The 72089-nt window shown below is 39.1% G+C and overlaps 2 protein-coding genes and 1 non-coding gene across 6 annotated transcripts; 1 reads left to right on the plus strand and 2 right to left on the minus strand.

The window, feature by feature from the left end:
• Positions 1 to 8985: 8985 nt before the first annotated feature.
• On the minus strand, positions 8986 to 22796 carry RWDD4 (RWD domain containing 4). Its single transcript, XM_036894131.2, has 7 exons — positions 22506 to 22796; positions 19842 to 19922; positions 15873 to 15982; positions 15636 to 15783; positions 14174 to 14291; positions 13435 to 13484; positions 8986 to 10792 (listed from the first exon to the last, which is right to left on the minus strand). Exons 1-7 carry the CDS (start codon positions 22527 to 22529, stop codon positions 10760 to 10762), a joined length of 564 nt encoding a protein of 187 aa, XP_036750026.2. The 5' UTR covers positions 22530 to 22796; the 3' UTR covers positions 8986 to 10759.
• LOC118917005 (U6 spliceosomal RNA) lies at positions 17777 to 17878 on the minus strand. The gene has a single exon (XR_005026631.1). It is a non-coding gene; the product is annotated as a U6 spliceosomal RNA (small nuclear RNA).
• A 139-nt stretch (positions 22797 to 22935) lies between the features above and the next one.
• Positions 22936 to 58639, plus strand: TRAPPC11 (trafficking protein particle complex subunit 11). Of its 4 annotated transcripts, none has more exons than XM_036894129.2 (30): positions 22936 to 23135; positions 25491 to 25683; positions 27468 to 27637; positions 28203 to 28273; positions 29622 to 29736; positions 31467 to 31566; positions 31927 to 32000; positions 32302 to 32398; positions 34023 to 34156; positions 34822 to 34969; positions 36909 to 37002; positions 37733 to 37812; positions 37912 to 37990; positions 38073 to 38127; positions 38438 to 38583; positions 38983 to 39044; positions 39162 to 39294; positions 39863 to 39993; positions 42694 to 42849; positions 44034 to 44221; positions 44348 to 44496; positions 44671 to 44792; positions 45311 to 45430; positions 47709 to 47774; positions 47880 to 48036; positions 48632 to 48743; positions 51641 to 51732; positions 52837 to 52970; positions 54388 to 54555; positions 57669 to 58639. In XM_036894129.2, the coding sequence occupies exons 2-30, from the start codon at positions 25600 to 25602 to the stop codon at positions 57711 to 57713; spliced, it is 3282 nt and encodes a 1093-aa protein (XP_036750024.2). In that variant the 5' UTR covers positions 22936 to 23135; positions 25491 to 25599; the 3' UTR covers positions 57714 to 58639. The 4 variants fall into 4 exon arrangements, with proteins under 4 accessions (XP_036750024.2, XP_036750023.2, XP_057361063.1 ...); XM_036894128.2 differs by having other exon boundaries at positions 22937 to 23135; positions 25491 to 25715; XM_057505080.1 differs by lacking the exon at positions 22936 to 23135 and adding an exon at positions 23874 to 23898 and having other exon boundaries at positions 25491 to 25715.
• Positions 58640 to 72089: the final 13450 nt, after the last annotated feature.

Here is a 72089-nt window from a genome sequence, read left to right on the forward strand (position 1 = left end):
GCAGACTTTTAGTCATGTGCCTTAGTTTTGATTTTTGATATTCTAATCCTGATGTCAAATTCACCATCCTTTGTAAATTGAAGCATTAGTTTCTCCATTGGCATCCCAGGGATGTTCCCATTTAATTAAAAACAACAGGGAAAGGCATTTCTTTAATAATTTATTATTCTATCCTTAACCACTTGCATATATATAGTAGCTCTGGCCATTAGGAATAAATGACTTTTATCTTCCCTGTTCGCTGGAAAATCCACAAATTACCATTAGCACATGTGAAACACTTTCCTTTTGGGAGTAACGCTTCATTCTTTTATACCGCCTAGTGACTTAGCCTTGACAATGACCCGAGACTAGGGGAAACTGCCGAGTGAGCGTCCTCTTTGCAGATTACACCATCCGTATTTGTCTTTACTTCCCCTATCTCCTAAAATCTGATGAAAATGATACACAGTATGTTTCTTAAGAGACTAAATCCTTAACAGAGCTGGAAAAGAAGAAAGCATGCAATAGTAAATGAGAATTGGTGAGGTGTGTGTGCTGGGGGACACATTTCTGAAATACTGAGAGCAAATGGCATCAGATTCATGTAAAAACAGAGAGAAAGACATCACTCAACACGGGCAGGGGAGAGAACTGTTAGCCAGGAAGCCATTCTCCAAAGGGAGCCCCAGAGAAATTCCAAGCTCGGATCTACAGTAGCAAACACACAGACATTAGTTGAAAGACTGCGAGATAGAAAGACTATTTGTAGATTGTCCTGCCTCTCTGCCACTTAGCATATACAAAATATTGACACATGCAGGAAAATATATGTACAAGAATGCACCATGCAGCATTGTTTGCAATGGCTACTAATTAGAAACAATCAGTAGGGGAATCAATAAAGGAATTGTGGTTTATTCATACTCTGACTTACTATGTTTAAAAGAACTGTCATGGAAAGATCCTTAGATTATATTGTTGAATAAAAAATTAAAGAGCAGTATACATAAAAATATGGGTAGTACAATCCATTTATATTTTTAAAATTCGCTAGCCCTACATACATACATATATGCATACACATGTATATATACATCCACATGTAAATGTATAGAGAAGGTGTACTAGTTAGGAATGCTTCAGCTGTAAATAACTAGAAAATTGGCCACGGTGGCTTAAACAAAGAGGGGCTTAGATTTCTCACATGACAGCAAGCACAGAGGTGGGCAGTCCAGGGCTGGCGCCGCTGTTTGGTGCGGCCCCAGGACCCAGGCCTTTTCTGTAGTTCTGCTCTGCTGCCCTTAGGGTGCAGGCTGTCATCCTCAGGCATGTCGCCTCTTCATCCCAGGATGAGGGCTGCTTGCAACTTCATTTCTGCCTTTCAGGTAGGAAGACAGGTAAGGGTCATAGTTCAAGGTGTCACCTGTATCAAGAACACAAAACCTTTCCCACAAATCCTCAGCTTACATCTTGGTGCCCAGAACCGCATTCCTGCTGCAGATGCGTCTGGGCTCTCTACTCTAAACATATCCAGGGCCCTGTTGGCGAGGAGGAGTGGGAAACAAATGTGGGGGTCCATAGGCCTGTCCTCTGCGGAAAGGAAGTGTAAGTATGAGAGTAGGAGAGTGTCCTCTCTGGGGAACGGAGTACATTTCCTTTCTATTTGACATACTTCTTTGGTTGTTGATTTCAAAATAATTACAAGCATATGGAAAAGTTTCATAAGTAGTTGGATAAACTTCCCTAAACCTAATCTGAGAGTAAGTTGCTGATGTGATGCGCCACCATCCCTGAATTCTTCAGTTTGTAATTTCTACAAACAAGGTCATCTGAGCAAAACTACCAAGATCAAGTCAGGAAATTAACAATGAAATCTTACTGTCTAATCCACGGATCTCATTCAAGTGCATTTGTTTTTCTATGATCATATGTTGAATTTTCATTGATGGTTTCCTCTGATGATAGATGTTTGGGGGAAAATATAAATTGTTTTTATTAAAATGTATTCTTCAAAGGGTTTGAGTGAAGAATGAGGAGAGTCTGCAGGCTGGAACCCATGGGCAGAGGTTGAGCACATGCACAGTCTCTTATCTCAGCGCTCTGCGGAGGGACGCTGGGATGGGGGTGAGCTGGACTGATTCAGCTTTGAACTCCAGGAGGACTCAAGTCCCCCACCCCCACTCAGTTGCTTTCCCTTTTTTAGCTAGTAAGCAGAAGAGTGACCTTGCCAACTGGGACACGATGTCTGCTTGGGCAGCAGGCTGTCTGAAGTTGGGTGGCAGCTGTCCGGGGAGTTAGTTGTGTGGGCCGCCTGTTGCCAGCACCTGTTGACCTTGCATTTGGGCACAGCCCCTCCTGCAGGCCCTGGTCCCATTCGGATTGTTGCCAGGCAACCAAAGTCTTCAGGGTCAGGCAACCCTGTTTGTCTTTCCACAGATGTATAGATAATTCATAAATAAAGCATATGTAAGTAAAATTTAGATTGTTGAGGGAACGTACAATAAGACTTGGTTTTTTTTGCCTCCCTCCTTTCCATCACTGCCCCCAGGTGTTACTGATTTGAAACAACATTTTGGTGATCTGCATGCATGATCCCTGCAAGAAAGAACAGAGGGATCAATATCCTATAAACTGATGCAGAGATGACATTGTCACAAATTAGGGGTAACTTCAGTGGAGCACAGTGATTTTACAGTTTACTGTTTACACATAAATACAACTGTTCACATGGTTTGATTTTAATAACTCTGCAAAATTCTTCAATTGCTTAATCATTTATGGCTTTTCAGTTTAATCATTTACTATTTCTCCTTTAAATTTAAATCCATCCTTTATCAATGCCATATGAAACCTTCCCTCTAGACCTGTGTGTCTGATATGGTAGACACTATCCACATGTGGTTATAAAAATTAAAATGACAGTGAACTAATTTAAATTAAGATCTTAGTTTCTCAGTCACCCTAGCCATACTTTTCAAATGCTCAACGGCCACATGTGGCTAGTGGCTGCCTTCTTGGATAATGTAGATACAGAACATTTCCATCATCGCAAAATGTTTTCTTGGACGGTGTTGCTGACCTTCACCTGGAAACAAAATCTTGAATTGTCTGATGTCTGTGGCTAATCAAAAGCCTGTTGAACAGAAGCAGTATTTACAGACTAGTGGAGAGTGCCCATTCCTATGGTTTCTTTGAGTTTCAGGCTTGAATCAAGAAAGACAATTTAATAGTGTTTTTGAATTAGGGCATCTTGGCTCCCTACAAAACTGTTCTCATTGAGCCACATTTTGGGATTTTGTCCAAGAAACCATTAAAAAATAACCTCATGAATATTGCTATTGCTCAAGAATGATGGGGCCTGTCAAAAGGACATAGATACCAGTTTGGTGGGATATTTACAGGCCAAATCTGGGAGAAACTCAGCAGCAAAATAAATAATGATAAAATGGATTATAGACTATCCTATCCAACATGGAATTGCGTCCCCACTGATGTAAGCAGATTTGAGGAGGAGAATGCAGTATGGTAGAATGCCAATAAATAAATGCAGAGGGAATGGCACAATTATAACATCACTCCTTGGTTGTCTTCATAGTCATAGTTGTCTCAAGCAAGAGTTAGCAGGAGAAACTATGAGTGAAAGTTGTATGTAGAATAAAGTATTTGTATAATTTCAAAGTATCTCCTTGCAAAATATTACAAAGGTAAAAAATACTAACTTCATAGTGGAGAAACCTGGCAGACAGTAACCTTAACCAGTTTTCAAAGTTGACATCACCAGGACTGGGAGTAACGGCTACCATGTCCTCCTGATGAAACACACTGAGGACCCGATACACTTCTGACATATTCCTGCCAAAAAATACATGACCTGAAGCTAATCATGGGGAAACATTGGACAAACTAAAACTGAGGGACATTCTACACATACCTGGCCCATCCTGTTAAAAGATGTCAAGGTCTTACAGACAAAAAAAGACTCCAGAAGTATCCCAACATAAAGAGCAGAGACATGTTAACAAAGCACACATTTGGTCCTAGATTGCATCTCAGAAGAAAAAAATAATGTCATTTGCTATAAAGGACATGTGAGAAAATGACAAAATCTGAAAGGGTCTGTATGTTCGGGAATAGTAGTCTGTCCGTGTAGCTGCTTTATCACTCCAGAGTTCTGTGTCCTGCTTAGGGAAGGTCGTCTCATCCTGGAACTGTACATTTAGGAATCTCCAACGTGTTCTTTTTCCTTGATTGATCTGGACATTACTATGATGTAGCATGAGACAAGAATTCCTTTCCTTTTGCTCCCCCTAGGTGGCCAGTAGTGCTAATACCCTTTTTTGAAGAAAGTAGATTTCCTACAGAGTTATCATAAATTCCTATATATGTTTAGGGTTATTTCTGGACTCTAGGTCATTTCATTGTTGAGAGCAGGTGCCAGCACCTGACCACTTTTATACTGTTGCTTGAAATACGTTGAACTGGTAGAACTGATGTCACTCTATTACCCTCCTCTTTCAATGTGTTTTTCTGACTTTTCCAGTGTGCTTAGTTTTCCTTAACTTCAGGATAAACTTACTTCTTTCTTTTAAAAATCTAGCTGAAACTTCACTGAGATTACCTAACATTCATAAAATAGTTTAGGGAGAATTACTGTCTTTTATCAATTGAGATTTTACAATTGCTCAGGTAAAAAATTTAGGAGTCGTTTTTGGTGCATGTCTATTTCTCCCACATGCTTCCATCCACAAATACTGCTAGCAGAGCTTTCAGTATGTATCCAGAAATTGGCCACTTCTTACCCATTGGCATGTCCTACTCTCGTTCAAGCCATCATTCTGTTTCACCTACATTTCTGCAACAGCTCCCTTACTGGTCTTCCCACCTTCCCTTTTGCTTCAGTCTGTTCTCAACACAGAAGCCACAATAAATTGTTCAAACATAAGTGAGATCACCTCACTCCTCTGTTCAAGACCTCTGTACAAGGGAATATTACTCAGCCTTGAGAAAAGGAAAACCTGCCATTTTCAACAACCTGGATGGACCTTGAGGGCATCATGTTAAGTGAAATAAGGCAGACAGACAAAGACAAACTCTGTATGATCTTTCACATGGAATCTAAAAGAGCCGAACTCAGAAAGTGTAAGTGGCTGCCAGGGGCTGGGGGAAGGGGAAATTGGGGGACTGGGGATGGTCAAAGGGTACAGACTTCCAGCGGTAAGATGAGTAAGTTCTGGGGATCTGATACAGTGAACAGCATGTTGGATATAATAAACAATACTGTATTCTATACTTGAAAATTGCTAGTAGATCCTAAATGTTCTTATTTTGAGTGAGCTGATGGGGGTGTTAGCTGAGCTAATTATATTGTAATCATTTCACAGTAGATAAGTGTATCAGGTCATCACACTGTACACCTTAGACTCACATGATGTTATGTGTCAATTCTGTTTCCATAAATCTGGGGGAAATCACTCTAGAGGCTCTCCACCTCACTCAGAGTAAAAAACAGAGCTGGAGCAAAGATCTGAAGGTGAATGTGTTAACTACGTGACTTTCTGAAGGAAAGGGTCCCGGCCAGAAGCAAGAGCCAGAGCAAAGGCCACAAGGCAGGAAGGTGGGGGAGAGTCACAGGAGCTGAGGCCACAGACCGCAGGTCCCACGCCGGGGCGCCGGGGCAAGTTCCAGCCCACAGCTGTTGAAAGCAGTTACTTCGTGGGCTGGGAATGGGGGTGGGCGGGTATGGCCCCTGAAAGATCTTTCTGCATTGCCTTGTCAAGCGATCTGACTTCTAAAACTGTATGTATGACTTTGATAAAAATTTAAAAATTAAGGAGGAATTTAAAACGTATACAAAAGAAAAATATGGAAGCTAAGAAAAATTTAACAGATGGCATTTGTCAGCATCTAGTGGAGTTAAGTTTGTGTTTTAGCAGATGGATGGACATTCTAATAATGAAACTCCATGACTTCTCAGTTACGGTGAGGATTTAAAATAACATTCATCAGTACAAAATTTTATCTTTGAGCAGGTAGGGAAGCAAGGACTATTAGTGTATTCAGAATTTATCAAGTGAAATGGCAAACTGACAAATTCTGAATGTAGTGATCTTTTGAGAAACAGAACAGGAAAAGGTGTTGTTTTCTTTTCATGTTCATGTTTTAAAAAAATCGTACTATTGGACAGAATTTGAAAAGAGTGTGACTTTAAGCATAGAAAACAGATAGGGAAAAGAATGTGGGAATTAGTAAAGCATTGGCTTCCTCCGGCGCCTCCGGGTCCAAACCCTAGTACGCTCCTGCACAAGCGAGGGGGCTCTAGAGGCTCAGCCTCCCTTTGGAGCAGCAGCGGGAGAGCGGAGGGCGGGAGCACCTGCCGGGAAAGTCTTCAGTCTACGCACAGCAAGGCTCGTTCTCAGCACTGCCACACGGTAAATGAGAACCTTTCTCCTTGTCTCTTCCTGTGCTCCAGAAACTGTCATGCTGTTAAACCTTACAAGGTTGATTTCTCATCATTTCATTATAAAGCACACTTTTCATCTGCATTTGTGTCCCTGTGAAGTTTCCTCCTTTTATAAGTTACAGTCTCCTTTTTAATGGACAAAGAACTGGGCATAGAGATGGCTGGTTGCTTAAATCATCAAGAAGAGTGTCCAACAGGCCAGTTTTTGTGGAAGCCACAGTAAAGGGCATATTCTACCTCCAGAAGGCTGCACAAAACACGCAAGATCACTTACAACTTCCCAGACGCCACCCCTGACACATTTATATAATTTATATATAAGATTTATATAAGAAACCCAGGAAGAAAATGATTACGCCTCTAGAAATGGTGGGAAATTTGAACTGGTTCTCTTATTTTTGGTTAATAGTAAGAAATTGAAGCTGTTAAAATTACTTACCTATTTATTTGGGCATTAGTTCTTAAATGTTCTCTCCAGTTCTTCACATAAGGAAAACTTGTCATGCAAAAAATTTCATTCTTACAAATTTACAGTCATTAAAATATCCCACTCCAAATCAAATGTTTCAGTCTTGTTAACATTATGCAACATAGCTTTACTTAACTGGTTATTAGGAAATCAAAATGAATGATGAATGTTCTTAGTACTCTGAAGGATGCATTTCATATATTTAAGAATAACAGCCTTCTTATAAAATATGTCGCATCTTTTGTATACTCTTGTCAGGGGCTTTCAAATTCTTTTTCACCATTACTCACTTTAAGAAATACATTTTACATACACATGCAAATACACATACACACCCAAAACTGAACCAAGTTTCATAAACAAAAATGCCCTTACAATATGTAGTATACACTGGTATTTTGTTCTCTTCCATTCCATTAGAAAAATTGTGGGTGACAACCCTGAATTAATTTGTTTCACTAAAGGATCACAAACTACATTTTACAACAGTTCACATCCTACATCACCTCATTATTTAGTCACCTAATTGAAAACACTGAAATTCAGTCATGGATTATCATTTGATTCCTTCCAGAGAATGCCTTTTGTCCTGCTTTTATTCTGTAGAATGTCAATGGCAAAGCAAAACAAAACAAAAATCTGTTACTATGTAGCCTGATTTTTTAATTAAAAATTTTTTTTTAAATTAAGGTATCATTGATAGACAATCCTGTTTTGTGAGGTCTGCTCTGTTCCCCAGGTGTATGCAGTCTGGCACAGCCTTCTTTCCTGTTGCTCTTTCAGGATTGGTTGTATTAAATTTTCATATTATATGTGGTTTTGGGAGGAGTTCTCTGTCTCACCTCTCACACCGCCATCTTTAATCCCAACGGTGTAGTGTGATTTTTAAATTACTTAATTTTCAAAGCTATCACACAGAGCCCTCCTTAAACACTGGCCAAGTCCTTGTCATAATTGTTCTCTTCTGAAACAAGGTCCAGAGTAGGCACGTGTATAGGATCAAGCAGAGCTGGTGAATCTTCCAATGAACCTAAAATGTTGGGGGGGCCTGGGAAGAAATGATGTGGCATGACTGAGGTTCTAATGTTACAACCAAGAGAGAAAATTCCCAAAATGCAAGGTTAGGACCACTTTCATTCCACAGGGTATTTACATACTTCAGATTTGCCAAAGTACAATTTGCAAACAATACTCACCTTCATCTGTAACTTCAATTTCAATTATTTTATTTTTTGAGAGGTTCTATTTCGTTCTTTTCCAAACCTGCTTGATGATGTTTAATAGTTTCTTGTTCCTTACTCAGTTTCCTCTCTGTAAGAGGAATTAAGAGTCTGTGTAATACAAATATATCCTTGAGGTTCTTACTGCCTGTTTCTCTTCCGCAGGCTCTCACGGTGCTTTGCTTCCCTGTGTTGTGGTTTTTGACCATGAGCACACGTTCCAAGCACTGTTTGGGGTTTCTTTGGAGGTCTGGGTTCAAAATAGGTTCTTTCAGAATGAATTTGTGATCATTTCTACCAGTTGCCCACAGGCTCTACCCACTAGGTACCACTTTAAATTAAAATATTGGCTTGAGGGTTTTTATAGATCGCCCATATGGGGAGGAATTTTCATAGAAATCCAAGCGTGAGGTAACTTGTTATAGTTGTCAGGCAAGTGTATGTATGTATATTTACACTTACCCCTCCATCTAGAACCTGGACAGGAACTTTGTCCTCAGGGTCCCTGCTCAGCGTGTGTGTGTGTGTGTGTGTGCGTGCACTTTGCCCTCAGGGTCCCCACTCAGCGTGTGTGTGTGTGTGTGTGTGTGTGTGCATGTGCTGTGACTCCTAACTCTGGGATGATCCTAGACTTCATCTCCTGTCTTCTGGGACTCCTTAACCTCACGGTCCCAACTTTCATTCCATTTTTTAGATCTTGGGTATTCCTTACCTTCTTGTCAGCTCAGTTTAAATATTTTTAATCCAACATTTTGAACAATTCCTAATAGGAGGGCACATCTTGTACCTTAAGTCTATGCAGATTCATAAAATCAACAATTCCCTCTCAAGCACTTTGAAATCATGCAGAAAGATCACTGTGTGCAAGTCAGATTTTATTGCTTATTAATATGTCATTCCATACAATTTTAAGTAAACAGACTGAGAAAATATACTGGGAGTATTAAACAGATGATGGCAATATAGATGAGATTGTTCAAGTGTTTTACATAAGTAATAAGAGGCACCACTGCCATCACCCCCCAATATTTGTATATTTGATATAAAAAGAGTAAAAACAGTTCGTTGGCATTGAACTAACATTATTCTTTGTAATCTATGAATCACAATAGCCTGAACAATTTTGGAATCTTCAGAACAAAACAAAGTTATTTTCTTCCACTAACAGATGTAGCAATTTAACAAAACCAGGCAAACAAATCAACACAACAGAAACTACACACATAATCCCCAAAGTTGGCATATTCCAGTGGTTCTAAATTTTCATGTTTCTATCACATTGATTCAAGAAGTCAAACGTAGTTCAGCTTTTGAATGAGATTAAACTTCTTCACCATAATTATAACTTACTTCATAATTCAAACGATTACTGAAGCCAATGTTAACCCAGTAAAAACCATGGATAAACTTACATTGCTCTTATGCTAAGGAAACTGCTTTCAAAATTAATTATTCTTTAAATCCTTAGCCCATCACTGCCGAGGTCTGACTTAAGAAACCGGAATCTGCCTTCCACAAGCAGTAGTAGTTCTAAGTGTTTTTAAAGCTGGGCAGCATATACAGAATCACTGTCACTCGCACACACACATCAATAACTTTCTGGTAAAACAATACTAATAGCTTCCCTTATCAATGTTTAAAAAAAAAAATCAAGCATGTACTACCACTCAGCACTTGAAAGACCTTTATGTCTATTATTACAAAGATATTCAGGCTGAGAAACACATTTGGTACATGAAAAGAAACAAGATTTGAAATGTGGTTTTAATATTAAGCCATTTAGAAGAAGACCTCAGGTACCAAACAACTAAAAAGAGACAACAGCGGATAAATAGGAATTTATTAAAACCACCGTCACAACAATACAAAAATTAAACATTAAGGCATCTTTTACTCCCATCCTGGTATATGCAGAAGAGAGAAATGGGAACCAGCACTTCTATAAAATGCTTTCTAATGTATTTGGCAGATTTGGTCTTACATTCTCCTATTCCACACACCATTCAAAGCTCATGATCAAACATTGTGACCCAAACCAAGAGAAAACTATAAACAGATACTCATTTATTAAAAAGAAGTTCACCCTTGAAAAAAATAAACTAAAAAGAATATTATGTGTAAAATCCAAATACCAATATTTAAATTTCTCTGAAACAATTTATACTTCAGCAATTAAGAGAAAGAAAAGGTGGAACTTTTATTAAGATGAGAAGCCTATTAATATAGATCATGCCATGGAATAATTGTTCACTCAGTGTTCTGCTCCACTGGGGTAAGTGTTTGAAATGGGCTTCATACTCCTTTAAGAAAATATCACATCCACTAGAATAAGATCATATAAATTAACACTGATTATTTATTATTCTCAATGTCCATTTACAAAGTTCAACTGCTTCATAAAGTATACTGAGCAGTAACATTTTCACCTTTTATTAAGGCAAGTTTGTAAAAATAATTTAATATGACCAGAACTCTTAATGAACTTTCAGCTTCAAACATTTTTTATGTAAGAAACATACAAAAAAATTCTGTTTTATAAAAAGCCACCTCAATAGAAGGAAGTAATGAAAGATTTTGAACCAGGTTACTTTTCGAAGGATGTTCTCGCCTTGTCTCAAACTCCAAGCACTATTCATCATCTTTTGAGCCAGTTTTGCTTAACTATAAAAAACAGAAAAGAAATATTAAAAACGTTCAAGCTGTCGTATTATTTCAGTCCATTATTTCCACTTAATGTCAAATGTTAAACATTTATAGTTAACATAACAACAGGCAAGAAGGTTCAAGTAACTTCCACCACCTGCAGGTTTCCCCTGCATAACTACTTTTTAGCTTCAGGCTCAGCTACTTTAAACAGGATTCTTTAAAAATTCAACCTTAACAGAAAAAGGGGGAAAAATTACTGGAAGTTTTCCAAGAAATAAATTAGAACAAGAGTATATAAAAGATGCCATTTATAAAATGAATGATATTCTTCTATTTTTGTTTTCTATTATAAACAATTCTTTAAAAACAGTTTTTTAAATTGTAAAAAGTACACAAGATTCATCATCATAACCAGTTTTGAAAATGTGATAAAAATCTTAAGTTGCAGTTTTTAACCTACAACAGGAGTTGGCAAACTGGGAGGGCTGGGGGAAGGATAAAAAAATCCCCAAAGAATATGGAGGCAACTCCGACCGGCATAAAGACCCAGCCACTAAGAAATCCCCATCAAACCCAAACCGCAGGAACCACAGAGAATGGCGGAAGCTGTTTCGAAAAGGAGACACTGCTAAGGGTAGCAATTCTCTCCAACATCTTGGCCGGAGGACCTCTTCCTATTTTTAAACATTGAGGATCCTTAGGTCCTTTTTTTTTTTCCCACGCAAGAGATTTTATTATCTGAAAGAGAAAATGGCTGCCCTCCCTGGGGGCAGCCTCCTTAGGAACTTTAAAAAAAAAATTGTAGGTTATATCTACTGCATTGGAAATTAAAACCGAGAAATTTAGTTCATGTAAAAATAACAACGAATCCTTTAAATGATAACATTTTAAAAACGAAAACCACATTTTCTCAAACAAAACTTAATGTGAAGAGTAGTGATATTTTATATTTCTGCAAATCTATTACCTAGCTCAATACAAGACAGCTGGGTTTTTACAAATCTGCTGCTACACTAAGGCAGGTATAATGGAAGACAGCTAACAAGAACACAGTGCAAATACTAAAAACAAACGGAGTTAATATAAAAATGCATGTATTTAGATCCTAAACCTACTTGCTACCTTATAAAATTCTGGAAAACCCAAGAATATAAAAGCACACATTCTCTTAGAAGAATATGACCAATGGCATCATCACACTTGCGGTAAACACCACAGTACACTTGTGAGAGAATAGTGAAAAAGGCAAACAGCACCTTAATATTATGATGCAAATACTATTTTCCTGGCAGACCCCCTGAGAGGGCCTGGAGGTCTTCCCGGGAGTCCAAAGACCACACTGGAAACCATTAGCTTAGGGTAATGGATTTGGAGTCCAAACATTCTCTAGGTGGTAACTTCCTTAAAAACATCTTATCCTATCTCCCAAGATTACTGGATTGTTTCAATTTTACTTCCTTTTATAGGTTGAAATTCTAATTTATATTAACAAGAACTCTCCTAAAAAGAAAAAAGCTTCTGCAACTCGGGGAGGAGCCCTGTCTCCCATAGATGAACCATGTTACTTTCCTTCTGTCAGCTGCAATCCGCTGCCTTGAAAAGACGCATCCTCATTCCGCTTTAGGGAATAGCTCATTCTGGAGCAAGGAGGGAACAGACTGGGCTCGTGAGATACCTGTGAGTACCCCAGGGGCAACATGCAGTGCCCACCTAGCCTCAGCGCAGGGGGCCTGAGTGAACGACAGCCAGCCAGAGAGGCCCCACCCACACGGACATCTTGCATACGGACAGTCCTTGCCCAGGAAGGTGAGAATACATAGTCTTCCTTTATCCTAACTGCAATTGCAGCTCATGGCTCCCTATTGCCAAGTAATATTATTGTACTAGATTCTAGAAGCACAAAGAATATTTTAAACAGTTTCTATAGAAAAGGTATCTCATGGCCCAAAAAGCTGATTTTAAAATAAACTTTAAGAATATACTGCTTGTAAATTACCCATATTTGTAAGTCCTCACTAAAATCCTAATCTTTAACTAGCCTTGAATCACATGAACTACTTCTCACTCAAGTAGTGGCACTAATTGTCATGTAAAACTCATTTCATCAAGTCTTACAAAGAGAATAGACTTACTGTATTAAGTAGCTGTTTAATATATTTGAAACTACAAATAATGCAAGAATATTGAGAGAAGTCAGCAAAAAAATTTTTAATGGAAAACAATTTTAAGCAATGAAAACAGGAAATCTTTGTTGGCAACTGTAGAAAACTACATCTAGGGTTTGCCTTAAAAAATAATTTCTACTAAGAAATCAAAGCAATTCTTTTCTGTGACTTGTTTTTTCAGTTTCAAATGATTGCTAATTTTTAGTCATATTTAAGTATGTCCATTTTTAAGACTTACATATGTTAACAGTTATGCTTTATAGAAGTAGTGATAACTTCTATAGATTTTCCATTATTAAAAAGATCTAAAACTGAGGATATAAGAAAGACAAGAATGTGAAGGATATTTCAAAAATACTTACATGCTGAATGTAAAAAATAGATATCCATTGAAATCCAAAGGTTGAAGGGGAGAAAATGGGAGATATAAATTTGATTAATTGATGGCAATAATTATAACAAGTTTCTGAAGACCAGAATATAAATATATACCTTTACCACATCAACCCAGTTCCATCCTCGAGGAAGTTCTCCTTTATGATCTAGAGGATAAAAACAGTGTTTCTAAGAGCAGTCTGTGTAAGATTTTATTACTATTCCACACAATATTAAAATTTTAAATCACAGTTATTAAGTCAGAAAATCATTATCGTGAGTTGAAAGTACTGTTCCCCTGGGGACACGTGGAGTATTTCAGGTGTACCCTGTTTTCACATTTACCCTATTTTCATTCAAGACAAAACCGTGTATCAAGGAAAAAATATTGGAGGTGAGCCGGTAATGCCAGGAAGAAAAGCTAATCAATTTATTAGTTTCATGCACTTGTACAATTCTACTGCTTTCTAAGGTAAAATTGAAAAAATATTTCAATAATACACAGTATCTCTCATTGAGATAATCAAATAGGAAAATTCCAAACATGTCACAAAGGACACAAGTAGGATACACTTGTGTATATACACTATTCTAATGTTTCTCAATCTCATGACTCATTTGTAGTTATTTTGCCACTCAGTTACCATCTTATCCAATGGTTCTCTCTCTTGTGGTAAAGAAGTAGTAAATATTTTCAGTATACATCTGTGAGGTAAGACAGTCTGTCATCCAAATGTTCCCAGAATAAAGAATAGAGAACTAATCTCCTGAATTGAAATAAACTTATTAAGCACCCATATCTCAGTAAAATGCAACCCATTTATCTGTGTTATTAAAAAAAGAAATCAACACAAACCTGTTTTGTCTGCCAGCTTACGTTTCTGGGCTTTTGAAAGTTGTTCTTTCTTGTCTTTTTTCTTACTTGATGGGGCTCTATTAGGAGTTTCAACGGAGATGATATTGCTTATGGGTGTCTAGGAAAAAAAAAAGATTCCTAGACTCATGCCTTAAAACCTACTGAATTACATTAAATATGGCTACGTCCTGAAATGAGTTGATAATTTTTAGACTTGTGAAGTAAAAGAATCCAATATTATTATGTTCATTTGCTACATCAGCACATTGGTTTCAGTCTTCTAAAATTTCACATCAAAGGACACAATATTAATTTGTTATAACCAGGTCTCTGAGAAAGAAGATCTGGTACCAGCATTATGTTGAAGCTTTGAAGTTCTAAGTTAATTTTACAATTCAGTTAATTTGCCATTATTTGGAAATTTAAATATGTCTTCAGAAAAATCCCATGTGCCCACCTAAAACATCCTGGTTCCCTGAAGAAATGGGCATCTTCATGAATGAAGGAAAGTATTTTGATTTGGGTTCATGCAGACTGAGTTTATGACAGGTGAAATTTTAAAGGGGCCAGGCTTTGCTCTAAATGTTGGACATACGTTACTTATTTGAGCATTACTACAATCTTATGAGATAGACACTATTAGAATCCCCATTTTACAGACGAAGAAACTGAGCACAGCAAGATTAAGAAACTTGCTCAAAGTCACAAAGGAAGCAGCCCAGTGAGGATTTTCAGGGCCAGGCAGTCTGGCCCATAGTCCAGGAGCTTAGCTACCACCCTCCGCTGTTTCTCCTGCTGCCTCCCAGTGTTTTGCTGTGTCCTCTCAGGAACGTGGGAGCCAGCACTGCTCACGCACATGACATAGCCTTTGCGTCAAACAGCATACAGCTTGGTTCACAAGACAAAACTCACCTGATACTGACTACTGACAGCCTTAGCACATGACTTGGTGCAAGTCTAATACATTGATGCTCAAGGTCATGAAAGATAATTATTTCCTAAAATGATTCTAGAAATCAAATAATTTTTCCCCAGTTTAATAGTTCTCCTTAAACTCTACCACCCTCAAACTAAACTGTGGCAAGACTATTTACAACTAAATAAGCCTGATGGAGAAAGTAATTTCATACGTATTTTAGCCCTACAGAAGAAATCTTCTCTCTGAGCTTTATGAAGACATTAAGTAAATTTGAAAAAATATTTGGTTCTACAATATCTGTTTTGGTGGGCACATGAAATATTCTAGTCCTATATGAAGGACGAAATCTAAATATGGTTTCATTTTTAAAGTTAAATAGACACTAAGAAATCTAAAGTCCATTGTTCTTATTTAACTCAGATGTTAACTCATTTTAAATCTAATACAAAGTCTTCCAATTTCTAAAATAATAGTACAAATTAATCACTAGCAGAGTAAAACCAAAACAACAAAAAGTATGGCAAAAACTGACCACATGCTCACCACAGAATTAACGGGATGGTGATTCTCCATGAACTGCTCTTTATTGTCCTTGGCATATTCAAACAAAGTGTAAGTCATGGCGGTCCCGAGGTTAGCTTCCACTGCCTCCTGTAACTTGGCTACTATACTCTGCTTTACAGCTGATGATCTACAATGCACAAGAAATATATTGCTAAGAGAAAGGAAAAGAGAGTGTAAAAAAATTTTTTAAAACAATGAAAATGAAACACTACTCACATGGTGTTGTTAAAAAAAGCATTCATAGATATAACTGGAGGTGTCTGGGGATATGTTTCTGTCCAGGAAATCTCTATTAAGAAGGCTTTGGGATCACCATTTTCACCTATCTGAAGAAAAGGGAAATCTTAGGCTTGTAAAGTGACGCAAAGGCAGAATATTAAACTACAATTTAAAAATGATGAATTGTTTTTCCAGTGGTCATGATCAGATCAGAAATGCCATATTTTGAAAAGTTCAGGGATACAGCTAAGACTCAGCAGGTGAGGGCAGTGTAAATAGTCAGACTTTTTAACTCATTCCTAGTCTGTTTTAACAGGTTTAGATGATGTCCACGGCCAATTTCCCTGACCTGCCTCCAGCTTTCTCTAGTACCGAGATTGTCTTACATTTTTTTGTTTCATCAAAGCTTTCTGAGAACAAAGATAGAACATCAATTGTGGGGAACAGGAAGAGAATGGACAAGAATAATAACCCACAAACTTGAAACACCTCATCTTTGTCTTATGTTTTCCAGTTGCTAAATCATAAGTGGTATTAAGAACAAGTAAACTGATATGAATTAACACAATCCCAAGAGACTAGAAAATGAAGTGAGAATTTAGAGTAAAAAGAGGCAAAGAGAGAAGGAAAAGGAATGCCTTAGGCAGGACAGCAACTCCTGGATAATTTTTTTCTAGTTACTTACTTTTAATTGAAGTAGAGTTGACATACGTTATATTAGTTTCAGGTGTACAACATAATTTGATATTTGTATTACATATTGTGAAATAACCACCACAATAATTCTTGTTAACATTTGTCACCATAGTTACAAAATATTTTTTCTTGTGGTAAGAATTTTTAAGATCTACTCTCTTAGCAACCTTCCAGTATGCAGTACAGTGTTATTAACTATAGTTGCCATGCTCAGGACTTATTTTATAATCGGAATTCTGTACACCTTTTGTCCCCTTTCGCCTGAATAATTTAAAGATGTCTTTTCAATTTCTTTTGCTCTCCTCCCCAACTTTTATTTTGAAAAATTTTAACCTTACAGAGAAACTGAACACTAATTGGATGCATTTTATCCACCACATACCTTTTACTCCATTTATTTTCTCTTTCCTCCTTTCTGCTACAGAATCAACCCTCCTGCCCCAATGTGTATGACTTTTCTTTGGTTTTTGTTGAACCATTTGATAGTAAATTGCAGACATCATAAAACATCCTCAAATATTTATAGGTAAAGTACTCTAAGAATAAGGACATTGTCCTTTATGACCACAATACTGTTACCACACCCAAGAAATTCGATATTGATACAAAAATATTATCTAATTCATAATCCATATTTAAAGTTCTCCAATCTTACTGAAGTGCCCTTTAATAAACCACCTCCTCAACCCACAAATCTGTAATTGATTGAGGACCATGGATTACATTTGGTTGTTAAATCTCTTTATGCTGCTTTAATTTGAACAATATCCAGCCCTCTTCCCCATGTTTTAAGTGCTTTTTCTGAAAAAGAATCTAGTCCAGTTTTCCTGTACAATATCCTGTGATCAGGACTTCTGACTGCTTTCTCTGTTCAGATTCGGACTAAATGGTTTTGGTAAGGATACTACATAGGTTTGTGGGATATTCCCAAAGCCTCATATAAGGAGGCACATAAGATCTTCTGGAATCATCACTGATGATATTAAGCTTGATCCCTTGGTTAAGGTGATACTCTCCAGATCTCTTCAGTATAAAGGTATCTTCCTTATTAAGTAATTAAGAAGTAATCTGTGGGGCGATACTACAAAGCCTAGTGAATATCTTTTTTCTATACAACTTTTCACCCAAAGAGTTTAGCATCCATTAGTGATCCTTGCCTGAAACAATCCTCATACTGGTGGTGGCAACATGGTGATTTTTCTAATAAAACTATGGGATAATTCATGAATCAGCATTTCATCCTTACACAGGGCTATGCTAATCTCTTCTGTAATATTTTTAGTGTAAATTTGCTTTTTTTAAAATACTTATTTTCAAATTTTCAAACAATAGCAACAGGATCTTTAAAATTCTCACCCCAAATTTTTAAGTGATTCACCTTTATTTTCTGAGCAGTAATTTTGTATTCCTATCCTCTCACCCTTGATATATACCCTGTACCAATATAAGATGAGGCTTAGAAACTTATGTCAAACTTAAGGATCTGTTGACATACCTATATGAGTTGACTACCTGCATAATGGACATCATCAGTTTATGCTCATGTTTTATTTATTTATCTATCTATCTATTTATATTAAGGTATCACTGATACACAATCGTAAGAAGGTTTCACATGAGCAACATTGTGGTTACAACATTCACCCATATTATCAAGCCCCCCTACAAACCCCATTGCTTTATGCATGAAGTCCTTACTTAAGGTGCGTGTAGAACCTGCCACGTTCTTCACACTCACTGCACTAGGTACTGGAGACACTGTTTTAAGGGGAGACAGACAGGTAACTCACTCAACTGCAGTATGATTAAAAGTTCAGGAATGACAAAATATGAAGAGATGGAGAATGGTCAATTCTGCTTTGAAGTCGGGGGAAGATAGGAGACATGGCCCAAATATGCCATAGAGGAGGCCTGAGTTAGACATTAAAGATGTTGGATGAGAGATGAGGGACGAACAAATGGTGTGTCCACAGAGCATTAAAGGAACGCGGAGAACCAGTTAGCAGGCTGCTAAGTCTAGTGCATGGCAGTGGCTGGGAAAGTCTGGAGAGGTAATTTGAATCAAGCAGAAAGGCCTTGAGTGTCAAGCTAAGGAATTTAGTCCTCATTCTATAAGAGAAACCCATGGAGAAACCTCTTCAAACAGAGGAATGGGATAACAAATCAGGTGCGTTACGGAGCTCACCCGTAGTCTGCGGAACTAATGGTGAGGTGTTGGGGAAGGCTGATTAAAGAGATGAAAATGGGGAGTCCCCTTTCATTCATGGGTTATGTAACAGTGTCTGTCCTACAGCGCACACACATGTCCTGCAGCGTTCCATGTACTGTGCTTAGTAAATACCTGCTATTGTTAACACATTTAGGAAAGAACAGGGGAATTCGCACTCTGCCAGCTGCTAAGTGGTTGGCAAAGCTGGATTCAAATAGAAGGTCCTAGGATTTAACTCCACTATTAACTATGGCCACTAAAAGTGTCTGTTGTTACAGACATGGAGTGGTGTAAGGCCTGCTGAGCTTATTAAGGGAATGTGAAGAGCTGAGTAGAGCAGAGGGTCTCTAAAGGAATTAACTACAAAGAACTTACTTTCTGTGACAGTCTACAATAATCACAGATAAGGATGATTCACATACAATTTATTTTATGTGGTGACAAGGCTCATAACCATAAAGCTTTTACAAAAGAACTTTCCCCTACCACTTAACTACCATTGGATAATTATTTATTTCTGAAGTAAAACACTGGCATTGTTTTATGTTGAAAACGGAGTTATGATCAATTTCCATTTTAAAGAAAAACTGACATTTCACATATATAAAAGATAGTCACACATACTGATATCAAATTAAGAAAATATCAACTTCTCTTAATTATATTATAGGTAGTAAAAAGAATATTAGACTTGGAATACAAACCTGGATTTGAATCCTAATCTTTATCAATATCACTGTGGGAGCTTAAGATTCTAGACTGAGAGAAGTTATATTTAAGATGAGAAGGTGTCTCATATAATTTCCAAGGTTTCTTCCATTTTCAATGTTTTATAATTCTGTTAAAATTAAACACCTTAGTTTTTAAAAGTTTCTGAGTTAAGTTTTCAAAAGTTAAAAATAATTGATGTCATGGTGACTGGTTTTCATTTAAATGATTCAGAAAATCCAAAGACGTAATACATTTAAACCACTACCTTTAAAAAACAAAAGCAGCATTTTTAGCAACCTTTAGTCTTTTCTAGCAAAGTAGTAGATGCTCTTATTCATGCCATGTCTTACCCTGTATTGAAATGAAACTGGACTTAATTCCCGGAAACTTTCATCTCCTTCATAAATTGAACGTAATGCTTCTAGTTCCATCTGAAAGAAATGAATCAAATTAGTTTTGTTTAATGGTATAAATGGATTAGAAATAGAGGGTCTTCATTTTCTGATTCAAGCCATGCAACTATGTAAAACACATCGTAGTACTAATGCCAATACTTAGTGTAAAACTGTGTGCCAGGCATTTTACAGTGTGTTATCTGACTTAATTCTCATATCAATCCTGTGAAGATCTTGTTTTCTCCTTCCTATCAGGGAGGAAAATAAGATGCAGTTTAAAGCAACGCCAGAGCATGTGTCCTTCATCACTGTGTAAAAGAGCATTAAACTTATAGATAAGAAATATGTAGCATGATAATTCTCCATTATTTACATGTATTACTTATATTTGTAATCCTTCCACAGATTGGTAACAGACCTTGACAAGACACTTAAGGACAATCAAAAGAACTTTAAAAAGGTAGACAATATATGATAGAAAAAGGTTGACAAGGCTATACCCATGTTGGGGAAAAGGACTACAAGAGAACATGTAACTAGGAATCCTGTTTGGAAATATTTCTTAGAACACTGTGTACTTACAAATGAGAAGACTCAACCACTGCTCAATTACTAACAATTACAGAAGAGATGCAAAGACTGCACTTGGGTACATATTTTAGTTTTCAAAAAGATGCATGAAATGAATTCTACAAACTAAAGATGGGTGAGTTTGATCTACATGGACAACATTTTAGGACAGATTATTAAAGAAAAAGTTTGTGAGGACCTGAAAAGTGAGGAGTAATCCCTAAGACTTGGCAAGCATGTGAAAAACAAGGCCTATGTAAACAACCCTTCTCAGAGAGGGTTGCTGGACTGGTACCTTAGGGAAAGGCACAAACGGTCTACCCAGATTTCAGCAAGGCCCCACAGCTTTGTCTTGCTACTTTGACAGAAAAAAGAGAAGTGTTCAAACTGGATTCCAGAATAATTTGAGAAGATTAGATGGGAACAAACCTACTCAAAATAAAGTGCTGCTCCTGTCCTTAATTCTTTCCCATATTTTCATTAGTGACTTGGACAGGAACCAAAATTGATGCAAGCTTATCAAATTTATGGATGACAATTTGATGGGAAAGTGAATCGTGCTGGTGGCAGAATAAGACTGATTCAAAGTCCTTGAAAACTAATCTAACAAGATGAAACTGTGTAGGGTAAGTAGAAGACCTTGTCCTTTGATACCTAAACACAAGAAGAGGATAAAAGACTACCTTGTACAAAGCACCGAGGGGATTTTGGTTGACAGTAAATCTAACTGTAGAAAACTGTGAAGCCACAATTTAAAATCAGGACATAAATAACCTTATAATCTGTCCACAGACACATGATTCCAAAGAGTGAAGGAAGTAAAAAGAATGGACATATGGAGAAAAGCCGTAAGGAATCATTTAGTATGATGTTTGAAAGGCTGGACAGAAACATCTTCAAAAATCTGAAAACCAGCCATGTGGAAGAAAAATGGAATTTTATTGTTAACATGGAAGATCCCTGGGCCCCACCACAAGAATTCTGATCCAGTAAATCTGAAGTACAGTGAAAGCATCCGTTTTTCTAACCACCACCAAACAGTTCTAAGGCAGTGGTCCATGGGCCAAACTGAGAAGCACTGCACTGTCTGCTCCATGCTTCACAGTAAGTTCATGCCTTGGTCTAGAAACTCACCTGGCAAGAATGTTTTAGAAGGGATTCAGGTATCAACTAACTTTTGCACTTTGGGTTCTTTAAAGGAAACTTCCAATCCAGAGATTCTATTATGCCTATTGTGTAAAAGTGCTAACTTTCAAGCATTATATTCTGAATAAAAGTGAACTAAGGTAGGAGACTAGGATTCTAGTCCTGATTGTACCACTTGTTAACTGTGCAGCCCCGGGGCAATCACTTGTCTTTGCAGACTCTTATCATAAATACGTTAGGAAATTGGAAGGCGCCCCTAGAGATGACCAGCAGCATCCCCTCTAACTCTAATCATGTGACTCTTTGACAAAGTGGCATTTCACGATAAAACATCTGAGCCATAATTGCGCGATTTAGGCGGCACATGTATGCTTAAGATAGACTTCGTATCCACTGGACAGCTATCAGGTGGAGGAATGATTTCCACCAAACAATACGGCCAGAAACCGGAGACACTGTCATTATTTTCCTCCGCCAAAAATGTAACTACTTAAGTGAACTCGCTCCCTAGTAGCCAGTAAAATTTAAAACTTGAGATCAGATTCCAAATGGTATAGCACAGCACACAGACGCTAAACAATACACAAGATTTAAGGCGAGCCAGGTGCACAGTCTCGTGCCAAGGACACTCACCCTTGCTTTTAGGGAGACGTACGACCCGGGTTTGCAAAACTGAAAGCTGCGAGGGCCGGGGAGGCAGGGGCGGACCCCTACCCATTCAGGCGGCGCCTGGCCCCTCCTCGCAGGACCCGGGTGATGCTGGGGCGCCCCTGCCAGGCTGTCCGCTGTGACGGCGAGGGCACGTGCCGGGCGGCAGGTCCGGGCCTCGGGGTATCGGCCGCCCGCCCTCCGCGCTGCGCATCGCGCCACCGCGGGGAGAGGGGTGTCCGGCTGGGGACTCACCTCCTGGTCCTCGTTGGCACTCATCGCGCCGGTCGGGGGGCGCCACCCGGGCGGACGGCGTTCGTGACAACGAGAAAGCGACAGCTGTGGCCCCGAGGCCGGGGCGTCCCCCTTCAGCGCCCTCGGCTGCAGGAGGTGCACCCTTAGCCCCGGAGGCCGAGTCAGACGGGCCCCAGCCCTCCCGCAGCGTGAGGCCGCCGCCTGGGGTCTATGCGCGAGGCAGCGGCAGGTGGGGAGTCCGGGGGTCCGCGGAGCGCAGCCGGAGGGAGGGGGGGGGTCTGGCAAAGGCCCCGCCTCCTCCCCTTCTCGCGTCTCCTATTGGCTTCTCCCCTCTCCGCCCCCCCCCCCCCGCTCCTTCTCTAGGAAGTGGGGCCCTTCCCTCGCGTTTGGTTAGGCAGCGTCAGGTTCCGAGACAGCCACTGGTGCCGAGCGCTGTCACTCGCGCCCAGGAAGTGCGTCCTGTGCGTGCGCAGGCGGGCCCCGGGAAGTGTCGCCTGCCGGAGCCGGCTCTCGGGCGGTGGCGGTGGCGCCGGGCCCCGGCCTTCTGGGCAGCCGCGCGCTCCTACCCTCGACCTCCCCTCGCTGGCGGCGACCGGCCCCGGCTACAGCGGGCTCGGGGCGTGCGGCCAGGTGAGTCCGGGCCCGGAGACCCGCAGGCCAGGCGGGAGCGCCGAGGGGAGACGAGGGCTGGTTTTGGGGGGCCTGTGCTTTCCTTGGGCGTCAGAGCGTGCAGTCCTGGCATTTCTCTTCTGGCGGCTAAAGGAAAGACGCACCTATTTCTAGCGACTCCAGGTTTAAGGCGGGAGGGGAGGAGAGGGGAAGGGAGGGTAGCATTTGCCTTTAGGGCTACACTGTTAATTTCCCCGCTTGTCCTCCTTGGAGCTCCCGGGGCGGAATACTGCGACCCTGGGTACGGAATCCTCTCCCGAGTCAGGTTGCTTCGCATCCTCAACGTCTGATTTTCCTTTACCTTCCCGGCCCCAAACTGTGGTTCCTCTTAATGATAGTTTGGTAGCTGAACTCTGAATTTCATCGTTCCTAAGTTTTCTAGCCTACACCCTGAACCTCCGTTAATTAGAATATAGTGACATTATTTTACCTTCCACTTGCTTTTCAGTGTATAATCCTTTCCAAGAGTCTTACTGTTTTACACGCCAGCTTCCAGATTACTGCCCTTGCACTACGTGGTCCTCCATGCAGACTGTCTACCTGCTACTTCCGCACCTTCTTCCGTGTCGTAGTTCGGTGGTTACTTCATTGGCTTCTTCCAGGGGATTTATGGAAATTTCTTCTACGGGCTCTCGAGATCCTACAGCCCCTGCACCTGTCCTTCGGCGGTGTTCTTAACATTCCCACCCCTTTTCGACCTTATCAAGTGCCAAAGCTTTTTAAGGTAGCATGTGGCAAGAATTTCGGATCCAATTTTCATAAAGTAATTTTTTGAGGCAGAATAATTCAGAGCTGTGCCTTCAGTGATGGTAGCCATTACCTGTACGTGGCTGTTAAGCATTTGAAATCGGCTAGTCCAAATTGAGATGTGCTCCGAGTGTACAACCCACACCCAGTTTTGAACACTTAGTACTAAAAAGTAAACAATCTTATTAATAGCTTTTATATTAATGTTGAAATAATATTTTGGACATATTGGTTAAGTATTATTAAAATTAATTTCACCTGTTTTCCTTTTTAACTGCTAGAGGTTTTTAAATTATGTGGTTCACATTTCTCTTGGACAGGACTGTGATTTAGAGCTTTGTAAATCATTTCTAATTCCCCTTATTTCCACCCCATGTTCGAAGACCACAACTAATTCTCTTGAGCTTCTGGGGTTATTGAAATGGACTCCTAAGACCATCTAGACTCGTTGGTATAAAGCAGAGGCACCCATATTGAGTTTTGACCACCTTTTTTTAATTTTCATCCCCAAATTCCTGAGAACTGTAGTATTTCTTTCTCTGAACATGCAGTCTTTTGCCCTCATAACTTAATCCTGTCCTAAAAATGTCTGTAAATTATTCTAAAACTTCTGTCTCTTGTAGACATTTATCATTTCTGGTAAGTTGTCCAAATCATTAATTCAATACCAATTGTTCCTTCAGTACTTAAATGTGAGAAACGTAAAATTATTTTTTAAATTAACTTTTCAGTTAAAAACATTTGGTTATTGAGTGGTGGTATAAATGTGCCTTGCTTTTCACAAAAATTGTATTTGAGTCTTGTATAATATACTGGTGAAAATTACCTTTTAAAAAGAACCTCATGATACATGATTTTGGATATGATAAATTTTTAAATATAATGGTAATTTTGTTAGGAATAAACACGTTTTTACATAACTGCTTTTCTAAAGTTAGTGCATACTTGGATTTATTGTAGACTGATTCTAAGCTAGAGAAAACAATATGTCCTCCCAGAGATTTCCAGTCATTAGTAGTATTTCCCTTATAGATTTTCCTTTTAAATAGTACATTTTATATTAATTGTGGAGAAATAAGAAAACATAGCTATTTATAATTAGTGTATTATTTTAATTTCCCAGGAATCCAGAAATTAGATGTCAGCAATTACAGAGAAATTAGAGATAGTTGTACTTTATAGTATATGTAAGTCAGTCATTATTTTTCCTTATTGCTAGAAGAGGTCATGAGACCTATTTTAATTTGTTCGCTTTCCTGCTTTCTTGGTCTATTCATATCAAAATTCTGTGTGCATTTTGAGATATTACCAAAAGTACCGATTTGTATTAAAGTTGACTACAACCTTTGTAATAAGGAAGATTTTAAAAAATATAATACCGATAGTTATTACATTTTAATAAGGTCCATTCAGGAATTGAAGTTTTCCCTTTGTCTCTATCATACTTGCTCAACAGTGCAGACACTCAGTCTTTGTCTTTTTGTAATATTTTTTAATGGTGGAGAATCATATAGTACAGATATGGATTTTAACAAATTAATTATGAATATATTAACATTTGTATTTCAGGTTTTTTGTCACACCTTGACCATGAGCCCCACACAGTGGGACTTCCCTGTGGAATTATGTTGTCGGCCTATGGCTTTCGTAGCTCTTACAGGCCTGGATGTAGTTTATAATGCTGTCCATCGCGCTGTCTGGGATGCTTTCTGTGCCAATCGGAGGGCTGATCGGGTTCCGATTTCTTTCAAGGTGCTCCCAGGTGACCATGAGTATCCTAAATGTAGATCCAAGGTAATGCCATTATGACTGCATGGGCTCTCCTCGCCCTCTCTCCATCTGTGTGTACCTTTTTTGTTCTTATTGTCTGTGATGGAAAATGTCTGAGTTTATCAAGATGATGGTTGTAGTGATAGGCTTTTTAATGTATGTACATGCCACAGGCATGTTTAATAATAGGGTGTTTTTTCAATCCTGGAGGAAAAATTGCTTTATAATTATTAAGCTTCTCTTTTTTTCATTTGTTTAAAAACCTCCAAGTCTCCATAAAGACTTTTCCAAAAGGAGGGTCTCACATTCCCCATTTCTCATCACCAGTATAGTTACAGAATTCATGGTCTTTACAGTTCGGCTCAGCTTCACACACAGTTTTTGAGTATTTCCTGTGTGTTAGGTACCCCGAACTGTGCAGTAGGCTGGTGATAGGAATTTAAACATGCTGTCTGTCCTTAGGGAGCTCTGCAGAAAGTAAAACGGCTTCTTCAGGGTGGAATGAGGGAAGGTTTTAAGTTCAAAACTGACTTTTAGGGTGAACATCATAATGGAAACTGATCATAACAGTGTTTACTGTGTCAATTTCCTTTTTAAAGAAGGCTGTGTATTGATTTGTTACCATAATCATGTGAGGTTGATCTGAAAATCAGTTGACAAGACACATTGATCTAAATAAACTCCCCACTTTTTTTTTTTTCCTTCTCTTTTTTTGGCCCTAGAGCTGTGTTTCTGACAGACTGGTCTCTGCACCAAATATATCATCATCCCCTGGGGGTTCACTAAAAATGGAAATGCCGGGCCTCAGCCTCACTCGGCGGTGGGAGGGGTAAGCCCTATGCATTTGGTGGCCAGCTGATGCATTTGCTCATGAGTTTGAGAGCCACCCATGTTTAAACGTGCCCAGCTGTAGACACGGTGCGCTCTCTGAAGTTACGTGGGTGACAGCACCCCTGGCCTTTACACATTTTTTTTTTTGGTATGGTGTTCGTGTCTAGGAAGCCATGGCCCGGCACAACCCCTTGTCTCTTCAATTAATTCTCAAATTCAGGAGCTTTTCATATTCTTATTCCAGTTCTTTCCTGAGTCCCCAGGCTTTTTTGTGTCAGGTTTCCTTACTGTCTTCGTCTTTCCTCCCTTGAAGCGCACTCTGGACCAACATGGGGTACTGTGGTCTGAGTCGGTGCACGCTCTTTGGGCGTAACTGGGGATTTCAGCCGGTATCTTCGGGGCTAATATTCATCTGCCACATCCCTTCCCACGACTTGCCACTTAGGGCCGTCCCCCAAGCGCCGGCCATTGTGCTTCTGTGTTTAATTAAGAATTGTGCGTCCTTGTTTCCTTCATCTGCGAGGAAGGTGAAATGCCGTCCTGGCAGTACATCCTTGAACACATGAAACCATCTTGAGTTTTAGGTAGTATTTTATTTGAGCAGCTTTTACTGGAACAGAAATTGGGCTGGTGAGGAATGTAAGTAGCATTTACCTGGACAAGGGCCATTTCCTCACAGGGTATTTGAGAGCCTCGGCGTCATTGGAAATGCCTGGGTTTTGGTCATTCTTAAAATGGAATTGCAGTGGCCCTAGGGGTGAGATTCTACCTCCAGTGCTTGCGAGCTCTTACTTGATCTTTGTAAGCCTGGATTTCCTCATCTTAAAAGTGCACTGTGTATATATTGAACGAGATAAATGCACATAAAATGTCTGTTACTTCATAACAGTTGGTTTCTGCTGTTTGTTGCAAAGTAACTCCCTTCAACTTCTTCAATGTTTGCAGAGAACTTCATATGAATGGTACATTCCTAAAGGGATCTTAAAGACTGGCTGGATGAATAAACATCTGAATCTGGTGCCAGCCCTAGTGGTTGTGTTCTACGAACTGGACTGGGATGAGCCCCAGTGGAAAGAGAAGCAGTCAGAGTGCGCTACCAGAGTGGAAATAGTCAGGTATGGCTTCCGCTGGTACATTGCGTATGTTTGTTACTTACTGACATTTATTGCAGGCACCTGAGCATTTGGGGATTGCTGAACTCTCTTGAAACTTGTTCCTTACTGATAGCATTCGTACTGACTTACACAATGCTAAGGTGTGTGAAGAAGTTCAGAAGACAAATTGGTCTGTATTTCAAAATGCTTTTTCTTGGGTTCTCATAAAGCACTTTGCTTTGTCATCATTTCAGTTTTAAATAATTCTTTTGAATGACTACTCTGTAATATACCACTATACAGAAATAAGTAGTAACTTTTACATGAAAGTATATATTAAACTTTGCTTTTGAAGCAGATTTTTTAAAGTATTAGAAGTCTGATGTGAGATTACACTTGTAAAATATCATTGTGGCATGTTTTTCTTTGTATGCAGGAAAAGATTTCCTCTAATTTTGTTTTTTTTAAATTTTTTGTCTTAGATTGAATTATCAAGCTTGTATTTTATGTAAAGTCATGAACACATTTTTAAAAGTTCAAACAATTTAATTATGTAATTAATTTTATTATAATTTTTCCTTTGCAGACAAAGTTTACAAGGGAGAAACACAAAAGTTGCAGTGGTTCTGATTCAGAAGAAAACCCCTTTGCCTCCAGGTATTAAGAAGTTACTTAATAACTAATCAATAACTAATAAATTATTAAAATTGACATTAATAATAACTGCTGATCAAGAACTAACACCTAATAATAATCAATGACCAATCAATAACTAAAACAACTAGTTAATAAGTTATAATAGAAATCTAAATAAATAATGACCAAATGACAATAATTAAAAACTAATTTTTGTTTAGATTAGATAAATAATTTTAGTTTAGATAAATTAAATAATGACCAATTAAATATGGATAACTATAAAACAATCATAATAACTGGTAATAAAACCAATTAATAACTAATTGCAATCAGTAACTAACAATAGGCAACAATTAATATCTAATTATTATAATGATCATTATATAACATTACTGTAACATAATTAACTAATATAGTTAAAATCAATCATAATATATTATAATAATATTAATGATAATCAGCTGATTAATAACTGATAATAATCGAAATCTAGTTAATGATTATTCATAGCCAAATAATAAATAATGACCAACTAATAGCTGATGAAATTAAAGGCTGATTAATAACTGATCATGATTAGTATCTAGTAAGTGGGAATGAATATGTAATCAATAAGTGATCATGATTCATAATCACTCAATGACTAATCATAAGAATTAATAGGCAATCAAAATCTAATGAATAATAGGTAGTAATTAAAAAACCAATCAATAAACAATAATAACTAATGACTGATTAACAGGTAATGATGATCCATATCTAATGACTGATGAAAATTAAAAACCAATTAATAAACAGTAATGACTAATAACTAATTAATAAGTAATACTGATCCATATCAGATTAATGAATGAATGATGGCCAATGACCAATTAATAACCAATCATAATTGAAAACTAATACAACAGACAATATCAATAAATGATAATGATGTTCAATCAGTAACCAGTTATGATTAATAACCAATGATCAGTGACCAATCTTAATGACCGATCATAACTCATTCACATAAGAATTAATTACTGATAATAACCAATTAATGACTGGTTATAATTAATGTGATTAATTGCTAATATTCCATCAACAATTACTAGTTATAATGAATAATGGCTAATCATAATTGATGGCTCAGCAAAGAACTAATACCTGATTATAATCAATAGCTGATTATGACTTAATTATAACAATAACTTATTTGTACCTAATAATAGCTAATTAATAGCATATTAATAATTATGAAGTGATACTAATTATGTTGCTTCAATATTAATTAGTCATGAATTAGTAATTCATAATATTATTTTGATGCTCTCCTCTTTTATGTTGTTTTGCTTCTCTCTTTTACCTTTACGGGATTTGTCACCAGGAGAAGATGTCATTGCTTCAGAAAGGGCTGCAGCTCTATGTAATGCGTGTGAACTTTCAGGGAAGTCTCTGTTTGTACTGCCACACACCGACCACCTTGTGGGTTATATTATAAGGTAAAGGTCTTAAACATTTTTTTCCCTTTCAGCTGTTTGTAAGGCATTGAGAAATTGATAACTTAGGCCCAGTTTTATTTAAAAAAGAAGAGGAGGGACTGCAGCTGTGCGGTGCAGTTAGGGTTAGTGGGAAGGAAGGAGTAGTTATTTGGGGCAGAGGAACATCATGAAAAACCATGGACATCTAAACAGGAGCTAATTTAAGCGCTAAGTGGGAAGACTGAATTCATTGGATATTCTGTTACAGAACAGGAAGTTAAACTCAAGGTCCACTTCCCCCAAAAAAGCATTCTCAATTGTTCATGTTATCTTAAAAGTGTAATTTTGGAATATCTGCTAAAAGACTGGTCTTTTCACTAACTTCATTCTTGACTAGATCTGTCATTTATTCATTTATGGTTTTTGAACTGTTTGTATGTTTTTTCTCAAAAGAAAAAAGAAAACTAACAGTCAAGTAGTATAGAAGTTAAAAGGTTATGAGTTAAAAAGTTAAAAGTTCTATTCCAGGGTTATCTCTGTAAACTAATCTGTTACATATAAGGGCAGGGAAGGTTTTATTTTGTGGAACTAAATTTAAAGGAATTAATAGGATTTATCAGGCCAACTTGGTCTCAATTCTCTAGATTAATTGTTTTAACAGGTGTCTTACCTCTGAGTACATATCCAACTTGAAAACTAAAACCAAATTTATCGTTCATCGTTACTGACATAATGTAGATTAATAATACTGATTTCTCTATTGAGAGGAAGTTTTCATTTTTTTAAATCATTCTTAATACCTATAAACATATTTCTGACTACCTTCAGATGAAACATTCTAAACAATAAGTGATGCATTGATACCCATTTATGAAACTTCATACTGTATCTTAGGTTAATATATTCTTTCAAACATTGTATGATTCAAACTTAGAATCTAGTTTCAATTATTTTCATATTCTAACATTTTTAAAACTGTATTTTTAAACAAAATCTTAACCTTGAAAATACGTTGAATTTCTTAGATTTTAACTTACCCATTCTGTTTTTTTCCCTTTACATATTTTACTTCGATGTATTCAAACCTTTTGACTATAGCTTCAAAAATCTGTTTTCTTTCAAGGAGGGATAAACCTTGAGGTTGAACCTTTATTTGACTGTGAATTCAGTTTTTTTTCATGCATTAGGCAGATATTTCTGATACTTCTTTCCACAAAAGGAACATTGAAGTTATCCATCTCTGGTCAAACTTTCATTGTTCCTATGTAATCTCAAGGTTATGGAATGAAGCAGGATTTAAATCATACAAATGTTATTTTCACCTCACTTGCTAGTTCTAATTTTTGGCCTTTTCCCATTAGTTTTCTTACTCTTTAAACCCTAAATATTAAAATCATGAAAAATAGTAAAATCTTATTGAGTAACTGGATATCTGTTTCTTTCAGATTTACAAAATGATAAAAATAATAGAAGTAATCTTAGAGATACCTTATTTTTACAAATTATAAAAGTTATTTTTATCAGTTATTTCTTGGTTTATAAATAATTGTAAATGGCTTTTAGGGGGTCTTAATTTTAGATCTTTTCAAATCTAGAAATTCAGGTTATTTTTGGCTTCATTTTTTATCTTAATCATGAAGTAAACTAGACATGATGTCTGTCTGGATTTTACTTTCAGGTCTTACAAATACGATTCTTGAAAACAGTTGGTTTAAAATAACTTTAGTGTTTGTTGGGTTTTTGTTTAACAGATTAGAAAATGCCTTTTATGAACATGCACAGACTTATTACTACAGTGAGATCAGAAGAGTGAAATCTCATAAAGAATTTTTGAATAAAACAACACACCAGGTACAAGTTATTTCCTAAGGGAGGAAATAATAGAAGCATTCTAGAGCAGATTATTCATCATTGATTATTTCTGAGGAGATTACTAAATGTCTTTAATACTTTGATATTGTTAAATGGCTTCCATAGTATTAGAGGTTTTTTTCTAAAGCTTTTAAAAACTGATCTTTGTATACTCTTTGCCCTTAAAGTTCTTAAAGATAGATTTTTATAGCCTGCTTAATATACTTGTTTGTTGGAATAATTCTTGAACTTTAATTTTGAATATTTTCCTTCACACTTTTATCTCTCTTAATAAATGTTATTATGATTTTTACAATTTTAAGTGAATATATGATAATTGTAATTTCTTCTTTCTTTCAGCTTTTATTTGTTAGACATCAATTCAAAATAGCTTTCTTCAGTGAATTGAAACAGGATACACAGAATGCTCTGAAGTAAGTCAGTTGTCAAATGAAATTTTTCTTACTTCTATGTTAGTAATAACATATTAATGGCAGTTTCTGAATCTCAGCCAAACTTTAATTTAAAAATGTGTATGTTGGTTAGATTCAGGTAAAATAAAATACCATTTATTTAATTTTTTCTAGAGATGAATAATCTCTATGATGTTTTGGGATTTTAAAAAAATTTCCATCTAGTTATCAGAAGTAAATTTCATAGTGTCATTAAGTTTTCTGATCTATTTTAATTAAATTTCATGATCATAATTAACTACCTTCTCCATGTTTATTTTAGGAATTACAGGACTGCCTATAATCTTGTACATGAATTGAGAGCCCATGAAACCAATATTCTGGAAATTAAGACTATGGCAGGATTTATTAACTACAAGGTAATACGGTTCTTCCGAACAAAGAAAACTTGTCTTTATGCTAGATTGTTTTATCAAAAGTCGAAAATCAAGATTAGTTACTTGCTCTGAAAGGCGAGTATTTGATTAATTATGCTCTCCTCCTTTATGCCCTTTATCTCAAGGAGCACCCTGGTTCTTAGCAGCCTAATTGTAATGCTTGTTTTCAAGTTCATGGGTCTGAGAGTTCTCATTTAGGGCAGATGTACTTTTGTAAAACTCCACAAAGGAGGGTCTTTTGTTTGTTTTCAAGGGGGAGCATCAGGGAGTGGAAAGAAAGCTGATCCTATTGTTAAATTTTAAAAGATGCAACTTTTTAAAACTATGTAGCATTCCTTGGTTTAATGGCATAGCCACGGAAGAGGTGTGTCTATTCACTTTAAAGGAAACTTTTATACTGCTCATTGAGCGTAGTAAGATTGTACATGGTAGAAAAAGGCAAGTGAGGGCTGTTTATTTGCTTTTAATATTTCCACTCTTATCTTTTAAAGACGGCTGGCACTGAGTTGGCGATGTGAGGGGCAAACAACACTTTAATTCCCTGTTTAAGTGTAAACTGGTGCAGCTTTTGTAGAGAATATTTTTCTAATGATCGTATAAATTTAAAGTGATGTTTCCTTTGACCTAGCAATTCCATTTCAGGAAATTTATCTGACATAGGTGCTAAGATTTGGAAATAATATATATAAGAATATTCATTGCATCTTGTAATTAGAAAAGATTGGAAACAATCTAGCAATAAGTGACTGGTAAATACAAATTATCACAGATAATGTAATATCATACAACTATTAAGAATGAGGTAGCTCCATATATTGCTAGGGAATGATATCCAAGATACACTGTTAGGTGTAAAAAGTAAGGTACAAAGCATCCTTGGTGGGATGTTATTTGTATAAAAATAATAGCTTATATAAATGCACACACACACTTGTCTGTGCATATCACAGAACATGCTGGGAGCAGGGTGTCCTTGGACTGGGAAATTGGATGGCCGAGGGACAGGGTGGATGACACCCATAACTTTTCATGTATTCCTTTAAATCTACAAAATAAAGCTGGGGATAAGTGTATGGAAATAAATTCAGGCTTTGTTTCTTCTCTTTGTCCTTTGACCGTAAAAATGTATGGATTATTACTGTTTTGAAAGAGCATCTCACACAAAAATATTCAAGAATTTCTGTGATTCTTGTTTGGTGTGGAGCTGCTGTGCCCAAACTGTGCTACAGAAAATTTAGCTCTCTGACAATTCTAGAATGAAAGTTAATCTGTCCTTTCTCACTTACCTGCTGGAGATATTTTTGCCCATCTTTATAATCTTCCTTGGGTATACTCTTTATTATTCTTTTGCATAAACTTTAAAAGCTTTTCTAAGGTATAGAATAGATTGAGTACAGATGTGGAGTAATTTTACTCATTTATAAAAGGTACAAAACATCTGGATTTAGCATAATCATTCTCATAGAGAAAATTCTATTGCAAAGAGCTTTGGAGGGGGAAATTCTAGTCTGTTTAAAGTTAGTCTCAATTTTTATGTATTTTTTAAGTGAATATGCCTTTGACTTGGCTTTTCTTCTTGCTTTGGGATTGATTTTACATTTTGCAGATCTGTAGACTGTGTTTTCAGCACAACACCCCGTTGGATGCAATTGCTCAGTTCCGAAAACACATCGACTTGTGTAAGAAAAAAATTGGAAGTGCAGAGTTGTCTTTTGAGCACGCTGCATGGATGTCTAAACAGTATGTTTTAAATTGTGCTTTCAGACTGTTTTGGGAAAAAAAAAAAACTTGGGATTTGGAGGAATGGAATTAGCATGGACTTCAGTCAAAAAGTTTAACTAAGATTTTTGTTAGTATGTAGGTGTTCAGTGGTGTAGCATAAGTATGTTTCCAGTAACAGTAGGTACTGATTCATATGGTTCCTTAATGGCACTCAGTTAATTTTTGGTAGGTATCATCTCTTTGATTCAGCGTCTATGTCTTGAGTTTCCACCTCTTGTCTAGGCACTGAGAAGAGAGCAGTGAGCAGAGCAAAATCCCTGCTGACACGGAACTTCCTGTTTGAGACTGATGGTTAAAAATTGCTAAAATGAAACTGTTCCCAGAAATGTGCGTGTATTTGAGTGATGGGAACTATGTGGACAGCTTGTTTGAGGATGTGTTTATAAAGTCTTGCACAGAGGAGTTGACTTTAAATTAAATACAGAATTCAACACAGAAGTATAAATTTTAAATACAGAATTTGTCTGCAACCTGCAATTAATGAAGAAATCCCAGCAATTTACAGGTCATCAATAGATTATGTTGATAGAATCTGCTGAGGCTATGGTTCCAGGATGAATAATTATTATAAGCTTTATTTTTTTCTCCTTTTTAAAAAAATTTCTTGACTTTTTTCTGTTAAGATTCCAGGCCTTTGGAGATTTATTCGATGAAGCTATTAAGTTAGGATTGACAGCTATTCAAACTCAGAATCCCGGGTTCTATTACCAGCAGGCAGCATACTATGCCCAGGAGCGGAAACAGCTTGCAAAAAATCTCTGCAGCCATGAAGTAAGTCACTGACTCCTATATGCTCTGGCTTTTAGGAAATTTATTAATTTTCTCTTGGAAGAAGGTAAGACTGGTTGCCGTTGATAAGTGATCATTTTTTTCCGAGCCTTTGAATAATAAATCAGTTTTTATTTTTTTCATTTTCAGGAATTATGATTATTTTAGCTTGAGTACTCCATTTTCACCCATGAATTAAGCAGTTTTTCTTTAAAGAACTGTTTATGATTGGCATGAAGTTAGTGATGTAGATAAGAGAAATGTCCTTTGAAATAAAAGCCCCAGTTTCATCCATGCCACCTTGTAAATCCGTTGTTTTATTTCTGTGATCACTGCTGTAGGACTTGGAAGAATGTGGGAGAAATGTGCTTTGTTTTGACCTACTGGAGAAGCTAACCTGCGGCTCCTTTCTCTTCCTGGGGTTTCCTCTGTGGAAAACGCTTAAGAATCTGCTTGAGATGCATAATGTTAATTCTGTGGTTTCTTAACTTGACATTGCATTTTTCCTTTCTCTTGGGTGTTTATATTTAGGTACCAGTTTCCCCATAAGCACCTTTAAAATAAGAATGTGTGTGTGTGTGCGTGCACTCGCATGTGTATAAATACATTTGCATTCATAGTTGTATCAGTTTATTTTCACTTAAAATCTGCAGTTTTCTTCTCTGAAGATGGGTGAATATTATCAACAGTACTACTTCAGAAATGGTTCCAGAGCAGAGTTAGCATATTTTGTACTTTAAATGTATGGATTTTTCCCCCCTTAAATCATATAATCAGACAATCTTCTACCATATTATTTGTATATGATTTATAACTTGATTGCGTGTTTTATATTTAAGTGTCTGGTATGTTGTAATTTGGACACAGTATTTTAAAAAGGTGGAAAACTAGGTTTTGTTAGGGTATAGGAATATAGGCATTAATAAATACAGGTTGGAATGTAAAATAATATTTTGTCAAATAATAATTAGAGAAACCTCAAATCATGCATATAATTTGGCCCAGAATTTCATTTTCAGGAAGCCCAAGGCAGACAAGAAGGCCTAAGAGATAAGTAACTAAAATTTTTTTTTAAAATTGTTCTGACAGATTTATTATTTGAAATGAAAAAACAGAAATAACAATATAAACTCTAGGGAATATGTTAAAATGTGGAATAGCAGGCAGCCACGAAGAGTGATGTTTCTGAAGAATCATTTAGGGATATAGTGAAATGTACAGAATATATAAATGAAAAAGAGCAGGTTGAAAATTATTCTAGTTGATAACGAATAAGTATTTACATACAAAATCTGGAAGAGTAATGTGTCTACTAATAGTGTTAGAGGTTTATAGTTAATTCAAACTTTTATACTTTTCCTTTTTGGGTGTTCTCTGCAATGTTTTCAACATTACATTTTGTTTCAGAGGGGAAAAATAGGAAAAAAGAAGAATAAAGCAGTGAAATTCATCAGTGTTAGAAAGCCAAAAATATCCCTCCTTAACCAATACCAAGACTTAATATATAAGTGATAAAGAAGGAAAATTGTGCCTTCTTATAAAAACTCCTTATAACATTATTTTCCTTTGTACAAAAAGCACTTAAATATATGGAATAAACACCAAGCTTAATGTGCAATAGATATTTTTTACTGGTTTATTACAACAAAGATGATAAATGTAAATGCGTCATTGTGAAATCATTTATCAGAATCAGGTTAATTTATTCAAATTAAGTTTTATGAGTGCCTAAATATTACATGAAACATTTTTAGTTTAATTTCTGTGAAAATTTAGTTTGTTACAATATTCATAACTTCATTTTGATTCACAACTTACTTGAACATGTGTTCGATATTTGTAATATGAAACTTTTTTGTTCTATTGCATAAAATAGATGGAGAGAGAGTTGGTTTGTGATGGTTATGTAAAGTCTTATTTATTGTTGTGTTTTAATTTGCAGGCTTCTGTAATGTATCCCAATCCTGATCCCTTAGAAACACAAACAGGTGTTCTTGACTTTTATGGACAAAGGTCCTGGCGACAAGGAATACTAAGTAAATAATTGTTTTTTCCTCCTTTTTATGTCAAGCTCCAAAGGCAGAGATTGCCATCATAATTTTTCCATTGACTGCATGAGGCATAACAAATTATGTTGTAAAAATGTGTGTGTTTTCTAAACAAGTTTTTAAGTGGTTTTCAGTTCTTCAATTTTTAGAATATCACTATATCTTAGAATAACTTATAATTAAAGATGTGGGTATGATTAAAATATTTAGGCATCTGTTGTCTTAAATGACACACATAATAAGCCCATCTGGTCATTTTAAATATTTTAATTCCAGTTAACTTTAATGGTGTATTATATGCAACATTTTAAAATAGTGTTAGCTCGTATTACCTTAAAAATAATTTCTGTGCATCTTTTTTTGTATTATACATAATTTAAACAATTTCTGTGCAATTGAACCTTAAGTATTTAGAAATTCTTAATCTCTAGGAAGTGTATAGTATGTAGAGAATGATTTTGATACTTTTCTTCAGGTGGTTGATTCCACTGGGCAAAGGAATTTTGAGCCTCAGGAATGTTCTCTTCAGAGCAGAGATCACAGAGAGGTTTCCATGATAATAAAACTGTCTCTTAGAATCTTTAAAATTCTAGAATGTTTAGGGGTCTTAAATACATCATACTAAAGTGAAGGATTCAAGGAGTGTACATCCACTGTTCATGTGAAGGGTTTATGTCAAATGAAGTATCTAAAATGGGTTGTATCTTACCTTATCCAGGTTTTGATCTTTCTGATCCTGAAAAAGAGAAGGTGGGAATTCTTGCCATTCAGCTCAAGGAGAGAAGTGTTGTTCACTCTGTAAGTTTTGTTTTCCAGTATAAACTAATTTTTACAGTATTCAAGGAAAACATGGGATTATTTTTATTAGAATGTTTCACACTTTATCTTTTCTAACAGGAAATAATAATAACTCTTCTGAGCAATGCTGTTGCACAATTTAAGAAGTATAAATGTCCAAGAATGAAAAGTCATCTCAGTACGTATCCATGATGTGCCACAATTTCATGGAGCTTTCAGTAATTTTAAATCATGTACATAAAATCTGTTTTCCTTTACAGTGGTTCAAATGGGAGAAGAATATTATTATGCAAAGGATTATACCAAAGCTTTGAAGTGAGTCCTATTCACTATTTATTTTTAAAAATTATTTTGGTTACCTTTCAAAATTAGAATAGACTTTGTATTTAAGGATTTATTATTTCTGTATTTGTTTCTACTTCTGTTAAACTCCATTTCTGTGATGTACCTTCAAGTTCCGTGTGCTGGTACAATCATTTTCAAAGTCACAGGGAACCTTACATTTAGCTAAATATGAAGATAACCTGTTAGTTTATTTTTTATTTCACTTTATTTCATTTTTTTCTAAGTATTCTGTAAGCCCTTGTGAAGCTGTTTCAGTGTCTTACATTTTGTTTTCTTTCAGGTTGCTGGATTATGTAATGTGTGATTATCGGAGTGAAGGATGGTGGACTCTACTCACATCTATATTGACTACAGCTCTGAAGTGTTCCTACCTCATGGCCCAATTAAAAGATTACATTGCCTACTCCCTAGAACTCCTTGGAAGAGGTAACTTGATGTTCTTTCAGTAAAATTCTGAATCTTTAAAATTGTTTATCATTTTTAGGCTTTTTAAACAGGCTCAAATATTCTTTACCATGTACAAGTCGCTTTGTTAAGAGAAGGAACTCATATTTTCCGGGAACTTATAGTCAAGGGTGTTTTTACAGCTGAGAAGAACAAAATTCTTCTGCCTTTTAAAAACATGGCATAAAATAATTTTTTGCAGTTTAACTGCAAGTATATAAGGTGTTGGGGCTAACTTAGGAAGCTGTGCTATCCGTAAATTTTCTGGAATTTTTGGCCATCTTAGAAGAGCTGTTTATTCTACAATATTTTATGTAGACTTAAATGGGGGTAGTAGATTTACTTGCTGCCCTATAGTGTTTCCTTCTTCCCTCATTTTAGCTTCAACCCTGAAAGATGACCAGAAATCTCGGATAGAAAAGAACCTCATAAATGTTTTAATGGTAGGTGGAATTCTTCATATAAAATATGTTCTAAGGCTTTGTATCCATAAATCTGTGCCTCTATGCACATATTTTTTATAACTAACTGAACGAACATTTAACCCTGTGTTGGTGCAGAATGAATGTCCAGATCCTGAGCCCGACTGTGACATCTTAGCTGTGAAAACTGCTCAGAAGCTGTGGGCGGACCGAGTCTCCCTGGCTGGCAGCAATGTTTTCACAATAGGAGTGCAGGACTTTGTGCCCTTTGGTAGGTAGCCAACATCTACAGCATTATTTCAGACAAATCATCCTTATTTCTACAGCATAAATAGATGGAGAATAATAAACATAAAAGTCAAAGGATTTTCAAAGTGCAGTTGTTTTATGGATAAACTGATTTTTTTTTCTTTTTCCCCATTGACTTAGAATCAAAATTTTAAATACTTTGATTATTTACTTTGTTCACTTGTAGTTCAGATGTTGCTTGATACACATTTGAAAGACAGTTATTTAAAAGGTTTGTGCTTTTAATATCTGGGCAGATATTTTGAAATAACTTAAAAATAACAAAATGGTTCTTTTCCTTTAAAATCACATTATATTCTAGAAGCAACTATGTTTTTAAAATTAAAGATGGTTTCAGAGCTGCTGTTTATTTAAGGTTGGTTTGGTTTTGAAAAGTGAGCTACAGTTATGTCTGCTGAAGTGCTTTCATGTAGCAGGAAGAACACGCAGTGTTAGAAATCCTTTCTGAAGAGTAAATGTGGACCAGAGAAGCATGTGCGTGGGTCTAGTGTCTGCAGCGTGTGACTCAGCCTTACTTGTTTTGTTTCTAGTACAATGCAAGGCCAAATTTCATGCTCCAAGTTTTCATGTGGATGTTCCTGTGCGGTTTGATATTTATCTGAAGGCTGATTGTCCACATCCCATTAGGTTTTCTAAGCTCTGTGTCAGCTTTAATAATCAGGTAATGGTACCTTTTAATGTGTTTTTACCATGTATATGTCTTGTTGAAGCTTGGGTTAAATTAGATAAAATGAGCTTAGTGAATTTTTGGTCTTAATGGTCTTATAGTAACAAATGGTCTTTGGTAAAGTCCAAAAATAAATGTGTTTCTAGTTCTCAACTTCTGCATCAGCAATTCAAGTTTTAATCTTTTTCCTCCTCTAATTTTTGTTTTCACTCCATGCTTATGATCTAGAAACTTGGTCCTTCTATCTTTTGTAATGGGGAGCTTGAATTTCAAATAAGATCTATTCAGAATGAACATGAATTTGTTTTATATTCTAACACTGGTATTAGTTTTTTATTATAAAACTATTATGTTTGATGTTAAAGAAGTTCAAGTGGAATAGAAGGGTATAAAGTGGAAAGTAAATAGAAAACTCCATTCCCCAGAGGTCTTTAACTTTTTGAATAGACATTTCTTATGCATGCCTCTATAAGCAGCTTTTGTTTCCTGCAGAAATACAGATCATACTGTATTTCCTACATTTGGACATTTTGTAGTGGAACATACTATAATCAGCTACTTGGTAACATTCTGAAGCTCTCATTTATAAGCTTCCTTAATAGAAAATTATCCTCTGGTCACCCAGAAAGCATATTGTACCTTTAACCAGCAAGCATTTATTGAGAGTTACAATATCCGTAGGTGAACCAGAAAAAGTTTAGCATATGTGAATCACACTGCAATATAAGCATTTTGTGGGCAAGGGCCTGGACTGACTCACAGACTGCCCAAGATGGTTACAAGGAACGAATTATGTGGTGTAGATTAAAAATAGAGGTAGAATAATAGGCATGAAATAAGAAAAGGGAGAAGTTTCAAGAGTGAAGATGAAATTATTAAGATATGTATAAAAAAAGATGAGGAGGCCACAGGTTTGGCAAGGAGAAGATGCTGAATGGAAACAGGAGTGTGCGTTCTGTGTTACTGGGCAGGTAGAGGCCGCAGCCTCACAAGGGCAGAGGGCTCTTAGGGGGCATGAGTGGGACTTCAGACCAGGGCGTAAAGGAACTTGAAGAATTAAACAGAGATAGTCTAGTAATAGAAGTCATTTAAGATTGATTTGTTCATCCATATTCTGTCTATTGGATGGTAGTAAACAAAAGGTAAAGTAGAATGTTTTCTGCTTTAATAGATTTTTTTGACTCATAAGAACAGAGAAATGTCTCTGTAATAGAATTGGTTAGGTGAACCTGGGGCACCTGAAGATTAGTGTATTTTATTCAATTTCAAACTATTACCTGAAGATTCCTTCTAATTAGTTTGGAATTATAAAGCAAGAGCATGAAACTTATATTTACAAGAAGCTTTATTCTAGTAGCAAAATAGAGGGAAAGACACGATATGGCAACTAGCCAGGGGCTCTTTATGGGAGTCCAGGTTCTGAAGGATGAGGGTGTGGATCAGGATGTTCGTGGTGGGAACAGGGGTGAAGGGATACAGGAAGCATCTTAGACTAGGGAGGTCTGGATTGCTGAGTGGGTGTGGAGGACAAGAATGGGGCTTGGGTAAAGAAAGGGCACGGACTTTTATTTTAGGCTCAAAACTATTAAACTTATTTTTCCAGCTTTACTGAGATATGACATATAACATTGTATGGATTTCAAGTGGTACAGCATGATGATATACATGTGTATTGCAGAATGAGAACCACAATAGAATTAGCATATGCACTCATCACCTGACATAATTACCTTCGTGTGTATGCAGTGAGAACATTTAGGATCTGCTCTCTAAGCAACTTTCTGGGACAGAAATAGTATTGTTTATTACAGTCACCATGCTGTCCATTAGGTCTCCAGAACCTATTTGTCTTACAGCTTTTAGTCTGTAGTTTCTGACCATCTCCCCACTTGCTCCACCTGTTGGCACCCACCACTCTCCTCCAGCCCCAAGCGCACAGACAGGATCAGGACAGGGTCTGTGCCCCCTGCTCTTCCTGCTGCTTGGATTGGACCTCCCCCCTCTTTTATCTACTTCATTCCTGTGTGACCCGCAGGACCCCACCAGGCTCACATAATCCTTCAGAGTACTTGTCACAGCTGTGCTTCCATTTTTGTCTGTGTGATTATTTAGGACATTACTTATTTTCCCTATTAGATTACAGGGTCCATGAGGACAGATCGTTTTTTTTGCTCACTATGGGATAATGCTCACTATGGAATTAGAAGGTCAATATAGAGACTCTTACTTTACTTGTCCCATTGTATCTTCTATTCCATTTCTCCCCTCTTTTAAAAACACAACTTCTGTACTTCTATAGAGTATTTCTTAATTAATAATTAAAAACTAACAAAAAGTTAAAGTAAAACGTAAATTAGTTTTTAAAGTTAGACTATATTACGAATGTGTGTTACTTGCAATTCAAGATCCAGATCACAAGGTAAAAAGCAAAGAGTACTTAGGTTTTGTAAGCATGGAATAGAGGTGAAAATTAGAGGGAAAGTATAAAACTTAACTACATAAGAATTTTCTGTGAAGATAACTCATCTGCTGGGATAGAAGAAAGCTCTTAGAAAGTTCTCCATGGCATTTCCATTTTAGAGGAGTTAAACTAAGTAAGTCCAACTGAAACGCCAACTCACTTGGTGTTTAGGGTGAGCAGAGCACACATGACTGACATGCATAAACTGTGACCCTTGCTAACTTCTTTTTCAGGAGTACAACCAGTTCTGTGTAATCGAAGAAGCAACCAAAGCAAGTGAAGTTTTAGAAAATGTGACTCAGGGAAAGATGTGCTTAGTTCCTGGTAAAACAAGGAAGTTTTTATTTAAATTTATTGCAAAAACTGAAGATGTCGGGAAGAAAATTGAGGTTAGTTATGAATTTGTGTATTTTAAATGATAAAACTAGTTGTGTATGTTGGAATTTTAAGCAAAATATTTATTGTATAATATAGCAATTATATAATTATAATTATAGTCTTAAGATCTATATCATGTTTAAACATCGCTGATCACATATTTTTAAAGAAAAAATGAAGCTGTATATTTTAAAGGATTTATTTAATATAGATAACTAACATGCCTTTCAGAAATATGTGTAGGAAGAAGTAGTGGTTTTATTAAGCATAAACTCCAGAGCCAAACCATGTGAATTTAAATTCTAATTCTGCAGCTTACTAGTTTGTGGCCCTGGTCTGTTACTGGACCTCGACCTCACTGTGTCTCAGTTTAATCTGTAAAACAGGTATAATAATAATAATATCCACTTCTCAGTGTTTCCTAAGGATTAAATCAGTTAATTAATGTGAATTGCTTGGAACAGTAATTAGTATGCAGTAAGCACTCACTGAGTATTTGTTTTCCATGGTTTGAATGGGAATGGTTGGCTAGTCTAAACTTGGGACAGTTTCTAAGCAGAAACATAAGACTGTACTACCAGTATTCTCATCACACTTTCTATGAGTATTGATTTTATTAGGCAATAGCCAACGTTTTTTGCGTATTCATTTAAAAAAATTCTTCATGATTTTGAATTAGTCCCTCATTACATATTTATTTTTTCCATGGTACCTAAGAAAGCCTGCCAGATGGAAATAATAGCAATAGTGTTTTGAGTACATTTGTTAATGGGTTTAGTTGAAAGGAACATTTATTCAATTAGAAGAATTTCACTGCTAATACTGTAGATATCGTCAGGAAAAAGATATGTGGAATTAGGAATTAAGCTATGAATATGTTAATGATTATCAAATAGTCATTTATTTCACTCATCAAACACTGATTGAGCAGCTGTTATGTCGGACACTCTGCCAGGTGCTAACATCATCACTGTACAGGCAGTGTCTCAGCTAGAAAGTCTGGTTATTTCTCAGTTTAAGGTGAAGTTGAAACCTAACCCGCTGTTAGTGAGTCCCACAGCTGGTGGGTGCTCAGAACAAGACTAACAGCAGGTACTCTGACTTCTGTCACACCCTGGGGTCCTTGGTGACCCGGGGGCCAGCGGTCTGTGAGGGAATAGGGGGAGAGGGTTTCTGACAGACGTCCTTCTTTCAGATTACTTCAGTGGCTCTCGTTCTGGGCAACGAGGCAGGAAGATGTGTGGTTGTAAACTGGCAGGGAGGAGGAGGAGACGCTGCGTCCTCCCAGGAAGCCTTACAGGCCTCACGCTCTTTCAGAAGGCGGCCTAAGCCCCCCGGCAGTGAGGTCCACTGGGACAGCGTGGCCATCCAGGCAAGCACGATGTAAGCTGGCCTTGCTGCGCGGGTTGTGAGAGGTCATCTTATTTCTATTAAATACTTTGTTGGAATAATTGTGGTTGGTTTGTTTGTTTTTAATCAGTCACTTAGCTAAAATTTTTTTCCCCCAAGGATCATTTCTAGAGTTCCAAACATTTCTGTACACCTGCGACATGACCCACCTGCCCTGACTAATGAAATGTATTGTTTGGTTGTGACCATTGAGTCTCATGAGAAGACCCAGGTCAGAGACGTGAAACTCACTGCTGGTTTAAAACCCGGTAAGCATTCCTTCTAAAAATTTGATCAGTATTAATCCAACGTAAAATAAACATCAGTGGTGTCAAAGAAGTTTATTTGAATGTGGTTATGATATAGTCTCTTTGTACAATATGAGTTGTTAGGATAATGTTTGAATACTTTGTATTTTAAAATACTAGTATTAACTCTTCTAGGACAGGATGCCAATTTAACTCAGAAAACTCACGTGACTCTTCATGGAACGCAGCTATGTGACGAGTCCTACCCGGCTCTGCTCACTGACATTCCTGTCGGAGACCTACGCCCAGGGCAACAGGTGAACTTGGGCAACTGTGATTGGAAAGGCATCAGGTTGTAGTTTTAAATATGTCGTGAGTCTTAGACAGTTTGGGAGCATTTTAATAGCATATTCTGAGACTAAAAAAGTGATTTAACTGATTCACATTTTACATATATAAATGTGTGAAATGTCTTAAGCAGTTTTTGTACAAGGCTTTTAGAACAAATGACCCTGATATGGAGAATTAGTTGCCTGATAAAGTAACACTAAATAACTAAGTAACACTAAGTTGGTAACCTAGTGAAAAAATAACCATTCAGTCACCTTCTGTTTCCAAACCAAACACAAAGGATTCGTGGGAAGTTGAGAATGGTAATAAAAAAGATAGACTAGGCAGGACCCCACTGTTCCTGCCACAGGAACAGCCTGTAAAAAGTGCTCAAGAATTTAGCCAGTTGAGATAGTGAACTCTAAAAGGTGGGAACATTATCCTAGAATATATGTCAGAAAGAAATATCTGCAATAGTAATTAAAATACTTTTACTTTATTTCAGGTGGAAAAAAAGTTGTATGTTCGCTGTGGAACAGTGGGTTCAAGAATGTTTCTTGTGTATGTTTCTTACCTGATCAATACAGCCATTGAAGAAAAGGAAATTGTTTGCAAATGTCACAAGGTATTTTTTTTTTTTGTAACTACTTCTGGAAGGCTCCTCTATGGAACAGTGTTCCCTATTTTGTATAATTTTAGTCATCCAGTAAAATACGTGGCTTAGGTGCTTATAGTTTATTGCAAATTTTTATTAAACACCTGTTGATTTTTATTTACATTTATGATAAATGACATAATGTGGCATTCATTGCTCTAGTATTAGACAGTTGACATATGTGGCTTGTCATAAAATTAACATTTGAGATCTCATGCAAAAAAGTCTTGAAATTCTAAACCTACCCTCTTCTTTATAAAAACACATAGTAGATAAAACCTGTAAGTTGGCTTATATGCAGAAGGTTTTAGAGGGAGGGAGGTCTCTCGTTATGAAATTTTTTTTTATTCTTGAAGATTCTTAGGAAAATGATTTCTGGTAAGTGCACATAGAAGAGAGTGCAAATAGGAAAGCTGTCCCAGTCAGTCCCACAACTCAGAGCAGCTATGTTCACTCTGTATTTTTTTTTTTTTTGGTCTCTGTGTTATTTATAGAGATAGGCATGTTTTTGTATGGATTTAACCATATTGCATGTAATGCCTGTATTCTCTTTTATTAATGGAAGGTTGTGACATTTCGTATCCTTGAGTCCTGGCGGCAGTGTCGTCTCAGCTAGCAGTTTGGGGATTTGTAGTTTGGTTACTGCAGTCTGGGCCGTGGGCTCGTTTATAAGTCCCTGGGAGGCAAAACCATTCTGAGAGAGTTTGGAGTATTTCCCGAGTGGGAGGGAGGGAGGCATGTCCACGTACTGTCATAAATTCCACCTGGCCTGACATGCTGAAGAGAAGCCTGGGTGGTGCTAGGAGGTGAGGGCGCCGGGCTCAGCACTACCTCCTCTTGGAAACTCAGGCCAACACCGTCACTTCTTCCGGCCTCAGTTACTACCTCATCTTGTTGAATTAGAATGTTGAAGTTCTTTGCAGCTTTAGAGTGCGAAGCCTTGAATGTAAAGAACTTAAGCAGAAAGAAGACCCAGACTGTAGGCTTGGCACTGCTGCCTTTGTGGCCTGAGGCCCGTCACTCCGCCTTCCTTCCTTAGCCTCTGCTTCCTCTCCTATGAAATGGAGACGGCCTGCACTGCCCACTGTCCGTAGATCTGAGATCGTGTGTAAGAAAGCACTTCACGCGCTCCACGTGGCTAATCATCAGGGAAATGCAAATCAAAATCACAATGAGTTACCACCTCATACCAGTCAGAATGGCCACTATCCAAAAGATAAGACACAACAAGTGCTGGCGAGGATGTGGAGGAAGAGAACCCTCCTACACTGTTGGTGGGAATGTCATTTGGTGCAGCCACTGTGGAAAGCAGTATGGAGGTTCCTCAGAAAACTAAAAATAGAAATACCATTTGACTCAGTAATTCCACTTCTAGCTTTTGACCCAAAGAAAACAAAATCCCTGATTGGAAAAGATATATGCACCCCTGCTTATTACCACATTATTTACATTAGCTAAGATATGGAAGCAATCAAAGTGTCCATCAGTAGGCAAATGGATAAAGAAGATGTTCATATATATACACATGGAATATCATAAAGCCATAAGAAAAAAGAGAAATCCTACCATTTGCAACAACGTGGATGGACCTAAAGGGTATTATGCTTGGTGAAATAGCCAGGAAGAGAAAGACAAATACCATATGATTTCACTTGCTTACGTAATCTAAAAAAACAAAACAAAACAAAACACAGTGAACAAAAGTAGGAGACTCATAGACACTGAGAAGGGACTGCTGGTTATGGGGAAGGGTTGTGATAGGTGGGTGGGAAGGGAGGGGGATAAAGGGGCTCAGAAATTCTCAGTCATGTAAGTTGGTCACAGGGATGGTATAGTACAGCATGGAGAGTATAGCCAATGGTTCTGTAACATGTTTCTATGTTGACAGATAGTACCTGTACTAGAGGGGTTGAGGATTTTATAGTATTGGCAATTGTTGAACCACTGTGTTGTATACTGAAACCAGCATAAGATTGTATATCAACGGTACTTCAATTAAAAAAAAAAGAAAGCACTTTGCAGTGTGAACTCTTACAAAACTGTCAGATAACTTACCAGAAATTAAATCTGGTTTCTCTATGTAGATTTTTACAAATATTATCTAAGGGAAAGGTCCTTCTTCCTAACATATAAATTGGGATTATTTATTGATCAGTAATAAATTGTGTTTTCTATGCCTTCTATTTTCAAATCTTTATTGTTAAGATTTATAAAAGCCATTGAATGTGCCTTGTAAATTTTCTTGCAGGATGAAACTGTAACAATAGAAACTGTCTTTCCATTTGATGTTGCAGTTAGATTCGTTTCTACAAAGGTACGTTCCTGTGAAGCATATTGGAAATTGTTTAGGTTATAGAAATGAACAGAAAAAATAAAATGGATTGATTTGGTTTCTGACGGACCTTTGTCTTTGTGACAGTTTGAGCACCTGGAACGGGTCTATGCGGACATCCCCTTTCTGTTGATGACAGACCTTCTGAGCACGTCACCGTGGGCCCTCACTATTGTATCCAGTGAGCTACAGCTTGCCCCTTCTATGACCCCGGTGGGTCAGCTAGAGTCCCAAGTGGACAAAGGTAAAATGTGCTTCGTCACACTTACTTAGCAGAACACACGCGCACTCATGCTCATGCGTGAGTGTGTGTGTGTGTGTGTGTGTGTGTGTGTGTGTGTCTGTAGGCCAGCAGTGTAAGAGTTAGTTTTTTGCCAGGGGAGGAACCTCAGACATACAAAAGTGAATATATTAAGAATTAAGGTGGAATTAGTATCATTTATAATTTGGGTATACTTTAAAAGATGAGAGTTTTGGGTACTATAAGGAAGTTACTGTTTGAAAAAAATGTATACTTGAAAATAATATTTTTTCATATTTGGATTTTTTAATAGATTTTATCATGAATTTGTAATTAATGTTTACTTTTGTTTATAATGTGAAATGGGAAAAGATATTTGTTGGAAAACTGTCAGTGGATTATTGATATTTTAGAAAAACACTGGAAAGAAGCTTTGTGACCTTGAAAAGGTCATCTAGCATCTCTGAGCCTTAGCTTAGAAGTATCTATAAGTAATGTATAATTGATAAGGTATTCTTTTTGGCTATATTACTAGGAGGTAGAACTCCTTTCATAGATGAAATCATTGCATAAGGATCATAAAAACTCTCTGTTGCAGTTGTCTTACAGACCGGAGAGAGTGCTAGTGAATGCTTTTGTCTTCGGTGCCCGTCTGTGGGGAATGTTGAAGGTGGCGTAGCAACTGGGCATTATATTATCACCTGGAAAAGGTAGTTATATCAGCCCTCTCTTTTCCTCATTATCTGTGCTGTTCTAATGCCTTTATTATTTGTTAACATTCAATCATCAGTCCTGGAGAGCAGACTAGAGAAGTCACAGTATCACTGACCATTTATCAAAACACAAAAATTTTAAAGGATGATTAATTTTTATTTGTGTTTGCCACAGTTTGTGACCTATATATGTGATGAAATTTTAGCCAAATGAGTTTTGATGATAGGACCATTAAAAACATGGAGAAAACCTGCCATTATTTGTAGTCATTAGGATTGTTCACAAGCAAACCCAAGGGAATCAACAAAATAGTAGAACTGTAAGAATTTCATCAAGGTTGCTGGATATAACATCAAAGTACGAAAATCAATTGAATTTTTATGTATCAGTAATAAACCTCTAGGCAATCTACATTGAAAATAGGTGTCATTTATATAACAGCAAAAATGATAAAATATGTAGGAATATGTCTAATAGAAGGTGTTTAATATCTCTCATTGTGGAGAAAATTATAAAACTTTAAATAAAACATTAAAGGGAGACCAATATAAATGGAAGACATACAAAATGGTCTAGGGGAGGATTTAGACTTAATATTGTAAATTTTTCTGTAGGTTTGATGTAATTTCCTTCAAAATCTCAATAGCTTATTTTGTTTTTGTGGAACTTCACACTCTTGATTCTAAGATATATACGGAAAGGCAGAAGTCGGAAACAGGATACTCCAGAAGAAGAACTAGACAAGGGTGCTTGCCCTTCTCAGACCCAAGACTTACTGTAAAGCTCCAGTAGGCATCGCTGTGGTATTGGCTCAGGGGTAAATAAACCAATGGAAGAAGAGTCTAGAAACAGATCCATAAATCTGTACATATGGAAATGATAGTTTACAGAGATAGCATTGTAGGTCAGTGGGGAAGGAATCAACTATTTTATAATTGGTGGTGAACAATTGAATATCCATTCAAGAAAAAATTGAATCTCTTCACTGTATATATGAATCAGTTCCAGGTATACCGAAGTTCTAATTATGGAAAGCAAAACCATTTTTCTTAATAGAAAAATACGAGAATTGCTTTATGACTGGTGTAGGAAAGAACATCTTTAAATGAAACAAAAAGTATAAGCCACTAAAATTGTTGAATTTGATTTCTTAAAATCATGTTTCTCAATTCCCTAAAAACACCATAAAGAATGTGAAAAGACAAAATACTGGGAAAAGCTATTTGGAAATGTAAAAATAACAAAGGATTAGAATTCATATTAAGAACTTCCACAAATCACTAGAAATGTGCAAGTCTCCTAACAAAGTTAAGCCCAATGCTTGAGTAAGCAGCTTAAGGGAACTAGTAGAAGTCAGATGGCCATTAAATAAAGGGAGAGAAGGTCAGTCTTACCGGTAATCTGAGATTGAAATGTACTCCCACTAGTTGGAAAAAATAAAAAGGGTTAACAGTGCAAAGTCAAAGAGGTGGAGTATAAATTATAACAGTTGCTTTGGAAATCTGTTCAGCAGTACCGGTAAAGCTGAAGATGTCTGTACCCTGCAGTCCTAGGAAAGGTTTCAGATATGTACACAAAGGATTTTTGTGTAAGAATGTTCATCACAGCACTGATCCTTAATTGCCCATCAACAAAAAGTGGATAAACTGTGGCACATTGATACAATGTAATACTATCTATCAGTGAAATGAATGAACCAGAGCTATACCTATTAACCTGTTAAGTAACCAGAGCAACTGCAAGTGTTTAGAGTATATATATCACACTGGAAAACATGTCAGACATATTGTGTGTTTCTTATGGCAAAATACATATTTTGGAAAAGTGTAAAGAAAAACATAAGAATGGTGGATACCAAATTCAGGATAGTAGTTCCTTCTGGAGGGAAAGGTGAGGATGCAGGCAGGAAGGGGGACACAGGAAGAGTCGACCGTATTGTTATGTTTTCTTAGGCTGGGAGGTAAACACATGATATGTCAGGTGTTTTCTAGGTGTGGCTCAATTTCATAGATTTTAAAACAATTCATTAAAAATGAGAAGGGAAAAAGATGTGATTTTATTTTAAAAAAACCAACTTGTCATTTCTCCTATTCTGTATTTATCATATTGATCTTTAGTTTATATATTTATAGGAAGTAAAACAGCATTTTGAAGGTACTGCTTAATTATTCCATCATGTTACCATAATGCTGTAAATGTGTTTCTTAAATGATGAGGCTTAGGTGCTTTCTTGGTAACAGTCGCACGTAGTGTCAGCTGTTCCAGGTCTCCGTGCAGACCGTCTGTAAGGGCTTTCCTGGGCACTCAGCTGCCAGCTGCCCCTGTAGGTCCCACCCTAACTAATGTCCGGAAAAATACTGGACAGTTTGATAATGTTACTCACTTTATCTGAGTAATGTTGGAATGCTACTGCGTTTATTGATAGTAAAACATTTTTAGTTTCTCCTGTGTACTTGTAGTTGCAGCAGTGCACTTTGAAGTGGTCTGGTGTTCATCTGTGACCTGTCCTCGGGGGGATAGGTGGTCGTCATGATTCACAGCGCCTCACTGCTACCACAGGGAGAATGTCAGGCTGCCAAAGCGCTGTGTTAGAGGCGTGCTTCTTAGTGCAGGGGATATGCAGTCTGGAACCATTCCCTACGTCGTCACTGGAGCCAAGCGGCAGCCTTGGATTGTAGCATTTGTTAGTTGGAAACATTCAAAGCAAAAATGGAATTCTAAAAGCTCTAACTTCACAAAACTACTTCCATTAATAAAGTTTTAGAAAATGGATAAATAATTTATATTTCCTTTGAAATATAAATGGTGTTTGGTGAATGTCCATGTTCCTGTTTCTGGTTTATTAACCTTTCACATAAAACGTGGATGTAAAGGACATCCTTTTCTGCCACAGGACTTCAGCCATGGAAAACATCCCTGTCATCAGTACTGCCATCACTCTGCCCCACGTCATCGTGGAGAACATCCCCCTCCATGTGAACGCAGGTAAGGGCATTCAACTTTTACTTGGTAAGAAGAATCCAGTAAGAGTATTTTGTCTTCTAAGGTTTTGTTTAACTTTCCATTACAAAAAATGCTCAACATTTACAAAAGAAGATTATGATCAGTCTTCGTTCATCTGTACCTCTGCACACTCCTTCTTCTGCCACTATGTTGAAGCAAATCCCAGAAATCGTTTCATCTGTACGTGTATTAGTATGTGTCTTTAATATTAGAGGTCATATTTCTAAGCATAATCACAGTACCGTTATCATGACTTAAAAAATCAGCAAAGACTTCTTAATATTATCAAATTCCAGCATTGTAATTGCCCTAGTTGACTGTGAATGTTCTTTGGTTTAAGGTCTCTAGATCACCCTTGGTGAATGGCTCCTGCTTCTCAAGTGCACAAGCCCTCAGGCGCCCCCCACAGGCATCTCCCCCTCCAGCACTGCCGTCTCCCCCTCCTTTGCTGGTCCTTTATGGAAGAAACTGAGTCATTTGTCCTGTAGAGCTCCAACAGTGTGGGTGTTGCTGGTTGCACTGTATCTTTTTTAGTGTTTCTTCCTCTCTAAGTTGGTAGGCAGATCTGTAGGCTTGATCAGATTCAGGTTCAAGTTTTTGCATGTGAATACTTCATAGTTAATGGTATGTGCTCCCATCTAGAGGCACATAATATCTATCATTTCTTCTTGAACCATGACTGATATTTGGGAAAATCTTTTATAGATTTAAAAAATCATTCCTAAACATGGGTGAATGTAGTAACCACATTGTTTTTTCATGTGAAGCCTTCATAAGAGTGTATATCAATAATACCTTAATAAGAAGAAAATTAATTGAGAAAAAAATGTCATTCCTAAAATGTAATTTAGCTCCTGGTAGCCAAGACCCATTCTAAGTCAGTTTTCAAAGGAGATGTTGATTCTTCTTTGCCAGTTTTAGCATAGTTTCCATGGCTACTGTCCAAAGAATTTTCTTACTTATCAAGAGTGCAGTAATATTAATTTTAATAATCCCATGTCTATGGAATGAGATTCATTTACAAAAAGAACCCATTAGTTGTGAGCTGTTTTTTTTTAAATCAAGAGAAATGTGTCATCTTCCCAGATCTGCCATCATTTGGGCGTGTCAGAGAATCGCTGCCTGTCAAGTACCACCTGCACAATAAGACTGACTTAGTGCAGGACGTGGAGATTTCTGTGGATCCTAGTGACGCCTTCATGTTCTCAGGTCTTAAACAGGTACAGTCTCCCCTCATTGGGTCGCTTGTAGACATAAAAGCATGCCTAGGAAATGGAGAGCTGTACAGTTTAGTTTTGTGTGGTCCTTGTTTTTTGATAGTAGTGAATTTTTAGTTATCCTAAAAAATTAAGTCCAACTCTGTAAAGGTGGATTAAGCAGGGAGCTCTTTTCACATCGAGATGACATATAAAACAAGAGGTCACAAATCCTTGGACTCTTAATAGAATCCTGGAAATTTTACATTTCCCTTTTATTACTAATGAGTGTGTGTGTGTGTGTGTATGTGTGTGTGTGTGTGTGTGTGTGTGTGTGTGACAATTTGAGGCCTGACTACCAAGGCAATTCTGTTCTGAACTGTTAGTGAAATTTTTGAGATTTTGATCTTTCATGGATTTTACTTATCTTTGATATGTTTAGACACAGTTTTATATCTACACGTAAAAATAAATTATTCAGCTGTTTTGAGTCATCTGTTCAAATCGGGTGGAAAAAGTTCAACAGGTTTTTGAGTGGAACAGGCACTCGGGTAAACCATGTTGGAGTGGGTGTGCAGTCCTCCGCTGTCCAAGTGACAAGAGACGCCCCTCAGCAGTCAGGAAGTACTCTTTATTAACAACAGCACAAGTAGAGGGACGAATGTGCTCTGACACCTGGAAGTGTCTCCCCTGATGAACCATCTGTGCTGGTGTGTTCTGAGCGCTGTGTTTGTTGTTAAATGCGGAATGGAACCGTGTACATATGAGGTATAATGTTAAGCCCACACACTGGTTTAAATTTATAATATTAATACAATATTAGCTGTAGTGTGTTGGTACACACATGTATCTTTGACACATCATGTACGTGTTATCTGTACTCATTTACAAATGAGTAGGCTTTTGAGTGTCCTGATCTTTTTCATGTATTAGAAAGAATTACATAAGAAACCAAAATCTTACCAGTTTGTGTTTTCTAAAGTATTGTTAAAAACTTCCAAAAACCTTTTTTCTCCTGAAGTCACTTACCTTACCAAACACCAGAAATAGCTATTTTGTCTTATGATGACATATTGTTGACCAAGGTACTTCTCTGCACATGATCCCGTAACATTGTGGCTGTAGAATCTATCTGGCCTAAGGCACAGAAAACGCTGATCCATCTAGTGTTCTTACCTTTAAGGAGGTACAAGTGGCCTTTTCAATCTTGGTAGAAGCAGAGAAATCATGCATATATTTTTTATACATTTATTATCTGCGTGGCCCTAGTCTCATACTAATTCAGCCCTGATTTTGGAATCTGAAAGTTGGAATAGGAGAGAGAGAGAATATTTCACCAGAAAGATTTGGGTGTCTAGTCATTTGTAAATTATCTAGGGGTAATTAGATATTGCAAGCATGTGTATTTGATTATTTTTTTCTACAACTCTTTATGATTTAGATTCGATTACGCATCTTACCTGGCACTGAACAGGAAATGTTATATAATTTTTATCCTCTAATGGCCGGATACCAGCAGCTGCCATCTCTCAACATCAACTTACTTAGATTTCCTAACTTCACAAATCAACTGCTCAGGCGTTTTTTACCTACCTGTATTTTTGTAAAGGTAAGATTTTTCTGCTTTTTAATTTTTCTCTCTTAAAAATAAATCAAAGATGTTTTTTCATGTAAGTTTCATTAAATAGTATTTTGAGACTAACTGATATGTTTTGGCTTTTACTGTATTAATTTGGTAATATTGCTACTTATTTTGTAAAGTTAGTATTTTGTAGAATCTAATTTCAAAGATTTTTATTCCCTTAAGTAAATATTTATCCTTATCTTTGAACATGTGTTTTCTTTAGCTTGGTAAATATGTTTTTAAATTGAAGTTATTTTTAATCAAAATAGATTAATTTACTAAATATGACCCCAGACCTTGCCTGATATCTGTATAGTACCGGACTTGGGTCTTTGCAGAAAATGATCGTCTGATGGAAACTGTACACTGTTTTAATGTTTTGATTTTTTTACAATACAGTTTCCAGGTTCCTGCAATAAAAGAATATATAGGAAGTCCCTGGTCAGTGTGAAGGAACGTATTGGCCATGAAGGCAGTTAACTTAGCTCAGCAGTTGCTTCCAGTGAAGCCATTCTTGGTTCCTGAAATTAAGGCTTCTTTTCAGAGAGTTCTGGTTTCTCCCAGGATCTCAGATGCGCGTGGGTACATGTGAATCGTGGGGTCTCTCTTTTTAAGTTGATACCTACTTTTGGTCTGACAAATTACATTGCTCGCTATTTACTTTTTTGTGTGTCAGGTTTTGGGGAATAGTCCCTTCTTTATAAAGTCTGAGATTTGGTTCATCTTAGAATTAGTCTGTGGTGATGTGCCTTTCATAATCTTCCCAGCTTTTATATTCCCAGACTTACATGGCTTTTTTGCATCTGCAAAAAAATCATTTTATTAACCTTTCCAAGCTCCTATTCTACACCGTACTTTTAATTGTAAAAGGAAAATCTCATAATTTAAATATCCTTGTGTTTAAACAGTGGTTTTTTTTTTAAGACTTTATTTTTTGTAGAGATTTTAATGTTCACAGCAAAACTGAGAGGAAGGAAAGAAAAAAAAATTGAGAGGAAGGCCCAGTATTTCTCACATTCCCCTGCCGCTGCACAACCGTGGTGTTTTAGACATCTCCACCTGATCACGTTCTGAAACCGTTTCCATTACCGCTCCTCACCATCATGCCTGAGCTCACCCTGCAGGAGAAAAGCCTTATGAAGGGGCTGGGGGTGCCACCGGGGGGTGATCTCTGATGGCCTGTTCTGAAGCCTGCTGTTCCCAACTCAGAAAGGTGGCTTTCGTCAGTGAAAGGATGTGTCGGTGTGCAGACCTGATCACAGTCTAGCTGCACAAACAGCTGGTTTGAGATATGAAAGTTGGTCGTATTGCAAAATCAGGATTTGGGTTCCATTAATTTATTAGCTCTTTCATTCCTTTCCCTGGAGGGCTCAATTCTAACCATAGGCGATGGTTCAAACCCAAACCTAACCATAGGCAATGCTAATTCAGTCTTCTGAGTTTCCGTCACAGTAAACCTCTTCCAGGTAGTATTTAAATTTATAAGAAAAGTTTCTGGAAAAATAAACATTAGTAAGTTTAAACATAACTAACATGCCCTATTTTAAACCGCTATCATCTTTTCTCTAAATACAAGTAGTCCCTTCTGCTACCCAGACAATTGCCAAAAATTGGCTGGAATCCTCAGCCAACTAACTGATCCTTTATCAGTCAGGGAAACTTGCTGTGAAAATTGTTTTCCTTGTCACACTAGGGGCAGTAAATGAGGTTACCCTTTTCCTACTTAGTGAATAATTACTGGCTAAAGTTTTATATCCCATCTCACCTTTATTAAATTTTAGAGTTGTGCTATTCCAGTATGGCAGCCACTAGCCACATGTCCCTATTGAGATTTAAATTAAAATTAATTAAAGTCTAATTTAATCAAGAAGTTAGTTGCACTAGCCGCAGGTCAGGTGCTCAGTAGCTGTGCACGACCAGCGGCTGCCACGTGAGCAGCACCGAGAGCATTTGCACCATCGCAGGAGGCTTACTGGGCACTGTGGCCCTGGAGCAAGGTTGGAGCCGTGCTGTCCTTCCTTTGAAAAATAGGCCTCAGTTTTCTGATTGCCTGATGCACTTGTCTTCCACCCCTGTTTGTAAAGCTGTGCTTGGTAAGAATTTAACCAGGTTGAGCCATTATCTTTCTCTGAAACTGCACATACTGCATCAATACTAAAATTTACGTGAAGTGTAAAAGACCAGTCACCTGTGCACTTGTTCAGTCCGTCCCCGCCTTGATGTCGGAGTCCTACTGTACATGCGGTCATGCGTGGCAAAGCCACCCAACAGCTGCACCACTGGCCGGGGTGCGTTTGCTGCCCCATGCCCCCTGCAGATGGCCCTCTGTGGTAAGGCCATAACACTGCTACTCTGTTTCATGTCGAAATACCATCGCTCATGCTTTTTCCTCAAAGGCCTGCTAATGTCCATCTGTATAATGAGATAAAATTGTTTGCAAGAATTTCATATTTTTAATTATTGATGACTCTCTGGGGCATTGCTAACCTGTCAGAAATTATCCATCTAAAGACATTTCTGATACCCTTCATTCATTCTTAGCCTTTATTCTTTTGATGTGCATTTTTTTTCAATCAGTGACCTTAGAGAAAGGGAAATTTTTCTGTGTTTATCCACTACTTCTATTTCTGGATACCGTAGAGTTCATTGTGAATGGCTTTTTCTTGAACAAGAGGTTGGGAGACCTTGAATCCCCGAGGGACTGGTCTGTCAGCTCAGGTCTGTGGCCCTGAGCAAGAGGGAGAGAATCAAACCGTATCGCTGGAGCAGGAATGGCAGATCGGCTCCTGTCACCTGCCACCGTGACGGAGTGGCCACAGCTGCCGGAACCAAGGTTGGGAGCAGGTGGACCCAGCAGGAAGAGGTCCTGATCGGCCGGTGCTGTCTGCCCCCAGCATCAGGGACGTGCCCTCCCCAGCTCCAGAGAGGGAAGAAGGTGCGCAGGAAGAGGGAGAAGAACAAGTTTTATTTGGACACTTACACATGTTTATTCTGTCTTTGCGAAACAGTTTTCTCAGAATGTAAAAAGTCTTTTCTATTACTAGAGCATTTGTTGTCATCATCATTTTGCAAACCCATTTTGTTTTCCCACTTTAAAGCCACAGGGTCGACTCACGGATGATGCCTCGATCGCCGCCGCGTGATGTTCAAGACCGACTGGCTCCTGGCTATGCTTAGGGAGAAGTTGGACAGAGCTGTATAAGTTTTTCATTGTGAACTATACTTTTGATCATGGTAAAAGTTAATCTTTTCTATTTTTTAATGGATGTTATACCAACTCTTCAGAGGAATTCATGCTTAAAGTATTAGGAAAATCTATCCTCTCTTATAGTTTCACTAATAAAATTTAAAATCAGTGTGACATGAAAGGATGTCAGACCATTGTTACTGTCGAAAGTCATTTTATGAATAGTAAATTCTTTTAAAAATAAGTTATTTGCATGTGCAATATCAGAGGAAAATTAGGCATCCCAAATATGACTGGACAAGGAGGGGAAAATGCACCAGTATCTTCCCCAGGAAGGTTCTGGATCCCTGTGAGTCTCAGAGTTCACTGAGCTGAAGATAAATCCGTCCTCATAAATTCAGCATGTGCTCAGAATACATCACAAGTTATACAGAAAAGTTCCAGAAAGGTTTATTCAAAGCCATGTAAGTTATCTAAAAAAATCTTTCTTTACCATCAAAACATCAAATGGACTGAACTCACAGCCAAAAGGAGGATCATTTTTGAAGCAGGTTTGTATTTGTAAGTGTGTTAACAAGATCTTCATCTGTAAGGATCTGAACTGCAAGAATCCGAGTATCAGCATAATTTCCTAACTAAAACTTTTTGAAGAAGAAACAAGTCTAAATAAGTGCTTTTGGTTATGTTGTGCAGTTTCAAAAGAACTATTTAAAGCTCCTGAAAATTCATGTAAATAAAAATCACATTGTTAAAAAGTGTTTTTTTTGTTAACATATCTTAATTTAAAGATACCTGATTTCCTGGAAAATTTTATTATTTAAAAGTACAGGAGTTGTAAAAAGGAAATAGTGATGTAAATAAATATGTTCTCTTTCAAATATGCTTATATGTATCGTTTACTTATTTTGAGCTCGTTTGATCTTGGCTCCATGAAGCAGCTTTTACTAGGAGGTGTGGCGTGAAGTGGAGTAGAGAGCGTGGGATAGAAATTGGGAGACCTTGTGTTCTAGTCCTGGCTCTACCAGCCTTCGGGGAGCCTTGGGCACGTGGGACAGATTTTATCGCAGCCGTTGTGGGAAATACAGTCCGTCAGACCCAGTGAGACAGCGAGTGGTGGGAGAGCTGGAACTCAGATCAAGGCGTCCACACACACCATTCTCATGTGGTCAGCATTTGGTCCTGAACAAGTGAGTCCTTGGCTAAATACTATTTGATGACCGAGGCATTATGCATTCTGTGAGTTGATGCCTATTCTTGAGTCTCTGGCAGTAAATCTGTTGCCCTTAAACAAATGTTGAATTCCAAGTACTGACGGAGCACCTACCACGGGCCATTGCTGCGCTGCTTGCCGAAGCCATGGGGGAGCCCCTACTCCTGAAGACCAGGGGTCCAGTAGGAGAAACGGCCATGTGGACAGATCCCACTGCAGTGTATTAAGTGGACACAAGAATTGTGTGCTGATGGGCTCTCTGGGATTTGCTTTAAAATGCTCCAGAAATCCAAACCAAACCAAAGCAACAAGTCAGGTCAGAGAGAAAGGGATGAAACAAAGTTTGAAAAACGTTGATAATTGTTACAGGGAGTAAAGGGTGCCGGAGGCTCATTTCACTTTACTCTTGGGATGTGTTTGAAATTTTCCATGATAAACAAGTAGTAGGAGATCTGAGGCAGAAAGGAACCATTAGGTGGCTATAGGGCAGCGGTGAGGAAGCCGCAGTGAGGCCAGGGCCTCCTCCAGGAGTGACACCGGCATTGCCATATTCACAGTAAGATTACTCTGTCTCATATGGGGATGCATTTCCATCATGAACAGGTAGTAATCGTGTGAGCTGAGTTCCAGAGGACATACCAGGTGTGTAAAACAAACAAATTCTGGCAACGGATGTGTGCTGGCCTGAGTTCACTCACACCAGCGCCGTGGCGTGCCCAAGTGCTTTTAGCGCACACAGACTTGTCTGTGGGTCGGTAAAGGTCACATGGTTTGTCCTACCCCAGAAGTTCATGTTCAGTGATAAGGCAACAGGCCCGGGGCGTGAAACTCACTTGGAACTGAAACCCCACAAGCCGGCTGCTGTCACCACCCCTGCTTCAGGGAGAGCAGGGCTCTGCCTGTCAAAATTCAAGTTTCGGATGAAGCTTGTCTTCTTTTTAGCTCTATAATGCTCATCAGACTGAAGAACTGCAGTTTGAAAAATGTTTGATCTTGGTGACGATAATCATTGTCTCAGCAATGGACTGAACCTCAAATGTAAATTTAACAGGGAAAAAGTGAGCCCTGTATTCCAGATGAAACACCGAATCAGGACGGGAGGAGCTCTATGCTGGCTGGTTTTTACAGAGGTGTGAGTGGCCACCAGTTCAAGGTGCATTTACAGTGCTGTCTCTACTTCTGATTGCCCTTCTTGGTTTCACTTTATTTTTTTACTGTGAAAATTTCCATACACAGAAGTAGGGACTCTAACACATTTCCATACTTGTACTCAGCGTCTGTAGCCAATAATACTTTGCCATCTACCATCTATTCTGTTATGTAATTTTACCCATAAATAAAAGGGCTTTTAAAAAACATGACCACAATGTGTGACTACATCTAAAGAATTACCAGTAATGCTTTAAATTGGCCACGACACACTGTGATTCAGTTTTCCCTCGTACACTAGGCAGGCTTTCGACGGTGTGTTTAAATCTGTAGCCAAACAAGGTCTATCATTATATTTAATTACGTCTCTTAAGTCTTTAAAAAGTTTCCTTTAATGTAGAACAGTCCCTTTGCCCTTTTTGTTCCTTGTCATTGATGTGTTGAAGAAATGGGGTCAGTTGTTTTGTAGAATATTCCACATCCTGGTGTCGGCTGATTGCTCCCCCAGGTGGTATTTACCTTGTTTTTCTCTCCCCTGTGTTTCCCAGGGGCTGGGAGTTAAAGTCCAAATCTTGCTGGAGTCCTTTCCTGCCTTTCTGGCTGGCTCGCTTGCTTTTTTTTTTTTTTGGTAGGAATGTCTCCTAGGTGATATGCTACACGTCTAACTGCCACTCATCTGGTTGCCTCACTTTTGAAGTCATGCTAGAATTGACCAATGGATTTAGAGGGTGACAGGCTAATCCCTTTATTACAAGGTGCAGCTAAACATCCATCAGTGGAAATTGTCTGAATCAGTAACTTAATTAGAAGTTGCAAAATGAGCATTTTAAATGCTATCCTGCATTTATTGGCTAGAATCACTCTGAATGGAAGCTTTTCTTCCTCATTTACTAGGGAATTTCCTCATATACTGGGCCTATTTAATTACCCTAAAATATAGTTCCTATAGGAAAAAGAGAGTTTTTGATGACTGAACTCTTTCTTTTCATTCATAATTTTCAGAGTTTTGAGTTGGTGCCTTCTCTGTCTCTCATGTTATAAGAAGGGCTTTGGTTTGGTTTTGGTTTATTTGTTCTCGCGTTTTCTCCCCTGATCTGTGAAACAATCCTGTAAACAGAGAGCTGGAGGACAGGAACGTTAGGCTGCTGGGATGACTTTCTGACTTTCGGGAGCAGCTGTCGCCTCTGAAGGAGACCCAGCACCTTCCACCCGACTCCATCTGAGCCGAGCGATGTGTATGCCCATGCTCACACATTTAAAGCTTCCGCTTTGAAAAATAAAGCTTATAAGAAATCATCTGTAAGGATAAAGTCAGCAAGACAACTTCTACCAACTGACAGACACTCACTCCTGCAAACCTCACCAAGCACACACTCAAAACCAGCATTACTGATGTTCCCAGAGATGACCTTGGGACACAGTGCGAGAGCCTGACATGGAGGAAAAGAGTCAATAGTGGTTCATAAATGTATTTTATACAAACAGGTAATCATCACATGATGGGTCTTTCATACCACACCGTACACACAGATGCTGTCAGAAAACTATTCAACCCACTGGTTCAATAAGAAAGTGAGTCCACCTTTATTCAAGAGGGACAACCACATTGGGGTTTGCAGGGGGGGCAGACTCAGCAAGACAAGGGGGATCGACAGCAAGGAGCGGGGTGGTGGTCAGTGGAGGGAACATTGCCAAGGAGAAATGTCAGGGGTGAAGGGCATTCTTGCAAGAACCACTTCAGAGTTCTTGCGGAAGGCAGCCCAGGGTGGCCAGATACCAAGGGTGGGGGATTTCTGCTGAACAGATCTAGCAGGATTCTTGCTCAAACTGGATTCTCCAGGGACAGAGAGAGAAGCCCACGGTGGGGGCCTAGAGGAGCCAAGTGCTCAGAGAAGCCGATTAAAGGTCGGTCAAAGGACAGTCTTTGTCGATAACACACTTACTTACAACTATTAACCACAATATTTTATTTTTCAGGTTGATCGTCCCTCGTCCTCTCTCAGTGTTGGCTGTTCTGGAAGTCAAGTTTGAACACGCTGGGTAAGCGGAACCTCTCTTGTCCAGCGCCGCTCTCTGTCCTTCCTAGTGAACTGACCCAGGCTGGCCTTTAGAGAGGGGAGTGGGGGAGCTCCCTGCATTCATAAGACCGAGTCTCACTACCCAGGGCGACACGGCTGGCTGGCTTCAAGTCCTGCGGAGCGTAGAGGCGTTGCCAAAGTGGTCAGACAGGCCCGGTGACTTCGGGACAATGAGGCTTTATGTTTTAAAATCGGAATCCAGCTGTGACGAGTGGAAAAGGTTCTCTTGTGCTGAAACCACCTTGAAGACCCCATGCAGGGCAGGCGGGCCCCAACCTATGCAGGGGGCACTCAAGAGGCGGCGGGGTGGTGGCAGGTGGTGCTCCGCACCCAGAGGCGACTGCGTGGCTGGTGGCTCCCGGGGCCTGCAGCGCGGTGCAGTAATTGCTGCGGCTGATTCTGCGATCCTCAGGGAGACCCCCCTTGCCTTTCCCAAGCACAGTGTGAAGTGCAGCTATGGGTTTTTGCAAAGCCCACCTAGGAGGCGAAGCAGCATTCAATTAGTCTTTTCCTTCCAGAAGGAGAAAGGATGGGTCTAGCTCAGACTCTCCCAGCCCTCTGCAGGTGCCTGAGGTCTGTGGGGTCCCCTTCCCTTGCTACCCGCCTCACACGCGGAATTGAAGCCAAGTGGACAAACTCCACTTTCCGGAAGGGGGAGGCTAGTATCTGAAAGGGAGGCAGGGGGTGAGAGCAGCCGGGCCTCCTGGCAAACGCAGGTGCCCCGGATTTCCGCTCCCAGCGGCGAGAGCCCTCTGCAGGCTGACGCCAAGCCCTTCCCAAGCGGCCTGCCTCCCTCTGCATTGTTGGGTCTGGCAGGTCTGCAGCACCCTGCAGGCTGGGCGCCCACCCCAGCGGGCCTGAACCTGGACAGACAAGTCTTTCTTTGTAAGAAGGGCCTCCTCCCCAGTGAAATAGCCTTTATTCTGGATATATAGGCCGGTAGTAGAGAAATATTTAATAACACGGGAAAATGGTCACTATAGATTGTTGAGGAAAAGAGCAAATTACAGAGCAGCCGGCATGATGGGCTCCTATTCTGTAAGAGAAACAAACGGTACCCAGACACGTACCCAAATCTGAAGTCAGCGACATTAACTGCGGCGGATGTGGTTATACCCTGAAAATCAGCCAGCGCTGCACCAGGCTGTCCTTGCGTTTGTTGCGTGCATGCAGCGCTCACCGCCCTTCAGACCTCCGCTCCCTCTGCCCTGGGCTCCTCCCTGGCTGTGCCCCTGCCAGGCTGTGAGCTGTGAGCGGGCGGTGTGCGGAGAGTGGCCCTCGGGTCCTCCATGGCTCCTGAGGAAAGCCTTGTCACCTAATTTCATGGAAACTATCACCTGAGGGTTGTTCAAGCGTGGCTGTCCCATTGCTGTAGGGATTTGGCAAGACTTTCAACGGTCTTGCCCTGACTGGAAGCCCCCAGAAATACCTTTTAATGTTACCGGTAATACGGACATTCGTGTCGTAGTGACGCATTCGAATCTTCACAGCAGCGCTGCCTGAGGTTTTGAGGCACGTCCCCCGTCACGAGGCAGAGAGAGGCGCGCACTCGCGTCGTGTCGGCGAGGAAGCTGGCGCCTCCCGCCGTCAAATAATGGGTCCCCTGAAGCTGAAAAGTGGCAGAGCTGGGGTTCGAACTTGGTTCTTCTACCCCAGTTTAGTGATCTGTATTGAAACGTAAATGTGTTTGCAGTCAATGCTTAGGTTGGGCTAACAGGTCGCCAGAATTGAGGGCCGCATCCAGATCTTTGCCTTCTCACGCCCAGCGCCGCTCTCGGCCCCTGAGCTGCTGCACCAGCCATCCTTGCCCCGGAACCGCTTCTCTCAGCCGTTTCTCCGTCTCTGCCAGTTGCCCTGCACTCACCCGGGCACTCAAGCTTAATTAAGACCGGGGGGCAGGGCAAAGAGGGGGCGCCTTTGTGCTGACCTGCAGGAATGCCAGAAAGTTGCCTGCCCTTTGCCTCGTGTCTGCCACACAAACTCCCCCTGGCTCACTGATGCCTGAAATTCCATAATTTATTGTTCTGGCTTACAGCCAGGAGAAGGGAACGGGCATAAATTTCTTCTTTCCTAGTGTGGACTGTGTGCCAGGACTATGTGCTTTACTGATTCTCCACATCAGTCTTATGCATTGCATCCTTTTATAAATGAGGGAACTGAAGCTCACAGAAGTGAATTTTTTCAGGGTCATGTAGCAGGTAAATAGAAGAGGTTGTAACCAAACCTAAGTTGGGTTGCCTCCAAAATCTGTGGTTTATCTACTACTCCAGGCTAATATCCGGGTGGGCCTAGCACTGTGTTATGTATCTGTCTTATTAGATAAGTATTCTCCGAGTAAATAAGCTTATCAGGGTAGCTGCTGAGAGAGGCGCCCGCCCATGCTTCCTTCACCTGACCACTGCAGCGCGCTCTGTACGACTTCTGACGTCTGAGGTCTTTTCTTTGGCCCCAAAATTTGTCTCCCCAAGAATGTCAGTGCAGCAGACAGAAGTACAGAGGATTCACTCCATCATCCTGCCCCCAGCTGCTCTCAACCGCTGACTAATAGGAATGGTGTTCGAAAGCCAAAATGCCCTTGCCCCGCGGATGGGGCAAACCTTGCCCTGACGCCCAGAATTCTCCACTGGACGTAAGCGCCAGTTGTCCACAAAGTGAGGGGCTTGCGAACACCCTGCACTGACTGCCGTCCTTTCCTTGTCGCAGTTCCCACCTTATCATAGATGTTTCCTGGGAGCCTTTCCAAAATAAATGACTTGCGCTGGAATACTTGTCTCAGGGCTCTCAGGGTCTGCTTCTTTGGAACGCAAACTAAGGGTCAGCAGCTGCCCTGAATATAGATTTTATTACAAGAACCAGCAGACTCTGAGATCATCAGACGCTGGGGGGAACAGAAGATCCACGCCAGCTCTCATTTGCTCTCAGACATTCTCCACCAAGTCAGCTGTTTATCTCAATAGCTACAGCCAGGGAGATAGAGTCATAGTATTTGTCCACCAACAGCTATTATACAGGTGCTAGGGAATAGGGCTGAAGCAGCAAGCAAAATGGGTAAAATGTCTTGCTCTTATGGAAGTTATATTCTAGCAGCTGCCAGAAGGTGTTTTAAAAGAACCAAATAGATCTCCTGGAATGAAATAATACATATGAAAAAAAACATTTACTGAATACTCTTAACTGCAGAAGAAAGGATCAGTGACTTTGAAGACTGAAGATTGAAATAATTCAAGCTGAAGCTAATGGAATAAAAAGACTTTCTTATAAAAGTGCACAAAGCCTTGGTGACTGTGGGATAATACCATGGACTCCCAGAAGATGAAGAGAGAGAGGGAATGTGGCACAACAGGAATTTGAAGAAAATGATGGCTCCCAAATGTCCAAATGTGATAAGAAGCATTTCAACCTACATCCCCAGGAAGCTCAGCAAATGCCCAGCAGGAGGGATTCAAGGAAAATCATCTTTAGGCAAATCATCAGCAAACTGCTGAAAACCAGAAATGAGCAAAGAGAAAAGGCACATTAGGTGTAGAAGAGAAGAACCAGGCTCAGAAACAATGGGGGGCAGAAGGCCCTGCAAACACAGCTTTGAAGTGCTTACAGGGGGGAAAAAAATCTGTCATCTTAGAATGTTAACATTCAGTAAAAATACCCTGAATAATCTAAAATTAAGCTAAAGGAAATTTCTGGATCATCTGATCCACGGGAGCACTAGTTTGGTTGATGACGGCGGCTCCGAAGTGTATCCCATGGAAAGTAGTGAGCGATCCTGCAGCCAGCCTGCCTGAATCCAGTCCCAGACTCCAGTATTCAGCCGAATGAACTTGGGCAGGTGCCTTAATTTCTCTCTGCCTCATTTTCTCATTTGTAAGAGAAAAATACTAATGTCCACCTCATACGGTTCCTGTAAGGGTGAAGTGAATTCGTTTCCAACCATCTAGGGATTTTCCAGGTATCTTTCTTTCTGTTACTGATTTCCACTTTCATTTTATTATGGTCTAAGAACATATTTAGTATGACTTCAGTTCTTTGCAATTAATGATAAAGATTTGTTTAATGACCCAGGATATAGTCTATCTTGGTGAATGTTTTACATGCATTTGAAAAGAATGTGCACTTTGTTGTTTGCTGGGTAGAGCTGTGTTCCACAAATGAAACTACTAGCTCTCTCCATCGCTGAGAGAGGAGCGTTAACATCTCCCAGTAACCCTGGACCTTTGTTCAAATCTCCTTTCATGCTCTCACTTTTTGCTCCACATAGGTTGAAGCTCTGTTCTTAGGGGCATATTCATTTAACCACACCGTACATGCGAACTGTGATCTGAAAGATAAAAATGCAGTTTAAAATAAGCCAGGAAGAACATTGCAGGAAACAGGCGGTAGCTGTTGCAAAGGCACCAATGAGTGACATGACATGGTCAGTGATCAGTGACAAGCACCATAGTGCTTGGGTCCAAGATGAGAGGCAGTCACCAATGAGCCATAAAATTCACTATGTTTTGTTTTGCCAGCTTTTTGACTTGAATTATCCACAGGGAAGCTAAGTGAATGAACCGGATTGTTTATGGTATGCATACAACTGATTCGGATGATTTAGACGGTAATATATGGGAAGTAGAGCAGGACACTGGAACCCATCTGCCTGAGTCCAATTTCTTGTTCCAACATTCACTTAGCTGAGTGAACTTGAGCAAGTTCCTTAATTTCTTTCTGCCTCATTTTCTCATATGTAACAACAGAGGAGCTTCAAAATACATGAAAATTTTCTCAGCACAGTAATATCCACCTCAGAGGGTTGTTGTAAAAGCTTGAACTGACCCATGCAAAAATGGTGTCGGCGGGGAATGGTAATCACTCAAGAAACAACATTATTTCAAACGCCAACTGCCTGAATGAATCAACTGAGCCAGGCAGAACAGGAGCTTGTATCAGGGCCCCGGGGCTGCCAGGAAGCACCACATGCTTGGTGGCTTTAAACAACAGACATTTGTTCTCCCGCGTTTCTGGAGGCTAGACGTTTGAAATCAAGGTGTTCTCGGCCTGCCTTCTCTGAAGGCTCTCGGGGAGGAACCCACCTTGCCCCTGACCAACTTCCGGTGCTTGCCCACTCTTGGTGCTCTTGGCTTGGGCAGCATCCCTCCAAGCTCAGCCCTTGTCTTTGCTCAGCCCTCTTCCCTCCGCGTGTCTGTTTCCAAGTTTCCCTTCCCTTAAAAGGATAGCAGTCCCTGGGGTAGAGCCCCCCCTAAGCCAGTGTGACCTCATCATATCTTGGTTACCTCTGCAAATACTCTATTTCAAAATAAGGTCATATTTAGAGATTCTGGGGAGGCACTGGCCACCTCAGTATAGACCTCAGCTGTCCACATCCCTTGACCACTTGCTGTTGTTAGATAGCCAAGTTTCTGTTTTTCTTTCACTTTTACTTTTCAACATTTTAAAATCCAATGTACCAATTCCAGTTGTACTTTTTTCGTATTTTTAGCTATCACATATTTGTGGCAAGGTCTGTGGTAAGGTTTGAAGTCTGCTGTGCTGTCTGATCCTTAGGCTGGCACTTCAGAGTTTATGTTTTCTTTCCCTTTATTGCAAGTACCTGTCACTTCTTGGTGACGTTAGCATTTGTGTTTGTGTGCAACCTCTCTTCACTTCTGATGTCTGTGAGTTAGAAATCCTGAATTCCAAGTTTGCCCATCCTGTAGACTTTAGCCTTAAACAGTCTTAATAAATAGACCAAGGCGCTTCCATTGAATAGAGTAAATTGTATTTAATACAAATGTTGCATGTAGTACCCACAAATAAGCCAAAACTCTACAGGTTTATTAACTTGGAACTTGCTGAGAAGGTTTGAACTCAGTAAGACAATATTATAGTTTTAGACACGAATATAATCCATTCTAGGAACTGGTATTGCTTTCGGATTCCTTGTGACTTGAGGCCATCTGATAACATTTCAGCCTTGCCGCTGCAGGGATAGGCCCTGTCCTTCCATCCAGAGCGCCTGCCCTCCTTGCACCACCCCGTGTGGCTGGACCTTATTTTCTATGCTGAACCCTCGTTTTTCTCTAAGGCTCATATCACTGATCACAGCTCTGTGCACTTGTTGAAAGCAAAGTCTTGATGCATGTGAGTTTCGTTAATCAATTTCTTTAGAAGATTTTGCTCCCTTACAACACACTCTGCAAAAAGCGTGGGCTGCCAAAAGGAGTGGCTGCACGGTGCTTCGTCTGTCCACCTGTCTGTTTCTCCATCCCCATCTCTAACCCAAACACTGTTTTTCCAAGGCTTGTAACACCTCTCCCCCATCTTGAGGCCCCATTTCCGCTTTTGCGATTCCCATTTTTGTATTTGCTATAGAATTGGATCATAGATGAATGAGGTGTTACTGTATTTAGCCTGATAATGTGTAGACTCTTGAGTGATAATGGAGCACACGGTCCTTGCATTACTGAGTCTTGGACGCCCAAGTCCATTAACCTCTGGACCCTTTCCTGCCAGGATTCAGCAGAGGAGGAGTCAAAAGTTCACCCGAAGTAGAAGCAAATCGCTGTAAATGCACATTCTTCTCGGCATTAGAGTGAAGGCTCAGTACTAACCCCATTGTGCCCTGCAATCGTTTCTTCTGAGAAGAAAACAGCAGACTGTTTTCACGGAGCATATTTTTTAGACACTTTGCCATTAAATCCGGTTTTGTGGGTGGAGGCCTGGCCCTGCTAAGACTAGGGTCACGGCCAAGGTTGACCTTGCTGCTGGCGCAGCTCCCACGGGCTCCTCCTCCTCTTTGTCCTGTCTGCCCCCTGGGTCCCCACCGGAGCCTGTGCCCCTTCGGGCAGCACCTTGTGTTCCAGAACTTCCGCGTCCGAAAACACAGGCCTGTCCGTGCTCCTCCAGGGCTGAGCCAGGCACTGACGGACACCATGCAGACTCCTGGAATTTTCAAGTTGAAGGCACTCTCGAGATAATTTAGGTGGATTAATTGTAGTTAAGAGAAGACTGAGGCACAGATGTATACACATACGTATGTGTGGGCGTGGGTGTAGGTGGGCTTGCGTATGTGTGTATATATAAATACACACACACACACACACAGATACAATATAAGTATAATAAAGTGCTGTGGGGGAGGCCTCCCAATGACTCCACATCAAAGGTTTCTCCCTCAAAAGACCTGCCTGGTAAATAACACAGGGCTGAAATTATCTTCTCTCTGGTTCAATGAGCTGAACCTAAGACATCACGTTACACTAAACAGGAGGGTGAGGGAGCCATTCTCTCCCTCAGGCTTTTTGCCATCAGAGAGCTCACTCTTTACTTAAGAGGCCACAGTCTGAAAATCTTGAAATTCAGTAACCTTTTCAGATTAAAATTTTTGTTTTTATTTGTACTGAGATAATCACTTGCAAGAAATGCATTCAGTACTGTTAATTCAGGTAACAATGTCATAGTGCCTTATACACTGTAGGCATGTTCAATATATAATATTGATGGGTAGATTGATCAAATAACTGTAGCTGTCACTTGAGGGGAATAGGCTTGGAAATTACAGGGCCCATGGATAGAAAGTAAATCTCCTAGGTCATTTGGTGGCTTTGTAAGTGATTTATTTCTCATTTTCAAAGGTATTTTCATTTAGTTTTACATATACAGTATGCTCTTAGTCTCATTATGTTTTACTGTTGTTAAATAGTAAACTTTATGAGATCTAATTTGTGCAGTGCTGGTATTTTCTTCATTGAATTGGTCAAGAGTGAGAAGTCAGCTGAGGCGTGCAGAGGCTGGGAGGATAGAGGCTGGGTGTGCGGAGTCTGGGAGGCCAGAGGCCGGCAGGGGCTGGGTGTTTAGAGGCTGGGTGTTTAGAGGCTGGGTGTGCAGAGAGGAGAGCAGCAGCTTTCTGAAGGCCTGGAGTGTCTCTGGTCCTGTGTACCTCGGAGGAGCTGCATGGCTCAGGGATATTGTTCTTACAGCATAAAAGGAATGCACTTCCTTTAGACCAGACTTAGCCACAGTGAATTCTATTTGTCATTCTTTCATCTCCCTCTAGAATCCTGACAGGCAAGAATGCTGCCTCAGGGCTGCCACGCTGCCAAGTACGACAGCCCACTCTCGGGGAACCATAAATATTTTGAATTTGAAGTGGATTGGGATTAGAAAAATACCTTAAGAAACTGAAGGTTGGGAACAATTTAGCTACGCCCTGGATTCCTTGACATGCACTTGCTAAGCATTGCATCAAAGCTGACCTTATTTTTTTGCAAGAGTTTCTGGAGAGCGATGGTTACTGTTTTCTTTTTCTCTCCTTTTTTTCTTTTAATGTCAAAGAAGTTCCCTCTGCCTGCTGAGCATGTACTTGGAGGTGAAAGCAGGTTACTTTCTGTGTGGGAGAGAGAAGTGTTAGAGCGAGGCCCTCTGGGGGAGTTCTTGGTGCTGGATGCAGCTTTGATGAAAGCTTAAGCTGAAAGATACGTCAAGTTTGAAATGCATGCTTTACACATGGAGGGCGTGGGATGGTGTCCTGGATTCCAGCAGGCATGCACCGGGCATCCTGGCACGCAAGGCAGGGGGTTAAAACTATTGCTCAAATCCTTTGTGAGGCAAGATCCTGTCACTCACCCAGCAAGTCACATAACTTCTCCTAAGACCTTTCCAAACCAAGAAATAATATTCCCTAGTTTTGGGGAAGACAGAGAGTAAAGTTGCACAGAGAAAGAATGAAAGAAAGAAATCATTGGGCCGAGTTGCTTGGTGAGGTTTTCAGGCTTTCTCTTTCCTAATGGAACAGGAAGAGCTTGGTGCCACAACAGCACGATTTGGTGCCTAGACCAGGGTTCTCCAGGCGTGAGCAGAACGGACCGTCAGGGTCTGGAGAGCGGCTAAGTCAGGTCAGGACAGAGCAGCGGGGGCATCAGGGCTGGGTGTGGCGAGGTGGGGATGGGCCCCGGCTGGGAAGAGCAATGTCTGCTGATGCGAAATGAAGCTCTGTGGACTTGTAGAGCCAAACTGCCTTGTTTCTGTAAATCACTTCCTCCTCCCCCAGGCCTGCTCTCCCCGGCCGGGCTAGCCCCACTCAGGCGCCGGCTAACCCCACTGTGTTAGTGGGCCTCCCCAGCATTTCACGGAGACAAAAACCTGGGGACAGCCAACAGCGAGGGGAGGTGTGAAGGCAAGGAGAGCGGCAGAAGGTGTCCTGAAAGGCGGGAGGGGCGGCTGGCGGATGCCCAGCCCTGGCGCCGCTGGCCTGTGCGCGGTTAGGTCAGGGCCCTTTTACCTCTGACTCCTGGCAGCTTCTCCACTCACGCCCCGATCCTGTTACCTTGAGGATAGTTCTGTCAGTCCCCAGGTCTCCACATCCAGAATGGCAAATTCTGAGAGTACAAAGGAGGTGTAAGAATTTGAAAGAGCAGCTCCAGGGACCAGTTTGCATCCGAGTCTGGTAGTAAAGAACAGACCTTGGCCTTATACTGGGCAGATTCCACATTGCCTTCTGATTAGGGCTTTAGCCAGGCTTAGTAAATAAAAATGCAGAATGCACTGATCTGTGGTACAATATGGATGAACCTTGAAATCAGACTAAGTGAAAGGAGCCAGTCACAGAATACCACATATTGTATCAGTCTATATACGGGAAATGTCTCGAATGGACAAATCTATAATGGCAGAAGTTAAATTAGTGGTTGCCTATTGCTGTGGAATAAGGGGACAGGGATGGGGAGCCAATAATGGCTATAGAGTTTCTTTTTGGGGTGATAAAATGTTTTAAAATTAGTTTGTGATGATGGTTGCACAACTCCGTGAATATGCTAAAAACCACTGAATTGCACACTTAAAGTGGTGAAATTTATGATACATGAACATCTTAATAAAGCTGTTTTTAAAAATACACGGTGCACAGTTAAATTTGAATTTC

The sequence above is a fragment of the Manis pentadactyla genome, chromosome 7 (genome assembly GCF_030020395.1).
Source record: "Manis pentadactyla isolate mManPen7 chromosome 7, mManPen7.hap1, whole genome shotgun sequence".
In the NCBI taxonomy this organism is placed as follows: domain Eukaryota; kingdom Metazoa; phylum Chordata; class Mammalia; order Pholidota; family Manidae; genus Manis; species Manis pentadactyla.

Coding starts and splice junctions, on each gene's coding strand:
- RWDD4 (XM_036894131.2), bottom strand. CDS start 22,529: ATGAGTGCCAACGAGGACCAGGAG. Junction 19,923..22,505: donor GTGCCAACGAGGACCAGGAG/GTGAGTCCCCAG, acceptor CATTTCTTTCAG/ATGGAACTAGAAGCATTACG. Junction 13,485..14,173: donor TAAGCTGGCAGACAAAACAG/GTTTGTGTTGAT, acceptor TTTATCCTCTAG/ATCATAAAGGAGAACTTCCT.
- TRAPPC11 (XM_036894128.2), top strand. CDS start 25,512: ATGAGCCCCACACAGTGGGACTTCCCTGTGGAATTATGTTGTCGGCCT. Junction 39,045..39,161: donor ACCTCATAAATGTTTTAATG/GTAGGTGGAATT, acceptor GTGTTGGTGCAG/AATGAATGTCCAGATCCTGA. Junction 44,497..44,670: donor CACTGCTGGTTTAAAACCCG/GTAAGCATTCCT, acceptor TAACTCTTCTAG/GACAGGATGCCAATTTAACT.